Raw genomic sequence first — 61,382 nt, forward strand, 5'->3', positions numbered from 1 at the left:
CACCACAAACAGCTCATACTTTTCAAACACAATCCTTGTACGATGAATTAGTTTTTCTCTGTAAAATATGTCTTCATTTTTCTTGTTGTACAATGGAATGCACCAACTATTGTGCATTGTGCAATAGTTAGTACCCCCTTTTCTGATTTTTTTTATATCTGTACAGTGGAACAAACCAACTCATTTTCTCTGTGTTCATGCTGCATAACCTCTTAAGAGAATTTTTCCTCATAGTCTCAGTCACTATGTCTGAAATAATGGTTAACTGGACATACGATGACCCCAGTTTAGACCTCAATGACAGGCAAAGAAGGTGGGAATGTGATTGAACAGTGGGCCCCCTTGTTGACTCTCAACACGTCGCGTCGGTCATCTACCTCAGCATCTCAGCAACTACAGAGTAGTTTCCTGTGCTTGGGCTGAGGACTTGTAGGTGTCTCACAACTCCCGTCAGAGGTCATTGTTTAAAATCAATTTTCTGCAGGCGCGATCACTTTTGTTGAGTACTGATAATATTTAAGTCCGAAATGGAATGAGGAGCATCATTCAGCACGAGTAACTGTTCATATAATACAAAAAAAAAAATCACTCATCTATCTTCTAAGTGTTTCTCCTGGTCAGAAACTCGGGTTGGGGGGGGGGGGGGTAGTGGGCAGGGGGCCAGTCCCTCACAGGACACATAATACAAAACACAAACATCAAATTCATAAGATTAACTAGGGACGTACCAAGAAATGCTGGGCCCTGTGACAGAATGTCCCCTTGAGGCCCCAACCCTAATGCATGTGTGTATTCTATGTATCTGGGCCCCCTGAATCTACCAGGGTATCCATGCCCCTCTGATGACCCGGACAACAACTAAATAAATATTCTTCTTCTCTCACTTAACGTTAAATTTAATCTCATAATAAAACTTTTTTCGCTTTCGGTAATCTTTCTTATTTAACCAGCCTACCTTATTGAGTCACTCAGCAGTTGCGCGTTGACATTTCACGCTGCTGTGAGGTGTTCCGAAAGTGTCGAGACCATCGCGGGTCAGGGAGCAGACTTTCCCGCGATGCACTTTTAGACTTTTTCTCTCTGGGGTTAGCGTTAGCTTCCAAAGCCAGCGTGAGTTGGGCTAGAGGCCCACGTCAGAGCGAGTAAAACAAATGAAAGCAAAGCACTACAGGCTTGGTAGGAAAATGGACAAGGACGAGGTCCCACCTCAACAAGTATTTGAAAAAGTCAAAGAGTACTGCAAACACAATTCTGATGACTGCAAGAATGCAGGTTTGGCTTTATTAATTTTTTTTTTTTTACACAATAAAAACAAAAGAGTTAGAGTATTCACAGAGCTGTTCGGATTACATCTGCGACGGACGGACGGCAGGCATCCTTCACAAGCTACCGGATAATTACAAACACCTACATTCATCCGTAGTTTTAATGAAATGCTGACACAGGTTCCATAAAAAGACAGACACGATATGAAGAAAGGAAAATAAACAGGCAAATTTCAGTCTTCTCTCCAGCCCCCCTGGATCTGAATGGTTTCAGGACAGGATGTGGTAGTTCTATTCACATAGGCGTGAAGAGCCACGCTCAACACACTGTGAGATGCTGTGCATTGGCAGACTTGGACGAAATGAACATTATCTCACGCGCCGTCTCCTGGGCGATCTACTGCGATGTTTAACGCTACTCCTCATGATGCTTAATATGTCAATATGCGACAACGAGATACACCCTTTTTTTTTTGAAGATTTAAATTAACCGGATTGACCCTGTCTAAGGATCAAGCACTTTAAGAAGTCGTTTTTATACTCTAAGAGAGTGACATACCTTGTATTTACAAGTTTTCCATATAACAAGTTATAACAAGCAATCAAGTGCCCTTAGTAGCTTATTTCAACATCCATTTAAAAAGGAAAATGGGAATTTTGTTTATTGATATATGCTACAGTTTCTAAGGCAATTCACTAGTATAGGATTCCAGAGCAACCAATAAAAAGCAATAATAACAATAATAAAAAATAAATTAAAATATTATAAAATTAAAAACGTAAAAAGCTATATCATCCGGGTGCCCTTCTCTGTTTTCATAGCTAGCATTTTTAAATAAGGAGCAGGTCATTAAATAAGTATCAGGGTTTTCCGTTTTGGTTTTGCGTGCCGGGCGATAGCCCTTGAGAGCTGGGATGACCCGCTGGATTCGGCGCCGGCCTGCGCTCCAAACTACTGCTATCGCTGGTTCTTTGTCTGGACCTCCGACGCGCCACGATTTTTAACAGACCCTCTAATTCACCAACAAAAAACGAGCTATGTATATCATAAATAAAAGGTGGGGAAAAAAATAAACGTTCAAAAGCTTTTGCTGACAGTTAAGCCCAAGCCACATGTTTAAAAACTGCCTGATGGGACCTTGACTCGTTCGGACACAAAGACCCACGTTGTCACTGTCCTACAGATACGGGACAGGGACAGGGACAGGGAGCCAGACGCCGATCAGCCAATCAGTGCAGGTAGAGCGGCTTCTCTCTCTGCAGGGACCTGAAGGGAGGTAAAAACATGGCAAATCTATAACTATCACGGTATGCAGGGATGGCCAGTATTTCTGATACATGTATATAAAATGTGTATTTTTATGTCAAATTTGTACTAAAAATGATCATGTAATTGCATCAAAATACTTTAACGTTCAGTATTTTTGTATTTTCAAAATACTAGAAATGCTTTCCAGATAAGATGTGCGTGATGAAATCATGTGTGCAGAAGGATTTACTGCACAAGGATGGAGTCTAGTTTTTTCCCGACATTATAATTCATCCATTCAGGCTTATTCATGTTTAAAGTTTTCAAGATCTTGCTGAGTGAAGAGCTGAAATTGTGTTTTCCATTTTTCATTTTAAATTTCGTTTTTTTTTTTCAGCTCAGTTCACTTAAGATAAGATGAACATTATTAATCCCATGAAGGGAAATTTTGCATCTGTGGTGCAAAAAAAGGAAGCGGTTTTGTCAATTAAATTACAACCAGATAAATCTTTCTGACTTTGCTACTATTACATTTTCATTTGATTGGCTTCCCATTATCTGAGTGTCAAGCGAGTAGTTGGGATATTTAAGACACTTCAGACTATTTGATGCTATGTTTGGTTTCACGTTTATATTATGTCTCATTAAGCAGTGAAAGAATGTTCTTATGCTTGGCCATCTGAGCCAGTGTGCTTGTGAAGGAACAGACTGATGCAGAAGCATGCAAAATGTATTTTTGTATTGTTAAGATACAAAAATCTGTAGTTTATTTTGATACACTGCTTGGTGGCTGTATTATTTCGATACATTTAAAAATAAGGTATTTTGTATCAAAAGTCATTTTGAGGTATTTTTACCCATGAGTGTAGGACAACTACTCTGTCAGCCGTATAACACAGTAAACAGGAATTTTAAATCTATTTAGCAATAATTTGTTGTTATATAATTTAGCCTAAATTCAAATAACATAAAATCCAAATATATACCTGATTTGTTATATCCCATGAACTATTACTGTGTTATTTACCATAGTAATGTGCTATTTGCCTCAGACAAAAGTAGATGTTAAATAAATATAAATGCACAGCGCTGTCATACGTAGGTAGTGGCTCAGATCCGGCGCTGCAGTAGGATCCGGCCCAGTCGAGTCCCGGGCCCATAGGATTCCTGCAGCCTCCGTGAGCAACGTCCATCTGCGCCGTGGAATTTACGGCGCTCTGGAATTCCGTCTGCATGGGGAAACCCTGTCGGGCACAGAGGACAGCATCTACCCAGGGTGTCACAAGGCAGACTCTGCTCGGGGAGTCTCCGGGAGACCAGAGACAAGAGCTGCTAGGTGATGTGGGCCGTCTACAGCTTTTACCAGCCTCCATCCCTCTCTTAGCAGGCAAAGTTGCACTTCTGTCGAAGGCCAGTGACGGCTGCTCATAAACTAAACGAAAACCGCACGTTCGGCTCGGATATGATGTGCGATATAAGCTCTACCAGAACAAAAAATGTGGTGGAAAAGAGCTCAGCAGCCCGCTCAAAAAAATTCATGAAGAACGGAGTTTCGATTTCACTTTCGGCTCTTAAAATTAGGTTAAAAAGGAGAAGCAAATGTGACGTGGCTTTTATTTCGGTGCGAGGGCTTTTGCCAACTCGTTTTGGTGTCTGCTGGGAGCCCACGGGGAAGATCTCTGTAGCAGGTGGCGTGTTATAGGGTTTCCCTACCTCATACGTTCACAAACATGATATCTGCATCTCTGTGAGGCTTCCTCTGTCTATAACAGTGGTTTCCCAACTGCGTCCTTAGGTTTCCTCCCAGCTCCCTGCCAGACAGTGCACATTTTTGCTTCCTGGGAGGGAGCAAACATGTGGCTTGCCTTTGGATCCCCGAAGACCGGGTTGGAAATCACTGTTCTTGGGGTGGGGTGTTTTTACCCCACCGTGGGGTACCCACAAGGGGTAAAGTTATAGCTAAACATCACGTCCTCTCTGATGAAAGATGCTGCTAGACCAAGGGAATTATGGCAAACTAAATATGAGGATGGTGGCTCGGTGGGTGTCACTGTTGCCTCACACCTCCAGGATTGGGGATACAAACTCTGGCTGGTACAGACTCTCGGCGACCCCTACGCCTGTAGCTGCTCGCGCGATTGGACCCTCGCGAAGACGCTCACCTGTGGCATGAAGGAGGAGTGCATTCCGATAGGCTGATGCTGGGGTGGGGGTGAGGCAGTGACGCCATGAGGGGCCAAAGTGGGGGCCATCGGAGCAAAGTGGGAGCCCAGCCTGGCCTGCTGCAGGTAGGCCTGTCCCAGATAGGGACTCGGGGGTGAAGGTCTGGGGCTGATCAAATGGGCAGCTGGGCTCAGCTTCACCTCCACTTGCTCTGCATAACTCTGGAGAAGGAAACAGAGAAAAAAACCTGCTCACCTGTACCTGGGCTACCTGTACCACACCCACCTGCCACTTAACCTGAGAGACCCAACTGCTGGTCAGTGTCACTAATGAAGGTTTTGGGGAAAGCCTAGTATGTGATAATCGACACCTAATACTGTAGGATTTACAGGAGACTTAATGGCGTAATCGTTCTCCTCTAATATGTCAACCATGTCTATCTACTGACATGCTGTAAGAGGGGTGAGAGTCTGGTAACCTGAATTCTCCTTGCTAGGCTACAGGCTTGTTTTCCACCATGTCAGAGACCACACCTGTGGCAGCAATTCGTTATAACCTCGGCGAGATTTATATACCCAGTAAAATCCATCACTTGCCACATCTACGGAAACTCCTCCGCATCAGTCAGCTGTGATCGGTAGCTGGTTAAGTCACAACCCACGTGCTGCTTAACGTCCTTTCGTGTTCTGCAGGGTATCTGCATAGTTACCTGAGAGACCAGGCTTGCTCTGTACGCTGCCAGCTGTTTGAGATACTCTTTCTTGGCAGTTTCGGTCTTCTTCTTGTACGTCTGCAGGGAGAGGAAGAGTCAGCGTTTGTGGAGCCGCAGGCCACACGCTTGGCGTCTGAGGTACCGATTAACCGTTCAACTATTCAGAATACACACAGCGAATTCCCTCCCGACATCACTGGGTGTGTCAAGCTGAGACTATCTGAGCAATTTTGACATTTTCACATTTGGAATTCCGTGTATTTGAATAGCCCACGTCTGCCCTTCTAAGCACCTGTTGTCTAGAACCTTCCAATCGCCTGGAAGTAATTTGTGTGTGAATATTCACCGCTGATTGATTGTGAAAGGACAGCGGCTGACAGAAACAAAAAGATGACAAATCGGACCTGTTTTTCTACTCATTAATTTATTTTAACAGACAACTTCCAGGTATAAAGATCCCAGGGTTGTTTAACAGACAACTTCCAGGTATAAAGATCCCAGGGTTGTTTCTCAATAGCAAGAACGCAAAGACCGTACTTGAGCTCTTGGCAAGACCGGTCTTGCTAACATGCCTTCCTATAACGAACTTGGGGGGGCAATGAGTCATGGGATCGGTCTCGCCTGGCGAGGATGCAACCGATGTATCCCTGATATTTGGGGAGGGGCACGAGTATTAGAACTGGTCTACAGCAATGGTGCACAGGAGAACACAAGTTCGGTCAAGCACACATACTGAGAAAACCCAGTGTGTCACGTAGCCAGCAACTAGCCAAGACTACCTACCTGCTTCTGCTCCTCCCCCAGGCCGTCCCACATGGAGGCCACGATCTTGGAGACCTCGCCGAAGGTGGCGCTGGGGTTCTGACCCTTAATAGCTGCCTGAGTGTCCCTGAAGAAGAGAGCGTAGGCCGATACGGGCTTCTGTGGCTCGTTGGGGTCCTTCTTCTTCTTTTTCTTAGGGGTCTTGGGCTTCTTAATCCCAGTCGATGCAGGTCTTTTCTCACCTCCACTTACCTGTTGGGGGTCAAAGGGCAACTTATACAAGCAAACTTAGCAAATACGGTTAAACTACACTGAAATTTGACTTTAGTCTTGGTCCTACCGTATACGCTAGTTTTCAATGGAACTATTTTTCCGCTTGTATTGACTGAATTGAAATTATAAATCAATGAATGTTTCTGGGGCGGCATGGTGGTGCAGTGGTCAGCACTGTTGCCTCACACCTCTGGGACCCGGGTTCAAGTCTCCGCCTGGGTCACATGTGTGTGGAGTTTGCATGTTCTCCCCATGTCGTTGTGGGGTTTTCTCCGGGTACTCCGGTTTCCCCCCACAGTCCAAAAACATGCTGAGGCTAATCAGAGTTGCTAAATTGCCCGTGTGAGTGAATGGTGTGTGAGTGTGCCCTGCGATGGGCTGGCCCCCCATCCTGGGTCGTTCCCTGCCTCGTGCCCATTGCTTCCGGGATAGGCTCCAGACCCCCCGCGACCAAGTAGGATAAGCGGTTTGGAAAATGGATGGATGAATGTTTCTGTGCAGCCCTAAGTGGTATAAGCAGTTAGAAGATGGATGGATGGATGGATGTAACTTTGGGTATTTTCTAAACTCAGTCAAAACATAATACATTTGTAGTTAAGCATTCAGTGATTAACTGAATGACCAGAGGCAATGTATTATTCCTTGTTAATGGAAAAAAAAAGAAAAACGGAAAGAAAATTTAAAATCTTATCATTACATAATTAGAATTATGTAATTATTTCTTGAATAACACAAATTAGGCTTAATGGGACTTGACAGCTACAGTAAGTGATTTGATTTTAATTTGATTTGATTCATTCCATTTGTTTAATCAACAGCACAATCAAGGTTTATTAATTAAGAACTCAGAAGGGAAGAGGCCTGTAAAACAGACCGATAGGATCTGGACTGAAGATACAAAATAAATACCAGCCTGACTGACAATACGTTTACAACACAGTCATGCCTTTTTAACTAAAATTCTTATATAAATTGACATGGTGTCATATAAATGTGAATCTATAGATACGTAGTATAAAATGTCCCTCTCAGCCGATGGTATATGCTAACATTATGACTGTGATGTGTAAATGTTCTAGGTTAATGTATAAGTATAATATACCACTGGAATCTTTACACATGCGGTCATATGACGCTTGAGGAACACCTGAAAAGTAACATGTAAACACATAAACCTTCACATTTAAATTTATGGCTGCATACGAGGAAATCAACTCCCTCGTAAAACTGGCATGTATCAACCGGCAAATTACTCAATGCATCATTCCAGATCTTTAAAGCTCAGGTTATTCCCATGTGACTCCTTCCTTTCCTTTACAGCTATAATGTAAATGTATGTTAAATCCAGTATAAAACAAGTGCATGTAAAATACCTTCATTATTATGTATTAAGGAAACATCCGAAACCTTATTTTTGCACCCATGGCCATTACTTTGGGGTTTGGGACTGTAAGAATAACAATAATAATAATAACAATTCAAATATCACTTTTGCATACGCTGTTACTACCCTACATAGTTTACAAAGCCTGGCTTGATTCTTTTCCAGAACTGGCCTATGAAAATAATAACCCTATTTCCCTACAGAAGGAGTCTATTGGTTCACCGGCCTGTACCTTTGTTGCGTCCTCAGGTTCATCTTCATGCACTGAGCTGGAGGGAGACGGGGTTGCAGACTTGCTTCCAGGAGGAGATGGTAAGCAATGGGTCACACTGCTTCCACTCAGTCCAAGTTGCGATTGGTTGAAGGTGGTCACGTGACCATGCTGCACAGTCACTGATTGGATCCTGGGTCCCATCGCTTCAATCTTTGGATGGCTGCTGTATCGTGATGACTCTGAATTGGCCATTTGCTGCATCTGTGAAGTGCAGCATGACATTTCAGTTAATAAAGCCTGGGAGTGGAAAAAACGTTTCACGCAACAATTCCTCTGAAAAGCACAATATGAAATACAGACAGATGTAGGTAGGCTGATGCACACTGAGTTATTCCAGATAAAATCAGCTGCACTATTGTTGCTGGCAGGCCGAGGCTATTTGCAGCTTGTGAATCATGCTAAAATCATACAACGTGATACTCTGGGCAGTGCTACGTGGAAGGATAACAATGTTCTCCATTGCTCTAATGTGCTGTGCTTTTTTTTTCTTTTTTATTATCTTCTGTGGACTCGGCCCTATTTCTCACGTTAATATATGGCCCTGTCATATAAAAAAAACTGGTACACAGCAACTATGCTAAACAGCGACAGTGCAGATCATAAATGAAAGCGGAAATAAGTAAATAGCCATGATGCTCGCTTGATCGGTAACAGTGCTGATGAAAATGAGCAATTGGACTAAACTGAGGGCAGCAGCACTAATCAAGAACAGCAATGGCGCTGATCAAGAACACCCGAACAACAGTAGTACTAATGTAGAACAGCAATGGGGTAACCTAAACAGCGGTAGTACTAATGTAGAAGAGCAATGAGGTAACCTAAATAGAGGTAGTACTAATGTAGAACAGCAATGGGGTAACCTAAACAGCGGTAGTACTAATGTAGAACAGCAATGGGGTAACCTAAACAGAGGTAGTACTAATGTAGAACAGCAATGGGGTAACCTAAACAGAGGTAGTACTAATGTAGAACAGCAATGGGGTAACCTAAACAGCGGTAGTACTAATGTAGAACAGCAATGGGGTAACCTAAACAGAGGTAGTACTAATGTAGAACAGCAATGAGGTAACCTAAATAGAGGTAGTACTAATGTAGAACAGCAATGGGGTAACCTAAATAGTGGTAGTACTAATGTAGAACAGCAATGAGGTAACCTAAATAGAGGTAGTACTAATGTAGAACAGCAATGGGGTAACCTAAACAGAGGTAGTATTAATGTAGAATAGCAATGGGGTAACCTAAACAGCGGTAGTATTAATGTAGAACAGCAATGGGGTAACCTAAACAGAAGTAGTACTAATGTAGAATAGCAATGGGGTAACCTAAACAGCGGTAGTATTAATGTAGAACAGCAATGGGGTAACCTAAACAGAGGTAGTACTAATGTAGAACAGCAATGGGGTAACCTAAACAGAAGTAGTACTAATGTAGAATAGCAATGGGGTAACCTAAACAGCGGTAGTATTAATGTAGAACAGCAATGGGGTAACCTAAACAGCGGTAGTATTAATGTAGAACAGCAATGGGGTAACCTAAACAGCGGTAGTATTAATGTAGAACAGCAATGGGGTAACCTAAACAGAGGTAGTACTAATGTAGAACAGCAATGGGGTAACCTAAACAGCGATAGTACTTATTTAGAACAGCAATGGGGTAACCTAAACAGCGGTAGTACTAATGTAGAATAGCAATGGGGTAACCTAAACAGCGGTAGTACTAATGTAGAACAGCAATGGGGTAACCTAAACAGCGGTAGTACTAATGTAGAATAGCAATGGGGTAACCTAAACAGCGGTAGTACAAATGTAGAACAGCAATGGGGTAACCTAAACAGTGGTAGTACTAATGTAGAATAGCAATGGGGTAACCTAAACAGCGGTAGTACTAATGTAGAACAGCAATGGGGTAACCTAAACAGTGGTAGTATTAATGGAGAACAACAATGGGACTAACCTGAACAACAGCAGTGCTAACAGCTCTAACACGAATACCGACAATTCTAACTTGATCAGGAACAACGTTAATGAAAACCATGGGGCTAAACTGATGTGCAACGACGCTAAGCATAAACAGCATCGCTGCCAAACCGAACAGCATCGGCTTCTCTGAATGGGGACGGTGCCAATATGGACCTCAGAGTGCTGAAAAGCAGGATTGCTGTTTGATTGCTTAACTCTTTAATTCTGATAAATCAATAGAAAGCAAATAAGCTGATCCGGATTATTTCTTATGGGAGACTGACTGGGACTGGACCATCTGCTTCTGGTTGATTTGAATCATTCTATTTCTATATTCGCAAAACTGATAAATAACTGCTCTTTGAAGTAAATCTCAAAATATGATGGTGATGGACTGGCATCCAGTGCAGGGTGGCCCCTGCACCTTTGCCTGGGCTATTTGTGACCCTGTTCTAGATAACCAGTTTTGGAAGGTGTGGTGACGTCTTCAGTATTGCTACACAATGCACAGAGATACTGATTTACTGAGACACACCTGCAGTCTCTCACTGCTTCTGCTTCCTTTGGTCATTCAGCACAGAGCATCTTGTGCAGAAGAAAAACTGCACTTCAGGAAAAAAAAGTCGAACTAAAGGTGACATGTAGGAACATATGACAATGAAGCATTTGTTAGACGGATGAATATGAAGGATAAAATGTGGGCTGTAAACCACTGAAATATTTCTCAGGTTTTTGAAAAAAACTCTCAAAAGAGATGCAGTTTTTCAGTTCCACTTCCGACATTCGTCAACCTTAAGAAATGATGAAGTCTAAACGTCCCGGACATTTCTGCCCCACATGTTGTCAGAAAAATGCACCAGGCAGTTTACGTTCCGCAAGAGATGGCAGATTTAGCAGGCTGATGTTTAGAGAAAATGTATTCGACTCTCGGTAGCTCATGGGCGCTATACACGCAGTTGTGTTGCTGGGCAACCCTGCTTTATAGCAGCCTGTAATAGATATTACAGCACCATCGAGCACACAGAAGCAAGCCTGTTTGCCCAGAACTAATTACTCATTGAAACCTGTGTTTCCCTTGTTCGTTTACCTGTTAATATTTAATAGTACTAAACCTTTTGAATGTGAGACAAAGTCACACGTCTTTTTATACCACTTTCCCAAAGCTGGAGTGTGCGAGTTTATAAAATCTGCCTCCTTAATCTTTCCCTAAAACAGAGCAGCGCTGCAAATTAATGGCACCTTCTACAGCTATCAAACTAAGCTATTTACAAGTTTCACTTGTCTCACGAAGCTCATCAAATCATTCAAAAGGTCTGGCTTTGGAGGAGACGGCGTGCTGATCCATGTGATGGAAGTGTCCGCACAGGTGTAGCCGCAGAGATCAACAACAGCTGGCTGGCTGGTTCTGGCACAGTGAAGGTCAACGTCAAGACTTTCAAGACTTCAAGACCCAAGATTCTTCCAGGAAACCCTAACCCACACTATCATTTCCTCATATCTGACAATCCACAGCCGGTTTAAAAATACATAGAACCTTGTACTATATATTACATATAAATAGACAACTTGGCTTCTCTCTGCGCATTGTAAGCCTGCTAGCCTCCCGTGCCAAGAATACTGATGAGTTTTAACATAAAAGTAAATGCAAAGATATGGAAATCAAGTCTTCTAAGAAATATTTACGGAACTACATTTACTAATCACAAAGCTTCATCTTCAATAGAGATGGTAGTCGGGACATATTCAATGTATTTAATGCATTGTGGGTTAGATTATAGTCTGACAACAATATCCCATATGCTATGACATGGAAATGCTCTCACAGCACACTTACCTGAATTTCAAGGAAAAGAAATACACACATATATAGGCATAGAGAAAGAGCGAAACAGGATTCCTGCAAGAGTCAGACTCACCATGGACATAGAATCTGACAGGCGGCTTCCATCTTGGCTCAGGACGCTGGAGACGGCGATGCTGGAAAGGTCCATTGGATGCTGAGGGAACGGGGGCAGTCCATTCTGAGAGACCGGGGGGCACAAGGCATGGAAGCCGGCGAGCTCCGCATGAGGCATGGCCAACATGTGCTCCGGCAATGTGGGGGGCGTGATGGGAGGGATGTTAAAGTCCTCGTCACCAAGGCTGGGCGTGGAGTACGACTGCCTCACAGAAAAGGGCGGGAAAGAGAAGCATGTGACAAGCGATCCCAGAATCGCACCACTGTGCCTTTACAGTGCGCTAAACAGCACCCAGACTCTGCCACTGCACTGTTAATATAGCACACACCAGCACCACTGTGCCTTTACAGTGCGCTAAACAGCACCCAGACTCTGCCACTGCATTGTTAATATACCACACACCAGCACCACTGTGCCTTTACAGTGCGCTAAACAGCACCCAGACTCTGCCACTGCACTAATACAGCACACAGCAGCACCACTGTGCCTTTACAGTGCGCTAAACAGCACCCAGACTCTGCCACTGCACTAATACAGCACACACCAGTACAGACTGGAACCTCTACTTGCACCACTCGAGGTAAGAGCTTTAATATTAAAGTAAAATAATCACTAGCATTAACCCAAGATGTGACAGTGAACATCGTGACCATTTGATTTTGTGAATCGTACAGAAAAAGAATTTACAAGGTACTCTAGTACATTGCAGCAAATCAAAGCAAGTGTTTATGTATTTCAAATGTTTTTTTATGTACTTAAAATCACAAGCTAAGAGCCGTAACCAACATATAGAAAGTCAGTTTAATAAATTCTAATTTAACTTAAGTCCATGGCTAAATTAAAGTGATTAAATTAAAAATTAAATGTTTTCCATTTCAGCTTGGCTCCTGCAGAATTTGATCACATGGAAGGTGATGTTTATGGGCCTGGGGGAGTAATTTAGTGATGATCCTTTACAGTCTGTGCCCCCCCCCCCCCCCACCCCCGCCAATAAACCCAGAGCTCAATTGCCCGTTTATCTTAAATCCCCTGCACTGTATGTGTGTCTGTGCTGAGCCAGGGAGACTTTTCAGAGATGCACCGACATACGGTGTCAGACAGTCACATTCAAGAGTCATTAGTGGTGCATTCACCCTCAGGTTCAGCGTCCGTATCGGACTGGGCAAACTGTGGGTGCAAACGAGAACCAATCACCATACTGATCTGTTCCAACCAGTTGTAATTACAATTTACCAAGGTTGGGCTGTCACTTATCGGCATGGGTTACCATGTTATACAGATAAGGAGGGAACTTGACCTTATGGAATCATTCAGTCTAAATGACCGGAGCACCTAAACTTACGCTGCCACACATGTCGAAATGGCAAGGATATCGCTTTGTATAGGTGCGGGTTCAGCGACTGAAGCCTGCAGGAGATCCAGTAATAGAGGGTTCCTATCAGCCTTCTCCGGACAGAGCGAAGAATGTCAGACTGAGGTGCTGGTCAGAGATTATCTGGATACCCCTGGCCTGTGCTCAACCCAACATGACTACAGTAGTAAGATGATTTTACCAGGAGAGCTGGAGTTGCAGGACAGTGCATGGCACAGGAGTAAGAGGGACACCAATGTCCATTGGGGGTCATACCCCCCCAATAGTGCCATTCTGCAGGTGACCACACTGTTACATCACTGCCTACAGTCACAGCCAGTTTGCTTACCCAGGGCAGACGGGGGGAGTCCAGGTGAGTGGGGACCTCTCTTTTCCAGGGGCCTCCTGCCTGCTTCATGTTCTGTTGGGCTTGGCTGGGTAGTTCAGGTACACGGAACTGTGGAAGAGCAAGGGGTTTCCCGAGAAGCATTAGGAAAACGTACACGCACAGCCTTCTGGGAATTGAGTGCCCTCTTGTCGATCGGACAAGTCCACTTTGCTATAGGGCCGTTTCGAGCACAGGTACAGAAAGACTAAACTGTATCAGATCTCACGCTTCTAAAGCACGTAGAATGGGCCATTGTAAGCAGCTCGTCACATTAAACTGACACATGACACCTTGGGGGCATTATAAAGATCGTGCGATTATTTCCTAAATGTATTTTGATTGTTTCATCTCAGCTGTGATCAGATGTGTGACGATTTAAACTAAGAGTACAGACTGTACCGTTTGCCTGTGTGCAACTGCACGAGGGCGGTTATTCTGGACGAGGAACGGCGTCTGTGGCCCCGCGCCGGTGGCAGCGCGATTAAATACACAGCGGCGTTTGTCATGTCGCTTTCTATTGAAAAGCACGAGTGGAAAAAGGGAAAACATGAGAAGGCCTGACTTTCGGTTTCACATCTTCTGCGCATTCAGAATCACTGACCCCAAACCCGGGTCACTTTGTAACTCTGAGAAGGTCGATAAATTATTTAGCGATCGAGGAGCTGGGCGCATTCAGGTGAGCTTCACTATCGCAACAGCTGCGTGGGAGCGGATAACGCGGACGGCTTCCAGTGTGATGCAGTTAAGACTGTGGAGCTGGCCAACCGCTCCACCCCCCCCCCCCTCGCCCCCCATCATGTTAGTGTGTCGGTTTAAGGTCTTTGCTCTGGCTTCGTGACGCCATAGTGAGCTGATGCATTATTCATGCAACCCGAGAACTGAATCCGACTCATGCCCAGTCTGCTCCATCTCAGTACTCTTTCAGGGGAGTAACTACGCTCAGACTATAACTATAAAAGACGTGGTCCTCTTCTGCAGGATCTGATAGATTCGGGCTCCAAGTTGAGGACTGAAGTTGAGTAGGGAGAGACAGTCTGTCTATATTCAGCATCAAATTGCGCGCTGTACTCGGCCCAGTCGGGGTCAAAATGCCCCCAATCCAGCAATCACCTGCTATTCTGCAGACCCTCTGCGGAAAATCGTTTCAAATGCTTTGTTAAAGTATTAAAACTGCGCCTCATGAAGAGCGGTCCATGACAACCGCACTTCTCCTCGATCCGCCTCTTCCGACTGACTACATTAAGTGTGACAAGCTGCTGGAGTGAGAGGGACCCACCTGATTGGCTGGCAGGAAGTCCTGACCTAGGTCCGGCACAGTCATGTACATCTTTTCACTGTTAAGCTGCAAACAGAAGAAGAGACAAATGTTCACCGCCTTCCTGAAATGGGCGAGAGGACCTGGTGCGCAGTGAAATGACCGCGTCAGGCTATTCTATTAGAAACTGCTGAATTTACCGAGTTACGTTATCTGTCTATTCAATTACCGTTTGGAAAATGCTGTTTGGTATTCACGCATCAGCTTTCCCAGCTGCGTTTGAAGAATGTCGATTGGATAAAAATGAAAAGGGCAAAACAGGAAGTAGGGAGGAGGAAGTCATGTGGCAGGTTCAATAAATTGTTGAAGGAGAAATCTGCCTCCTTCCAACACGTAATTAATTCAGGGAAACTCCAACCACCTTCAGACGAACCCACTACGCAAAAGAGCAAAGCCCGTGTACGAACTGTTGATTGTTTTGTTGCTTTTGCTGGGGTTCATTGGCCGGGGTCTTAAACTCGCCCCTCAGTGGCTGAACCCTGCCATTCGGTCACATGTTCTATTCCCTGGCCCCCCCCCCCACCCCCGACAGTGGGGGATGTGGAGTATTGGCAAAGGGGTGAATGAGTCTACTTCATGTGCCCGGTGTAGCAAAGGAAAACTCAACCCGCCCCCGTGAGGCCACTGTGTAAATACTGCTGTGTGCTAACAAGCTTCATGGTGAATCACCATGGTGCGGGAAACGGGGGGGGGGGTGTAGCTGGGCCATCAGAAGTATTCCTTTCTCTCGCTTTGCAACATCCATACACCCACCGATCTGCCTGCTATCTTCTAGGAGAGTAGTGCCCTTTCAATGCTCGAAGCTGCATGTGACGGATCCAGACTATCGGCCCATTAAACCTGCATTCATGTTATGATTTATGAGTCTGATTTACGCAGACAGAACAAAGCAAAGCAAACCCAGCTTCTGGGAGCCGAGCTCAAACTGCCGAAACAGAGAAGCCCTGGAAGCAGCAATGCCAGGGAAGCTCCCAGGGATGGTGGACAAACAGCGACCTTCCCAGCCAATCCCCATCACATAACGACACAATAAGCACAATCGCCCTGATTATAAGCTTAACTAACCCTCACATTTTGGCACAAAGGAGGTCAACGAAATTAGCCGAAGAACATTCAGAGTGTTTAGAGTTCTGCTGAAATGGTTCTGCGACTGACAATCATATTTACACTACAAGTTGTGATCACACATAGTGCAGTTACAGTGAAGCGGCACCAATTCTCCATCACAATTAAAGAGCAACTAGAAATATTCAGATATTGTAGAATATTGTAGGATAATGTAGAAATGGCATATCTGTAATATTTTCTCTACATTATAAGCATTTAACACTTGTCCAATGCAACTAATACATATAGTCTCATTTTCATGCATATGTTTTTACAGTGACGGACTTTTCTGGGATTGAACCCGAGACACTGTGGACCAACTCCTGACTAGCGGTGTGATTAAGAGCGGTCTCATCTCCGAGATCACAACCCGAAGACATCACCAGACAGCAGCGTGAAGCCTTCCACCTCAACGCATAAACAATATTATTACCTAACAATATAACCTCACTCCGCCTGGAAGGCATTCCTCAATTATTCATTTTCAATGCATCTACTAGGGCCTTGAGGTCACTTTCAAAGCTCTCTCCAACATTTCACTGTAAAAACAGGAGACTAACTGTGTTAATCTCGACGACTTTGCAGTAGGGCCTGATATCACAACCCTCACAAAAAAAAAAAAAGCTACACAAGTTGACACTGGTTATAATGAAATACAAATCTTACAGATATGCAAGCTACTTCCTAGTCATTAATCATATTAAGGTGTTTTCACATAAAGCAAAGCTCAGCTCAGATGCTAAACCAAAGAAAGATTCCAACCCAGAGCTGAAGCATCATTACAAATAGTCCCTAAAGTGGGCCATGGGGACCGATAAGTACACTCCATCTCCCATCATGCCTCAGCACAGCTGCCATGTCTACAATGCATGCAATGCATCATGGGGAAAGAGGTTTACGGCACTCATTCGCAAAGTGCTTCGCAAACAATATCAACTGAGAGGGAAAAATCACAATTTCCTTGCTGAACTGATTACGTTTCATTAGGTGGTGGGTGACTCTAATCCCCCTCCCCATTTGCTATATGGTTTAAACCTTCACATTGTTATTACCCTACAATTCATTTTACCACAACAGTAAACTCATTCGCAGTGTGTCATCATACATCATTTAATACCCCCGTCCACATCCTTCAAAAGCAGCATCCACTTGGTTCGGCTGTATTCTTTTTCCCCGCTGGAAAGCTTAATATTAAAGTGGAGCATGACTGTGCCACCCCACTCTGGCCTTAATTACAAATCAGATCCTAAATCCTTTAAGCACTTCAATCCAGACTGGATGCCGTGTTATAGCAACACAAAGGATCATGTGACATAGTGCATGAAGGGGGAAGAGAAGGAGAGAGAGCCTGCGAGGCCTTGTGGTGGTTTCCAGTACACTGAAGGTTAGCAACTGGTTAACTTGTGTCCAGTGCATTATGGGATACACCTCGAGCTCACCCTGACCCTAACTTTCAGGTTGCATGTATGGATGCATGTAGGTTAGCATCTTCAATTACACTACACCTCAAAGCACTGCTTCCTGGAATTGTTTACAGTGCCCCAGGCAAATGACCTCTAGCAAATCATGGATGCACTGCCTGGTTAGGCTTCACATGGGCTCGGGTCAGAGAGGACTCAAGGAATCGCTAAGTATCAGAGCAATGCAGGATGTACTTCCGAAGTGACAGCTGGGAGACTAGTTATTTCTCAATATGCGTACTTGACTGTTCTTGTGTACCTGTCTTCCATTGCCAAAGACCAGTTTGAATACTCAAGAAGTACAGGGGAGGCTAAAAATCCCAGATCTCATTCATATATCAAGGATACATCAGTTGCATCCTCACTGAACGAGACCGATCCCATGATTCATTGCACCCCCAAGTTCGTTCTTGGGAGGCAAGTTAGCAAGACTGGTCTTGCCAAGACCGCAAGTATGACTTTTGTGTTCTTGGTATTGAGAAACACCCAATAACAGCTGGGAATGGGAGTTTTAATCATAAGTGCTTTTATTCTCGTATGTTTCTTTGGGTTGCCCTGCATTCAGGGCTGATTTTTTTTTTCCACTTAATTCAGTCATGAATCCCAATCACTGCTCTCTTTTTGGGCTACCTGTCGACGTACTTCGGCACACGATCTTCCAGCCGTGTGCCCATTTTATATACCACTACATGACAGGCCCGAACATGTGACAAACAGGTAAGACACGTGCTGTGGAAGCGAACTTGGGACACGTGTGTGATACATCCACGCTGTGTGATTCACGACACATTTCAGCCTGTAGCTGGTGGCACAACCTATCGGTGCAGCCAGCGAGCAGCAACAGGATGCTGTACCGCTGTCATAATTACAGTCAAGTTCGTATTTGCTTGGAATAAAAGGAAATGCAAAGCTTATCTGCTGGTTTCTAGGTATATGTAAATCGGAGCTATTTTTTACTTCCACACGGGTTTCGTCAAATGTGTCACAGAACTGACAGAGGGGCAGAGAGGTGTGAAGCTGAAGCGAAAAAGCACACTTTTGGCGAAGGCCCAACACCGACTGAGGTTAGCACAAGCCACTTCTTTGATGAAGAAGACGGGAGAGCGCACAAAGGCTGCGGGCTGTCTAAACACATCACCAACGCTTTTATCGCAAGTGAACGAGAAGCCCTGGCAACGCGAAACTCAAAAACAACAATCGTATGAGGCAGGGGGGTACGCGCAAGGAGCAGGAACACAGCCAACTCATCCACCCGAGCAGACTCACTGTAGCCCGTGTACGCTAATGCTAAGTTCAGCTAATTTGGCTATGCCGACACATTTCTATTACAACTTTGTCGGTTTTGGTTTCGTTTAACGCTCAAAGGTCATGGGTTCAGGAACAAACGCAGCGCTACCGAAATAATTATGCAAACTGGAAAGCCAGAACCCAAGAAGAGCTCACTTCTGAGACACCCACCGGCAAATGAGATGCAGGAGATGAAAGGGGAGAAAGACAAGAGGACCTGGAAAGAGGAAAAGGAGAGGAAGGAGAGCAGAGGAGCTAAGATGACAGCCATTTCCTGTAGCTGAAGCTCTCTGCCGGGGCCCCTTCAGACCCGGAACAGTAGCCCACCAAAAAGGAACAGCGTCAGATGGTTTGCATTTAACGGCCACTGAGCTCCTTTTAAAATAATGCACATTACCTCCTGCTATCATGCATATAACCCTCCTGCATCGCATTGTTCCTTGTTGCTCGCAGCAGAACTTCGAACAAAACTCACTATTTCGTCCTTATTCCCAATTTGTACTATTTGTGTGGTTTCTCAACACTACCAAATGACGAAATTCAGTTTGATGTTTTATTCTACGAATGTTAACCTCACTTTTTTTTTTACCAACCGGTCCCATCAACTCGAACAGAACCAAACCCTCTGGTACCACTTCCCTGGTTCTGGAAGACAGGACGGAGCCTGAGAGGCCATATATTGAGACAGAAGGCAGGTCAGGTCTCCTTTAGCGGGAGACAGGGCTGGAACCTGCTGATCAAGCTAATCGGGTCAAGGAGGAACTTTGTGCAGATATTTGAATGGCAAGGATTCATGAACGATCAATCAGAAATTGAAATGAGCAGCAATGCATTGGGTGCGTGTTTGGCCTGTCACTGGCAGCCCTGCACACTGGATCTTACTGGCTGTGACATCCATGCACCACACAACCTCCATACCCTCTGACTGCAGTGGTCTCATCACTGAGGGTCAGGCATGCCTGCTCCCGTTACAGTTTGTATTTCAGAGGGCTGGGGTCTGTGCCTGTATCCGGATGGTCATGGGTCCAGATCCTGTGGCTAGCGAAGTGGTCATATCACCACTGGGCCCTTCAGGAAGGCCCTTAACCTCAAGTGCTCCAGGGATTGGCTGACAATCGGCACAATCAGCAGCGGTGTTCACCACCTATCTATCTATCTATTTATCTATCTATCTATCTATCTATCTATCTATCTATCTATCTATCTATCTATCTATCTATCTATCTATCACCATGCAAACGCACATATGTATAGAACCTGTTGGGGGTGGCGAGGAGGGCTGCTACCCATGAACAGTCATGACACTAAATGTTAGGTAATGCTTTCCATGAACTGCACCTTCATAATGCATTCATAATACATTCATAGAACATTCAGTGCACCTTCATAATACATCCATAATGCATTAGCAGAACACTCAGTACACCCTCATAATGCATTCATAATGTGTTCATAGAACATTCAGTGCACCTTCATAGTACATCCATAATGCATTAGCAGAACACTCAATACACCCTCATAATGCATTCATAATGTGTTCATAGAACATTCAGTGCACCTTCGTAATACATCCATAATGCATTAGCAGAACACTCAGTACACCCTCATAATGCATTCATAATGTGTTCATAGAACATTCAGTGCACCTTCGTAATACATCCATAATGAATTAGCAGAACACTCAATACACCCTCATAATGCATTCATAATGTGTTCATAGAACATTCAGTGCACCTTCGTAATACATTCATTGGGTTGGTGTGTGGCTCGGTGGGCTAGGCTCGTGTGCCTATACTCATAAGGTTGTTGGTTCAAACCCAGCCTCAGCATATCTGTGGATCCTTGACCAAGACTCTTGGTGCCCCAACATGTGGCTGCCCTTCACAGACAGCTTACTCTACAAAGAGCAAGTTGAGGGAGGCGTAAAGACAATTTCCCCATGGGGATGAATGAAGTATGAATTATTATTATAATTTATTAGCACGGGGGTGTCAAACTCCAGTCCTGGGGGGCTGGAGCCCTGTGTAGCTTAGTTCTTTCCATGTTCTACCACAAATGATTCACCTCAAGAGCTGTGTGGTAATTAGCACAAGGAGTTGATTCAGGTGTGTTAAATGAGTGCAAACCAAAAACTGTGCAGGGCTGTGGCCCCCCAGGACTGGAATTTGACACCTCTGCATTAGCAGAACACCCTTATAATGCGTTCACATTACATTCAGTGCAACTTCATAATACACTCATTAGCATTGTGTAAATATACCTTAACATCCTAACACACCTAACAAAACATGACATTCTTATACAATTATAATGGTTACCATATAATGTTTGTCATTAATGTACATATTAATGTAAAGCAATACCAAATATTAAATAAAATGTGCCCCACATTTAGAAGATGATGAAGTATCTTTTTCTGCTAACCGTTAGCAAAATACAGCCTTCTGACTCCACACGCTGTCTGTTTATTTAGGTCTGAACCATATGAGGGGCGGCTGGGGGACCCGAACTGACTTTTTGACTGGAAATAACAAACCCTCCCCTGCCTGCAATGGTGCTGGTAGCCCCATGCTCCTGAAAGCATCCATTTATTTGGAAACAGTTGTTAACTACAGAGTCAAGCACTAGGGCAATATCTCACCCCTGCATTCAATACAGTGCTTGGGTTAAAAAAAAATGCAAATATTTCTATTCTGGTGTTTACTGTAGTAATGGAAGGTTTTTGGAAGCTGGAGATTAGGGCGAACTAAACAAGCTGGCATAAGTGCTTAGATTAACGAACTCCAAGCCGGTCTGTAACGACACAAGACAAAGATAACAACAGAACACTCCTAACACGCCAGCCTTCCTACAGCTACACTACACCCAATGTATGAGAAATGTAATATCATTTTTAAATATCTTTCCTTGACTTGGAAACATTAACATTTTACAATTAGACAGACTGGTCTGCTAGGTTTATCAAATAAAAAAAAAAATCCTAAGATTAGATTTTCCCGTGAAACCCAGTAAATGTCATTACCATTATAATATATTGGGTTTTTGACAGTAATTTCGTTTTATTCAAATCGTATTACCGCAGTCAGCAAAACTCAGAAAAAGTAACATTCACAGCAAAAATATAAAGTTCATACAGAATAGGTGTGATATTCGAAAGTGGTTGCTAAGCAACTGCAGCTGCCGTTGTTGTATTGATGCTTTGAAGACCAATGTACATATAACGAATATAGCGGCTGTAAATTAATTTCGTCTGAGTAAAATAGCCAAGAAACTAATGCGACATATCTCATGCATTTGTTAAGACCGACAGTTTCAGCAATATTTCAGAAAATATTCAAGAAAAACCTTTTGCAGTTACCACTTTTAAACAACATTTGTCACATTCGGTACTTAAAAGCTAGACTAATCTCACTAAGCTGGAAATCAAAATAAAATGAAACCTTATTGGCCATCGTCAAACATTGATAGGCCTTAGTTCCCTTTTTCTTCCATATTTAACCTGGCAGATTTTTATCATTAAAAGTGACATTTGTGTCCATTCTTAGCATCTGTATGGAGGAAATCATCTCCAATGGCAACAATAGATTTCAAAGGACAACATTGGGTGAAAGAGTGCAGGTGCGTAAACATCATTATGTTGCTACTGTGCTAACAGTAATGCTACCCTTTACAAAGGGTCGAATACCCTATGGTCAGGACAATAACCAAGCTGATCGGCAGCAGCATAAGTAAAAACATCCCCAGTGATCCAAGCTAAGATGGCTCTCCTCCAATCTTCAAGGGATGCATCCCCCCCTGTTGTAGGAAAATCTGCTGTAACAGCAGCCTTTACTGAGACAGATAACATCGACTTCCGAAGTCAATGCACCTGAACATCCCAAAGACCAGTGGCTCTCAAAAACATCTCACACATGCATCTTACATCTCTTATTTATGCTGCTGCACTCATAATTTTTGCATAATCAAAATAAATATCTAACGTGCCAACCATGCAATTGTATGATTTATGTCATAATACAAATTGCTTCTAGAATGACAGGTTCATGGTCAATATAACCTTCCCGCCCTTAGATACAGCTATTTACATTAAGCGGCCTCTTCTTTCCTCTCCTTTAACCACGATGCCACCTGCTCTCACGGCTATGAATCCATCCATCTTCTGAATGCCGATCCTCTGTACTTCCTCACAAGCCATCAGAAACACACACATACACAACTATACACTTTATTTTAAGATGTCTATTCACTTTAACACTCGTTCCTGATTTCAGGTGAAACTAAGAATACCTGAGTAAACTTGCACAAACACGGACAAAATTCTTATAATTATAATTGAAGACCAAAACTCGTTTAGGCTATATTCAAGTGTTTTTGAGATGAGACCGTCATTGGCCTGAAGTCTGGCTTCCACATCAAATGTTACAACATTGGGAACCAGAACCCCCTCCTCATGTAATCATGAGTCCTCATGTAATCCAAGAAAGAACTTTTGTTAAATTTCCAAAACGCATTCAGTCCAGAGATATTTTCTCAAAAAACGTATCCCATGGACTAGTGAGTTTCAGAAATTTGCTCCTCAATTAATGTAGCTAGTCGTAGCAGTAAGTGCTAATTAGGATCCATAATAGCCGCTGTAGTTCCAAAATTTCTCCTCAAATCCTCAAACGTCTATCAGATGTCAAAGAGCCTTAGTGAGGTCCTCAGTATGGACAATTTATGACGAGAAAGACGAGAGAATGAAACAGCGGGTTTGTGAAGTTACACTGCCTTCCAGCTGAGCAGTGAACTGAAACCACACGGGTATCTGCGGGAGAACCGTGTCATCGCTACCTCCAGGTTTCGCGGCTTTTGGCTCGTGACCCAAGGAGCCCCTGGGCCTCAAACACATGCTCACACCGGATCAGCCTGATGGCGGAATCTATCACCGCTCCGTGCCTTCGAGGGAGCAGCCTGACAGGATGTAGACAAGTCGGCTTCTCTTTCTGATTCGGCTTCCCACACGACGTTCCCAGGCAGGTCAGGAAGCGTTGGCGTCGCGGGGCAGAAACAGGGGCAAGAATGAAATACGTGCACAGACTGTAAACGGTGAGGCGCTCGGGGCGGGAGAAGGATGAGCAGCAAAGGGCTTCGCTGGCTGAAAGGTTTCGGTTTGACTCATGTTATTTTAATCTTTATGAACCCTCAAGGCACTTGTCCAACATGAAACCCATTCTCCCACTGGCGCTATGAAGCCTCTGACATTTAGAGAGTCTCTTTAGCTTCTCTAAAACAAGCACTGACATCCAAGAGCTAATATCCATTCTGTCTGACACACGAATTGACACCCAAGCATTGGCGTCCACTTTCTATGACTCAGGAATAAAGACCTAGACTGGTGTTTCCCATCCGGTTCCTCAGGGACCCAGACAGTCATGTTTTTGCTCCTTCCCAGTTCCCACTAGGTCTATCTAACAGAACCACTGATACATGGTTTTTCCTACATAAACCTGCGGGAAATCAGTACGGTTCTCTGACCCGTGGAAAGCTAGCGCCACTGACGCTAGCACAAACGTTCTTCCTCTCGAAGCAGAGTGATTCCAAAAACCTCTCAACTCCAAAAGATAGCCTGTAATTAATCAGGAAATTAGGCACAGGACAGAATGTAGAATACGGTCCCTGCTTTAACCTTCATACACTCACTCAACCTTCATATGAGGCACCACAAAATTTACTGCATTCTCAAGTATTACATACCCCTCTGCTAGTATCAAGATTTATGACCTCATCATGTTTTAAGCTCCTTATCCTTCACTTAAGGCGTCTGATTTTGAGAAGGTACCATGCTGAACACGTCCACGCACTTTCACACACTTTCTCCGTGGTCCAGGAACTAAGACGCATGATCTTTGCGTGAATGTTGATGCATTGGTACAAAGCAAAGCAAACCGTGCAATTACAGTAGGGGCGGCTATTTTTAACTCGGAGCGAACTCCACTCAGACTGGTTCCAAGACCACATCTACGGACAAGAAGGAAGACAGAGACGACAGTTGAAAGCAAAGACAAAAAACAGAGAAGGCAGCATTCAGATGAGGTTTCCTTGGGCGTATACCCTGTTTTCTCATTATACGCTATATCTCGTGCCCAAACAAGCTATGGGATACTCCAGCATATGTTTGGCTCAAGTTCTTTGTAATGTAAAAGCCAGCATGTCTAATACGAGGACATTTCGTCCAAGATCAGGTTGCTTGTCTTACATCCTTCGACTCCAAGCTCTGCTCAGCCTGCTTAGGCCCTGACCAAAGGTGACCTCGGCGGATACCTCTAGGTGTGGGGCCCTGTATCCGGGGGGGGGGGGGGGGGGGGGCAAAGGGGATCTCCCCTCAACACTGCACAAGTGGCACCGCGGCCTGCAGGTCATGCTGGGAGCAAACGGGGGCAGGCAGCGGCCCGAGCAGGCTGGCGGAGGAGGACTCAAAGAGGGGAAGAGCCAGGGATTCGCAGTGACACAGGGCACTTCCACGAGACCAGCTAGGACTGAGTCAGCAGCAATGTTAGTTTCGGCAAGAATTTTTTATTTAGCTTTAGTCTTAGTCACTTACTGAAAGTTGTACTTGGATTAAAGTCACATTTTAATCTTTTGTTATTGTTTTGTTTTAGGTCAGATTTAGTCAGTGGAACTCAGGTTTAGTATTAGTCTAATTTTAGTTGATTTTTTTTTGTCAGAATTTTCTCTGACAGGTTAATGATACTGAAATGGATTTTGTTGACGGTTATTTCTCCTGGCTGCATAAATTCCCTTTAGAAGCAAGTGTACATTATACATAAGCTTAGTAACTATGACGCTTAGTTATCTAGGCTGAGAATGTGTTACTGATGCGCCACACTTCTTTTATATATAAAAATGAATGTTTAAAGTTTCTTAGAAAAAGTGAAATACAATCATATTTTCTTCACAGGTTATTTTCTGAAAGCACCAACAATACATGCTTATACTTTTCCCTTTTTCATTTTTGTTATTAGGGCATTAAAACACCCATGGAATTTAACTGTATGGCCATTTTATACTGTAACAATTTTTGTTATTAGGGTATTGAATACTTTATAGGCTATCAAACACCCATTTAACCGTGTGCAAAACCTGCCTTCACAATTTACAATAACCCTTTTTCAAAGACAGAAAGCACATAATACAGTAAAATTGCTGAAATGACAAAAAGGGACATTATCGTGGCATTTAGGACTAAGCATTAATCTTATATGTCTTTCCTTCTGTTTAGTAGTACAGTTTACTTATCTCGGTTTAGTTTCAGGAAGAAACGTCTCTCCAAGATGATCATTGCACTCGTGTGTGTGTGTATGTGTGTATGTGTGCGTGCGTGTATCCCTGAACACAAAGAAGAGTTCCTAAACAAACTGAACTTTTTACACCTTCTTAAACGCTTTACCCCGTGTCTTGCACTCTCCTTGGCTCTCCTCCGCCGCACTCATTGCCAGTCACAGCACCTTTCACGCTGGTAGGATTTGGCGCTGCAGACGGGTCCAGATATTTAGCCTGCTAGGTATCTGACGGGCGTCTGCGGCGTATCAGCGACCGTTGTAAACAGTTCAAGCGGTGATTTTCCAGCGCTGATCGCACACCGATTTGCCTCAGATCTGTGGGTTTTTGTCGGCAATTTCCAAAAACTGACACTGAGCGGAAAATCGGGGCTAAAATCGTGTAGTGTGAAGCAAACAAAAATCCAATGAGAAAATTACATGGATACAGTGAGAACCGGTAGTTGCACCTGCAGATTTATGTATGTAAATGATTGGTTAAAAAAGATAACGAAGCAATACTTTCAGATGGCTACTGTGATCTAGGTTGTCTGCCCAAACAGACCCAGCAGTTTCATCTCGTATGAGCGTAACGAACAGAGATTTCCCCATAATTTTCATTGTCATAACAATATAGTCGTGAAATAAAAGGTCAACAAATACTTATCGTTAAAATTTTTGTTAACGAAGTTAACACTGGTCAGCAGCAGCCTGTTTGAACCTCACCGTCATTTCTTCCCCCACGATCACTATACTCAACTCTCAGGCACTATGGATTTTTCTGTCAAAGGGTTCACTTTCACATGTGTAAAAGCAATCCCTGGTGCGCGCACACACACACACACACACACACACACACACACACACACACACACACACACACACACACACACAATCAGTCTGTTCACCAGAGGTGGAAAGTTCAGGTTCAGAAAGTACAAAGCCAGGCCAGGATTTTGTTTCAACCAGCCGGTTGAGCATAAAGACCATGAAGAGTTACGTTCACAGAGGACTCAACTGGTTAGTTGAGACAAAACCTTGGTCTGGATTTGTACTTTCTGAACCTGAACTTTCCACCAGTGCCGTACACACACGCATACACACATCTGCACACGATAAACAATCAAAGCCTGCATTTCCATTCCTCACAAGCCGTCAGTCAGAAGCGAAGCCCTTCACGTCCTATAAAAGCAGCCAGGAAATGGAGCCTCTTGAACACAAGCAAGCTAACAGCTTTCACTACCGGCCCAAATGAATTGCACTACAATGAGGCTTAGTCACCCCAGACAACTTTAGCTATGGGGTTTAAAAGTATAAATACCAGAAGAATTATGAGCATCATATGTGTAGAAAACTCAACAAGCACTAATTAGTACTGCTTTTTAAATGACATTATATTCTGTATTCAGCTACAATTCAGTTCGACTAGGCAACAGCCATATAATTATTCGGGTTTTGGTTGTGTAATTGTCTTGTTTGTTGAGTTGTGGGAGTGCCTATAATGTATTCATTTCACCTGTTTGAAGGATTATTTTTAGTTAAATACAGGCGAAAGGGACTCTGGAGGGAAGCTCGTCCTGCCTTGGGTGGTCTTTTGTGTATTATGTTTTTTTTTTAATAGACTAAAGGTTTGGATTATTCTTTATGCTTTGATTCGGCAGATTTCTTGTGGGCAGCTTATTCATACGACTCACCAGACCTTCAACATTTTGCCTTGCATTGTGGAAACATCTGTCTGGTGGGAAAATAGACAAATACAGCAGAGATAACGGACTACTGATTTGACTGGTTACACTTGGGGAGTGAAATTCTGCATACACACACACACACACACAGCACCCGGACCTGAGTCTGACATCACTGCCTTGGGGGGGTTTAGGGAACATAGGATTCTGGCACTTATATAAATGTTAAATCACTGTTCTACTTTTCTGTGAGGTTAAACAGAAAACCATAAATTTAATGGTAATGACCCAGTCCTCAACCATAGCACTTTCGCCTTCAGTACCCGGGAAGGGAAAATCTGAGTGGAGAATAAATGCAAAACACAAATGTCCGGAAGCAGCATGCAGTGCAATCCAGTGCGGTGGTCGGTGCTGGGCCAGACCTGAACTTTAGTTGGTCTACTTCACATTAAAGTGCCTAATCGAAGTTACTGGGGTTAATTTCTGATTTACACTCCTTTGCTGAATCTAATATTTATATATTATATTATACACAACGGAGTTCCTAGTTTCTGCTGCTTACAAATTCTCTTCTCATCGAATCTTTCCTTTTCATTTCCGCAATCATTACATCACATCCTCATAAAGGCCACCGTCCCTTTGTTTAATATTATTAATGTATCGCAGCATGGCAAACGAACACTCATGTGCCGACGCGTACATTAACCTACATGCCACAGCGCAGAATGAAAATCTAACAAGATGTCGCACGTTCAGCTTCACGCAATGAAGGAACAATGATCTATCAATATCGTCCTGACCAGCAGTCTTTCCCCAAACTGACTTTTAACTGCGTCCCCGTATCACAGTCAGAAATTTCTTACTTTGGTTGGAAACTCCCCACGAGAGCAGAATTACTGTAAACAGCAGCTTCATGCAAAACAAGCGTAGATATCGGAGGACCGAAACTCCATCAGTCAGACGTCTGTTAGGTCCACAAGAAATGAGCTATTGTGACTGGATCACCAGAACGACCGGGAGACCTCGAGATGTTCACCCCTGTGGAATAGAACTGTTATTCTGCGCCCCTTTTAAAGGTTAGCTGGGCGATCGAGCAGCAGTGTGCAGACAGGGGCAGGCTTCCTGCTCTCTCCCACGATCGGAGCAGTGAGCTCCGGCCGGAGACCCTGCACTGTGCCCTTCATGCAAGCCACCATGAGACTTGCCACCGGACAGCATGGAACTTGCTCCCCCATTACTCCTGCCCATAGATCACTTCTGTGTCACTGGGCCGTTGACGGGGGTGACAGGTCAGCAGGCCGGGGGCCAAAATAAGCCTTCCCACGTGCCCTGATAGTCAGAATGTGTCAGAGTTCCCGAGCAGGGCTCATGTCTATATGGAAACAGTTAATGAAGGCGGTTTCTAACCAATCTGACTGAAAGGTCACGGGAACGCAAATTATAATCAGAATCCTTACAAATAAGTACAAAGAGTTTATTTTGCTGCAGCTGGTGGCATGAAGAATACAATTCAAACATATGATTAAGACAGAGATACAAAAAAACAGTGAATAGCATAAAAAAATGCTTAATAGGCTTGTTCTGTCTTATAGGTTATTCTGAGCTCGTGGAAAGTTCTGCGGTGCTTTCTTAATTCTGGAAAAAAAAGCTGCAATTTATTGGTTTCATAACTAAAGTCCACTGACAAGCAATATTTAACATCTCTGCACATATATTTCACACAGACATTTTCTTTTTATTAAGTTTCATAATTTTTTGACTGACTCATTCTATTCTGTTCTCACCATTTTGCTATTAATTGCGATTGTAGTCATTTGTCCCAAAGGGATGATAAACATGAACGTTTGGTGTTTTACTTTATTACAAAGGTGTTACTAATTTAAAAGCACCCAGTGAGGCTGCTTGTCAATGAACTTTTTAACTCAGAACAGCTCTTCTGGTACTACAACTCAGGTTTCAATTTATTGCTGTTTGAAATGGATGTTTTACTTAAAATGTCAGATTGTTTCTATGACGAATTTTTTTTTTTGCAAACAAATGAGCAATGTCAGAATTTTTATTATAAACCCAATAAATTTGCAATCTATTTACTGAATTATGCAAACACCCCAAGACTCTCTGTGAGAATTGCACATCCCATTCAATCATTAAATAACAGATTCATCCATCTATTCATCCATCAGTCTTCTTAGTGATTATCCAGGTCATAAATGACAACCGTAGACCTTTCTTCCAAATCACTCAGCATGGTAATAATCAAGAATTATTGTTTTAAGTAATAGAAATGGATGGATGGATGGATGGATGGGTGGAATTAAAAGGGAACATCCAGTGACCTTGGTGCAATATGATCAAGTGCAAGCAGCATGAAGTGACACTGGGCTTGTGTCGGAGAAGGACGCCCTCAGCCTTTGCGGGACCCTGCGATCATGGGGGACTGGCGGTAAGACCCACATCTGCATGGCGGCCCGCAGCATGGACCCGAGGAAGCAGCAGCCTCTTATATAAACAGATACCAGGTGTGGCTCACTGGCGGCTGTAGCTAACCCTGCCTGGCTCTGCCGCATGGGCTCTTTATCCCGCCACATACCATGCACTTCTGTCTTGTTTGTTCAGTGGGTGCCTGTCACTATTGCCACAATAGTGCATATTTAAACTGCAGCTCTCTCTCTCCCTCCCTCTCTCTCTAACCCCCTTATTTTTTTCTATCTTGAACTTCCTTTCAAATCCCCCATTCTCCCCCCCCTCTCCCTCCCTCCCTTTTCACTCTCTTCTTAGTGCTTTCATCCAGAGGGTTTCACCCCCCCCCCCCCCCCCCGAATGTCACGTTGACAGCCTACGAACACAGCTAACTCAGCATAGTCTTTACATATCACCCCCCCCCCCCCTAGCACCACCCAGACAGGAAAAAAACACCATCTTGTTATAAATGGCTAGCCTTCGCTCATTAAAAACAAAAGGCCAAAGTTTAGATAACAGTGGAACCGCAAACTGAATTGGGTTTAGATTTTATAAGAGCCCCTGTATGGACGATGTATCATTTTAATGAGATGTGGTCTTAATTTAATTGATTTTACAGTCGAATGTTATATTCCAGGCGTTTTTTTTTTACCGTGCAGTGCATCAGTTTTCAGTGGTGACTGAAAAAGCATAATAGTTTCCCCACCCCCACTACACTGCTCTCCCATCGCCCTGCCCCCACCTCTTTGAGCACATGCACAAACAAGCGCACACACACGCTCCGCTGATAGGACAGCGACATTCATCTTGCAAGGCAAATATTTCACTGTTATCCACGTGCAACCAGAAATAACCCCCACACGTTCCCAAAGGCCTGAATTATCGGTGACTACCTAAACTACCTGTGACTTGCACTGGGGGGGTGGGGGGGTCACTGCGTTTTTCTTTTAAGCGCCTTTAAACTCGGGCATTTTGATGCGGACGAAAAAAACTGGGAACGCGTCAAACGAGTGCAGTTTTCAGGCGGCGGTCCCGATCAAGTTGACAACTTACACTGAAAGATCGCGCACACTGGGCAGTGTTTTAGATTTTCTGCCAGCGATATCATTTAAGCAAAGGACCGCTTTAATTTTCTGAGAATAATATGACTGACACAAGCATGACATTCTCTGTAACTAACAAGCTCTGTGTGACCGCGTCAGAAAATATGCACATATTACTCACATATATGAGTAACCTGGCTGAAAATAAATCAAATTAATTTCAGATTCAGATTAAATACTTTTAAGCCTCAAGCACTAGTAAACATACTACCGGGGACTGTCCAACTTAAGTATTACTTTGATCAGTTCACTTCCAGAAAAACTTCCAGCATAAAGAGCCGAATGCCATCTGAATATCGCCGTATTTGAACAAGCTTTGGACTAAAGTAATATCTACGCCATCAATACTCAAGTAAAACTGGGTGCAGCTAGATCAGTTACTCAGGTTCAGTCTAAAGTGATCACGTAACTGGACTCTGAAACTTGCTGTACATAACTAAACTTGCGTGAACACTTGCATCACTTAACGTTTACTGACTGTTTCCATGTGGAAACTATTATGGGGAAATATATCGACATCTCACCTGAAAGTACAGTTTAGCGTACACGTGCTGACAGTGCAATAAATACATACGACCGGCGCAGTGCAAATGACTCATCAACTTGTAAATGGAGGCAGACAAGGCAAAACAACGAAAATGTGACTCACCTTATTGCAATGAAATGAGTCCGATCCGAGCGAGAGTCCCACGCAGGACGAATCTGTTGCTGATGGTGGCTGAGGTGCAAGTGGGTAAAATCTCACGTCCATTTCACATGAAACATCAATCACCTCCGTGTTTTTTTCGCACTCCCGATTTCGGGGAACCGACTAACGAGATGGGAAAATAGAGAACTAGATGAGTGAGTAAAAAAAAAAAAACTAGTGTAGCGCTGCTGACATGCAGTTCAGGAAGAGCTCTCAATATAACATCCTTTTGCGGTTTCCTAAAAAACTTCCAGATTAAGAACTGCTCTATAGGCTTTCTCGATAGTTTTTAAATAACAAAAAATGCCCACGGCGTCATTCTTTAAGGAAAAAAAGTTTGCCCGTGTGGAAGTGATCTCCTTTCGGCGAGCGCAAAAGCAAAGGCGGTCTTCTCTGCGAAGCAACGCAAAGCACTTCTGCAGCGATGGTCCATACGCTGGTAGCTCGCATAATCCACACAAAGAGCAGATAGAAGCGCACATGCTGCCGAGTGCGACATAGGGGGCGCTGTAGTACACCGGCCGCCAAGCCGTATCACACATACGAGCTCATTTATTCTTTCCTTAATTATCAATGCATTTACAGAGTTGACTAATTGATGGGGTAACTTAATGTGCTATATTTATACTGGAATTCCAGTGGGTTATTTCTACATGCAGTGTTATTTGCCTATAGTGAAATTGAAAGACGTGTTGGTGGATCGCTGGTGTACTCTCTTGTCCACGCTTGATTTACCGTTTTGTACTGCTTCACCTCCCAGTTTTTCAGACACATGTTCTGCCTCATACTGTGCCTGACAGAAGCTTGGTGTATTTTGTAAATATTTTCTGCATGTTTTCAGTAATTTGACATTTAAACCCCACCCCCAAAAAAATGTGCCTTTCGGGTTTGCCAAAAGGTGCTCTTAATTCTTGTCCGCCTGACTAAAGAGCTAGCCAATAAATTAAAGTTTTTTTTTATTATTATTTCTGTAAACATATCTTGTGTAGATGTGTATGTGTTTAAAAAAGAATATGCAGTGAAGCGCTCAATAATTAACCATGAAAACAATTCTGACTTCCAACCGCCATAGTGAGCCCCCTAGAGGACGCACGTGTCACTGCTTATATGTATGGGTCAAGAGCCGGTGTTAGTTCCACGTCATCTGAGGTCTGAGGCTTGCTTGCCTATATTCACTGGCAGATGGCAAGCTCATCTACAGCCTCCAACATACAGAAATGGTTCCAGTGGTGCTTAACTGGTACATTAAAAATTACAGCTACAGTCACCCACAATTGCGCACTGCATATAGAGCATTTTCCAAAATCCAGGACCAGATGTATGGGGACCATTTCATTTATCATTTGTTAAAAGTTCCCAGATTCCTTTGTAAACACGGACGGTACTTTTAGTGCGTAACTCTGGATGACAGTCCAGCTCCAGACGAATATTCTAGCTGGTGTTCCTCTGCTGGTAGCTGTTCTGTCCAGGATCATCACGAACATTATGAATAAGCCCTTCTGTACGCGTGACACTGCTGCGTGCACTCCACTGACACAGAGCCTGAATCCAGTCTGTCTTCGCTGTGAGACACCTCCTGACATTTCCAGTGGTACACAACACTTCAGCCATCTGCTGACATGACCTCAGCGCGTAGGCAGCCTAGGATGACACTTCAAGCGACACCTGCCACTCGTTCTGTGTTTATTCACCTTTTCATTGCCATAAATCAGCAGAATCGCCGCACTGCCATGAACACAGCAAGACGGACGACCAAAAATATACACGAAAGTGAATGCGTGTATAGATGGTATTGGGGGTCCGCAGAAATGTGTTATAAAAGTAGGAAATTCAGTTACGTTTTGGAGCTTAATCCTTTCACCCTCCCCTTCCAGATCAAAAAATATTCTTATGCGGTTACACGTTAGTGGTTAGGGGTCCCTAATTCTGGTCTGTGTTCATTTGGGGGTCCCTGATTTAAAAGTGGAAGATCGTAAGAGAGTAACTACTAGTTTCTATAATATTATACATCAATATTTATTCCAGGAAAGTCAGAATATGTTATCGAATGACGAACGGTCTCTAATTTACGTCTCTCTTCATTAGTCTGGGGAGCATTCTTCATGGCAAATCCTCATCTGTATTGTTAACAGGCTGGCTGTAGGTTTAAGTGCTTCGAATCGAGTAAACATAAATATCTCGTCATACTACCTGACAAACACCAGATGTAGGCACATTAAAACACTATAAAAGCACAGGGGGAGACAAGAAAGGTAGCGCACATTCCAGAACCTAAAATCTGGATGTTCAGGTTCAAGAGTCGGTCAGCTATTTTTCACAAGTAGCAACTAAAGAAAAAGTAAAGCGAAATATTCCGGCTAGTTAAGTAATCGGCCGCCTTGAGGCAGGGCATGTCCAACTGGAGGAGGAACTGGAAAAAAATAGATTAATACTAGAGTAGAGGTTTAAATGTGGAAGAAGATACAACTATTGTTCCGTCAGTCCAGATTAGTAAATCCTGATAAAATTCTCATGCCATTCACCTTTAGTTGTAAGATTTATATTTTTCCAATAAATAGAAGTGCTTTGTAAGCAATTTAGTATCTATTAAATAGTTAATTGATTAATTGAGTAACAAATGTGTTGAGCTAAGCAGAAGCTCTGTCCTCAGCTGATGCAGGCTTAAGGAGGTACTCCTTTGGTAATTGCCCGGAGTAATTAAGGGATCTTGTTCTGGAAATAAAAGCCCTCATTAGGAACATTTCATAACACAAAATGTTATCTGGTCCTCATTAGCACATGAAACAGAATCTGAACAGGCAGCGATAAAAACCAAAAGTTTGTTTGGGCTGTTTTATGTGGCGGGCATCGACGGACTTCTCGCTTTGGAGCAGGTTGGAGTTTCGGCGTCGGCCCCAGTCAGGCAGGCCGTCGCCGGTTTGGTGGATGGAGGACGAAGGCGGCACAGCGAGAGAGTGCTGACGAGGATTTGCTCCGTCTGCAGAGACCTGCGCTCCTTTGTACCTACGGCTGCGAGGCGGTGATCAGCTTTAGCTTGTACATCCCTGCCTTTTGGGTTCCTTGCGTGACTCGAACAGCAGAGCTTTTGTGGTTCACTATCGATTTCTCACAATCACCTGCTGCCACCTTCACCACCACAATTAGCTCTGTTTTTTAGCTCGTTTTCACATTGTTGAAATAAAACACAGCAGTCTGGTAGCATAATAAGAACAGTGGATAAATAGCTAACAAGGTATAAGGCAGCAAAAACATGATTACGGTAGTTGTTGTATTTGTAGTGTAGTAGTATTAGTAATAGTACTTACTGTTACTATGTTTGTTTGCAGTAAATTCTTCTTTAAGAACCCCGCCCCCCCCCCCCCCCCAGACACACAGATACAGGGATATATGTTTTATTCTTCATACATGTTGGTCATACATGTTTTTGGTGGAAATGCTGAACAAAGATAAGGACAATAGAGAAGTTAAATTTCTCGATTAATCCGGCTCACGAAGTTAATTAGGGCTGATTAAGGCTCCACATCTTCACCTCGTTAATTCTGCTGTTATGCTTCACTCCATCTTATGGAATGGATATCTTCAGTTAATTACATTCTCAAGCACACAATAGAAGCTTCCTTTCTGAGATTGCGCACCTACAGCCTTATGACCATAACTCATAACTGTTATGTCCTTCATGCTATGCCCATATTTGGGCGTTCCCTGGATTTATAACGCTGCTGGGCTATATAGTGGCATAGAAATTCATCCTTATTTCTGCAGAATGGACTCGGTGGTCTGCACCATGGAATGGAAATGATGCAAATGGCCAACAGGGGTAAATATGCAGGCAGACAGAAACAGCTAATAGGCCTTTTGCATTTCTGAATAGCCTTTCAATGGTATATTGTGTTTAATTAGCAGTGTGTGTGTGTGTGTGTGAGGGGGGGGTTTAGGTTTAAGCTGTGTTTGGGGATGTCAATAGTGGTAAATTATCGCCTCTGGTGGAAGGTGTGAAGTTCTGAAAAGATTTTGAGATGAGGATCATTCATCATACGAGGAAAATAAGTTGATGCAGAACGAACTACAGGACTGTATGTCGTTCAGCTTATTGTGTACAAAGGTGAAATTGTGGACCTAATCAATATACAATCAGATAATCTTTATAATTCCTTGCATTCGCAATCTTTCTGATTGGATGTTTCCCCCTCTTGTATTGAAATGACATTAAATAATTATAGAAATGTTTGTTACACTGTTATTTGTGCCAGTACTATTATATTCTCACAATGTGTTTACCTTACGATGTTCCAGCTATTTTCATTAACAAAGAGCACAAAGATATAATGATTCATCCATTTACTGTCCAAAGCCTCCTATCCAGTACAGGCCCTCCGTGAGCCTGGAACCAAGAAGCATTGTACAATGTGGGGGCCGCCCAGGATGGGATGCCAATCCACTGTAGAGGTCACACTTACACACACACACTATGGACAATTTAGAGATGGAGGTTAACATTTTCTAACTACAAGAAGAGAAACCCAGAGAAATGCAGTAATAATAATAATAATAATAATAATAACGATTATAGATTTAGTAGAAGGGATGATGCATTAATCAGCATGTTTACATTGATTACACCTATGAAGGAAAGGAGTAATTCATTAGTCAGTGATTTTAGCTGTACACGCCGTGCCGTGTAATTCAATAGTAGCAAAGAGTTGCCAAATATGACACTAATGCAAGCAGAGATACACCATTGGAAGTGTCTGAAATGATTAACATTTGGAGCAAGGCTGACATTTGCTTGAAGAACAATGCATGTCCTACATTCCGTGTGCTATGATTTCACTGCACAAAGAGAATGTTATTTTCATTAACCTTTTACATATCAATTGGCATTTGAAGCCGTAGACTGCAGTAACACACCAGTAAAATTGACATTTAATGAAGGCTTTCAAGTTTCCAATTCCATGATCTAAATTATGAAAATCATACAAGTCACGGGATAAGCTAAATTGACAAGTAACAGCTTCTGCTATTAGGGAACATATCAACTGTACCCATGAAAAGGGCTATGCTAGTTTTTACTGCTAGCCTGGGGGCAAACATACATGCTAGTTATTTCTCCATATAGATCTCAGTTCATTTAGTTTAGTGAATGGTTAATTGAATAGCTCTGTGAATGTTACTTCCTTTGACAGTTGCTGCTATGAGTCCTTTGGGCAAGGTGAGATGACTTTGTCCTGACACTTTCATAGTATAGTACAAAGTGTGTTTTATCACCTAGGAATAAATGGAGATGCAGAGGCCTGAGGTTGATTTAGCTTTATTTTTGTGGCGCCTTGCTTACATGTTTGAACAGCAGGACAGAGGGATGACAGAACGGTGGAATGGTGTCACGATAGAACAGCAGAACAGGGTGGAGCAGTGAAGTCATCGAACTGCAGGACAGAAGAGTGACAGAAAGATGTGTCAGTGATGTCATTGAACAGTAGGACAGAGGGGTGACAGAATGATGGAACAATAGATCAGGGGGGTGACAGAACGGTGTTACAGTGATGTCATCGAAGAGTAGAACAGAGGGGTGACAGAATGATGGAACAATAGAACGGGGGGGGGTGACAGAACAGTGTAACAGTGATGTCATCGAACAGTAGGATCAGAGGGGTGACAGAATGATGGAACAACAGAACAGGGGGGTGACAGAACAGTGTAACAGTGATGTCATCGAACAGTAGAACAGAGGGGTGACAGAATGATGGAACAACAGAACAGGGGGGTGACAGAATGGTGTAACAGTGATGTCATCGAACAGTAGAACAGAGGGGTGACAGAATGATGGAACAACAGAACAGGGGGGGTGACAGAACGGTGTAACAGTGATGTCATCGTACAGTAGAACAGAGGGGTGACAGAATGATGGAACAACAGAACAGGGGGGTGACAGAACGGTGTAACAGTGATGTCATCGAAGAGTAGAACAGAGGGGTGACAGAATGATGGAACAACAGAACAGGGGGGGTGACAGAACGGTGTAACAGTGATGTCATCGTACAGTAGAACAGAGGGGTGACAGAATGATGGAACAGAATCAAAGAGGGGTGACAGAACAGTGTAACAAATATGTGACAGGACAGCAGAATAGATCGGTGACAGAACAGTGGAAGAGTAACATGATAAAACAACAGAAAAGAGGGGTGAGAGAATGGTGTAACAGTGACATCATCAAACAATGGAAGAGAGGAGTAGTAGAGCAGTGTAAGCGAGGACTAATACCACTAAGCAGAAATGGCTGTTTTGATGCCCATAATACTTCCCAATTCTGCACACATGTTCTCCAATGACAGGTTGCTCATGTTCTGACTGTCAACAGCATCAAAGTGATAAAGGATTTCGCTTCACCTTAGCTAAGCTTTTTTCAAAAAACATCTCTCAGGGCTTCTGTTATTTCTATCTCCATCTCTCGGTTTATTCCTCTCCCGTTGCTTCCTTTCTGTTTCAGTTTTTAAAAGACTCCTTCAGTTTCCCTGGCAGACCTCCATGACTTCATTTTCCCTGGAATTCATGACATTTTTATCAATGTGCTTGTTCTGCCAAACAGGAGGGAGAAAAACAGGACAAGGGGGGCTTTGTTGTGCTGACATTTCTCGGTCACCACGATACTCCGAGATGCCAAAGAAAAACACATAAAGATCAGCCATCAATGCACTGATTGTTTGTCATCGTTCAAAACCCCCTAGATGGGTGTTGGGGGGAGGGGCACAGAGAGTCAGGTGACCGTGGTCTATGTAGATTCACTGTATCAGTCCCTCATTCGTGACCCTCAGGTATTAAGGTATGTTTTTGTTATTTCTTTCTCATAGAATGGCAATCATATCCTGACACATGACCTCACTCCCCCTTCAGGTTATATAAACACGCCGATCTGAAAATATGTCATTCAAAAGCCCGCTGTAACCTAATTGCTATTGTTAAGGGATAATCAGCCTGGGTATCTTGGCTCACTTCTACAAAATGGCTTCCTTGGCCATTTGGCGTCCTAATTTGCCTGCAGTCAGCTTTCCTTGCTTCACCTTTCACAGTTTCAGCTCTCATGTATGCTGTGCCATGAGTCACTGCAGAACGAGAGGGCAGGAGAGTGAATCAGAGTACTGTATGGCCACACCGGTTTCAGCAGATGGGCCTTTTAAGACGGACGATATCGTTGACGTCCTGCATGAAAACTGCTTCACGGCTGAAGCATATGGAGGCCCAAGTCTCATGGGAAGAAGGATTTAAAGGTATGATGAACAAATGTGTAGAGCAGAAAAAGGAAGTCAAGATTCTTATAACGCTTTCAGTTGACGTCAAGGCTTTCAGTTTTCGACATGTAGGTATTTCGTATCAGGGGTCATAATCCTCCCCACCACGCTGGGACATGACTTTGATGCCTCTGGGCATCCGTGTTTCTTTGAGGTGGGGGTATGGTGCACAGCCACATTCAGCGTTAAGGGACCAAAGCCAGCCCTAGAGTAGGATTACTGAGGTTGGGTTGCTCATGCTACTAGTTGTGACACTACGGCTTTTGAATTTGAGGTAACTGACTTATGTGTCATCTGTGTGGTCGGCATCACCCCACGTTTATGGAAACCTTGCCCATTATTTCATATCCCTTCCATCCGGTCCTGGGGGGGGAGGGGGGGGGGGGGGTCCTGGTTCTTCAGAGCATCTCCATTTCCCAGTCTAATATAACACTGCTTACCGCTGTCAGTCAGACTATCACAGGTTGCAGACAGCGTGGTGCGCGTGCCGTAAAGATTTATTAACGTTACTATCGTCGTAAACACACGACGTGTCCAATATCCATGTAATCGCGAGGGATCTCAGCCTAATATGTCGACATAAAAGGTTTGTGTCCGTGAATCAACACAGGTGATGCCGGTGGGCTCATTCACTGCATGCGATAAGAAAATGCCAGTTCCAGAATGCACAGCTGGAGGGATCTCAGCGAGAAGCAGGCCCTTCGATTGAACGCGGGCAAATGGCAGTCAGCTGTGACAGGATGGCACTTCTGAAGCTCATTTGCATAAATCCCATGTCTCCCTTTCACATTCCGATCTCCATTACTAGGCTTTCAGTGTCTCTGTGGATATTTATCCTGCCGATACATACTCAGGTTTTTGGGCACCAGGTGGCTTATTGTTCCCAAAATTGGACTCCTGAGTGAATGAAAGACTGCAGGTTCAAATCCCGGAGAAAGGAACAGCTGTTGTACCCTGGAGGAGGCCACTTCAGCAGCGTTCTCCCTTGGAGATGTGTGTCCGCCATTGAGGGTCCAGAGCCCAGAGGCATGGCTATTGGCTGTCGTCTCATCTGAGGGTTCGAAACACGATCCAGTCACCCCACCTCTGGACCACACAGATTCTCTGTTCCTTTTATATGCTGTCCAGGAAATAGGTGACAGGGCGTGTGCACCTTCGGCAGTCAGAACAACTCCTCCTGCAAACGCTTCAGTTGTTAAACAGGATGCTGTGATAATGGTGTTTACCTTTTGTCGTGTAAAACAAGAGTGTAAAACACGGCACTGCGAGTATTAATTGCACATCAGATCTGTTTTTTTAACCCTAAACTTTATGTAGCTGATTTTCAATCTGCTGTCCCATGGATAAAAGCCTATTTGATGCTCATAATACAAACAAACAGGCAAACAATAATAATAATAATAATAATAATAATAATAAGGGTCCCCTGCAACTCTGGCAAACAAAAGAAGTTGGAAGACGAATGGAAGCTAATAAAAATAATTTAATTGGATACCTTAAAATAATGTGTTACCCTAGCAAGCAAGGAACAGTGGTGGTTTAATGGTTAGGGAAATGTGCTTGTACTTGAAAATTTGTTGGTTTGACTCTCCCATCATCAAGGTACCCTGAGCAAGGCACTGTATCACCCCCCCCCCCCCAAGCACTGCTTCCTTGGCACTGAAACACATTTCATTGTGGTGTGTTAATAATCATCATGTAATTGAAAAAAAAATCCAGCTTTGTGAGTCAGGCCCCTGGTCAGCTTAAGCTAGAAATGTTTATTGACACTATAATGTTCAGTACTACCTACTGAAGTGTACTGACACTTGCCTCCATTTTATAACTTGCCAACTTAAAAAAATAATTGCTTACATTGGCTAACATCATACATTTTATCGATATTTGCTAGAGTTAGTTATTAATATTTTCAATTATTTACTTAAATGTTTGCAACATCAGCCAAAGAATATAGCTAATTTTCCTTACTGGCAGGGTCAACATCTTTCCCAGTATTAGATTGTAAATGCAATTTTACTTCCACCCAGTATAGCACATCCTTACTCTGTCATAGCTAAGATGGGTTCTCTGTTACTGACTCTGACATTTAATTTGAACAAAAAGTCATTTCTCCTTTTCTCTGAATGGGCCATTGTGCTGATATTCCACAGTACTTTGCTTTGACCTAATAAATAAAAAAACAGGGTTGAGATACAGTGGGGATTTTTTTGCAGATTAATTCATACATGCAGGCATATAGTATTTCAGCAGACCATTCATTCCCACGTTTGCATATTTTATTCTCAGGAATACCCCTTAAATGTTTCTGCCAACTGATAAAAACACATGAAGCTACACCACAAACACATGCATTGAATCTTATAACCATGCAAAATGGAAACTGCCAGGGAAAACATTCATTTCTGGCATTCTTATCACGGTCGCCATGGCAACCCTCTTCCAATAGCTTTATGGCCATGTGTCTTCTATCATTTCTCTTGATTTTGCATCATGGAAACTATGGCAATTACAGTCTGCACAAAGGAAAATGTGTGCTGTCATGGCAACAGAGTCGAATATTCTCAGCCATTTCACCCGGCTGAATTGCAATTGGCTTTGTGAGAATCAGGCAATGGAGAATGCTTCAGTAAAGACGACAATGGCTTTTAGAAGTCAGGGAGAGATGTGATGTTCTTAATGCAAGCGGCGGACGTGTTTTCAGAATCGCCGCACCAAGAAACTGGTCTCTTGATCATGGCCCAAAACAATGGTAGAGAATCACCTATAGCTAAGAGGTCACTTGACAATTATGTCCGTCCTTAGGAGCATTTTCTAATCAGAGTTAAATGTAAAAGCCCCATCCTTCCAGTGACCTGCATGTCCAGCTGCAGGCTGCCCATTTGCGTGGCAAGTGCTGTTCAGGATACTGGCCTTTTCTCCGGAGCCACTGGTCACCACTGCCTTATCTGAAGTGGCCCAATGTGTACATTTAATTCTCCCCAACAGTGACATGGAATCCTCCGGAATGTCAGGTCTGCAAACGACATTTAGGTAGGCATATCTAGGGTTGGGGGGGAAGGGCTCAGTGCCGGTGGGGGTGTTTTTGCACATATCTATCTGTCAGGACATGAAGCTGCGCCGTATTATTCTTATTTATGCATTAGCCGGGATATTCGAGGGTTCCATCTTAGAGGTGCAGTGTGCAGGTTCAGCATGGAGGTTTTCGTAGAACCTGATACGCAAACAACTGAGGTTCCCCTACATGATGGTCCCTGCGCCGCAGCCTTTTACACTGATTATGCCGCTTTCATGACAAGCACGATGGACATTGTATTTTAATTCGCTCTGGCCGCGAAGTGGAATCATAATAAAAGAGACCACTTAGAAGGAATTATGTGCGCAGCAGACTCCTTACACCCGAGCCGCACATTTATCTAGGTCAGCCGTTCGGCTGTTTGCAAAAGGAGGGAGCTTGTTGACACGCTTGTCCCATTCAGAGACGAGCACGAAAGGGCTGACGCTAAACCATCCACGGTCAAGGGGCATTTCGTAACATGCCATATTTTAACATCAGTAAAAACAATGGTTCAGTCACTCCTTCAGTCAACAGTTTCCCATAAAAATTATCATTGTTATTATTATTAATTCTGTGATACCCCTGTGACTATCACCTACATCGGGCGAAGGCCAAGACATCGGAGCAGGTTCATAAATGTGAATAAATTTCCCTGTCTATGTGGCACGTGTTTGTTACTGTTGATTTTTGCAGTGTAATGTGTATGTTTGGGTATAAATATAATTTTTGTGGGTTTTCAGGTATTATTATTATTACTACTATTATTATATGAAAAACAAAGAAATAACCAAGAAATTGCAGGAGATTTGCGAATATGGACTGAGAAAATCCCTGTTGCATTGACATGCTAATGAAACTTGGGATTAAAGTTTTCCCCATAGAAATGAATGGAGAGTCCCCACAAAGACATAATTACAAACCTCTGTGTATATGTGTGTGTGTGTATATATATATATGGCAAATCGGGGAGCACTCATATCCTGCTCTCCACTAAAGTCCTCCCAGCTGGTCTAATTTACCCCACAAGTGAAATCAGTGAAATCAGTCTCATTTTGACCACCGTCATTAACCATGACATCACCAGGTTAGTGACTAATCACCATGACAACACGGAATCAGCTGATTTTATCTCTTATGAAGTGACACGTGACACTGTTTCAAAGTGTTTAAATCATTTTCAGCCTTTTCTTAAACTAATGCCTATTACTGGCTTTTAAATGTTATCAAATGCTCGCATTATGTCTAGAAGGCTTATTCTGGAAATGTTTTATGTACAATATTCAGAACCATGAAACAGTTTGGCGGTCCCGAGATGCTTTTCATGGCCATAAAGTGCTCTACATTTCCTTTTGGTCGTAAAGTCCCACTAATGTTTTTTTTATGTACGAATAGAGGCCATTCATGGTAAAACACCAATACTTCCCCATTAATAATAATAATAATTATTATTATTGTTAATAGTAGTAGATGTAGCTGTATAGTGTGCTGCTGACAGACATCTGTTTCCGCCTACAGACACTGATCAGAAAAACAAATAATTACTCTTTGTCCACTGTTCAAATCTCCTGCTCTGCAGTCATCATGCCGCTCTTGGATCATACACAAACACAGCCACAGTGCACAGTCCATATGCAGGAATCACGGAGCAAAATCCGACAGTCAAAGTGACCACATTGTAGTAAATCTCTATTGATAATTTATTACTGACGTTAACATATAGCAATACTAATATTCAGGATTGCTGATTTTTTTCCCACTTAAATAGAAATAAAAATGGTTGTAACGATCTGAAATATCTGTTGTGGGATGTACCTTTAATTCCGTGTACAGTTTAACTGCAGGCTTGGGTTTTTATTGATACGGTATTTTTTTCATTTGCAGACATTGAGTTTTAAAAGATTAGCCCAATATCAAGGTAAACATTAAGCCTGTGTTATCTCTGTTAATAATAAAACTCGCAGCAGGACAAAAACAGAGGGACTGTATTAAACCACCAGTTCATCACGGCAATTTGATGCTTTTGTCTTAAAATTCCGAGACATCTTTGAGCTTCAGGCACAGTGTATCAGCGTACGGACACCTTCATACACAGTGACATTCAAAAAGTGTCCGAATATTCCATGTAAACGCGTGCTACAAATCACCCAGGTGTCAAAAGGTGGTAGCAGCAACAGCCACTGCAGCGATGGTTTCACTTTAAGGCATCAGTTCACTGTTCATAAGCACGACTCTCGCCAGCGCAGCCTCCGCCAGATAAATTGCGATTCCTTTTGCCATTCATGGTGCCCCCCCCCCCTCATTTCTGACTATATTCTGAGTATTAGCACGAGTGTTCAAACTTTCTATGTGGGGGGAAATGAATAAAAATGAGTACACTGAAAGAAATAATGTTTTATTAATGCCATACTCCCGATGTGATAGAGAATCCTCTTTTTGCTTAGAGGTGAAGAATGACAGGAATAGGATTTTCATAAATAAATAATTGATTACATATGGAGCGATGGATCCAGCAAACCTTCTCCTGTTGGGGTTACATCTTGCGAGCAGTTTAAACATGTGCTACAGGTCAGTTACATTAGAGGATATTACAGTGTTCAATTCTATAAAGTGTTTAGCTAGTTAAAGAAAAAAATACATTTAATTACTATATTTTATATACCTGGTGACCCAGTACTAAAAAAGTGGCAGGAAGATGGATGGATATTTTATATATATCTTTCGTTACTGCGGACAACATGATGAAGGACACTGAGTTTACGGAATATGTTGCTTTGTATTATAGGTGTTTCAATGTCTGTCTGATAACATCCAGGGAGTTTCTCTCTTAATGTAGGTGTTTATACCTCTCAGATGATGTACAGGGGGGTTTCTCTCTAAATGTAGGTGTTTATACCTCTCAGATAATGTACAGGGGGGTTTCTCTCTAAATGTAGGTGTTTATACCTCTCAGGTGATGTACAGGGGGGTTTCTCTCTAAATGTAGGTGTTTATACCTCTCAGATGATGTACAGGGGGGTTTCTCTCTAAATGTAGGTGTTTATACCTCTCAGATGATGTACAGGGGGTTTCTCTCTAAATGTAGGTGTTTATACCTCTCAGATGATGTACAGGGGGTTTCTCTCTAAATGTAGGTGTTTATACCTCTCTGATGATGTGCAGTGGGTTTCTCGCTGAATGCAGATGTTTATACCTCTCAGATGATGTACAGGGGAGTTTCTCTCTAAATGTAGGTGTTTATACCTCTCAGATGATGTACAGGGGGGTTTCTCTCTAAATGTAGGTGTTTATTCCTCTCTGATGATGTACAGTGGGTGTCTCGCTGAATGCAGATGTTTATGCCTATCTGATGTCATGCAGGGGATTTCTCTTTTAACACAAAATTGATGGGTTTAATTTCAAATTAAATTATTCTCTATATTTGTGTGCGTGTTTGTCACACAGTCATTTCTGTTGATAAGATTTAACAAGTCAATCTGTACTTCTCAAAAGATGCTATTATTCGTATCCATAGTATTAACAGTGTCATTGACTGTGGAACTATTGGCTTATAGTCTTGAGTTCTTCTTGCTGATGAGAAAAAATTCAGCTCGGACAGAGATAAGGTCACACTCTCCGCTGGGCATCAAGCCAGGATTCAGGATTCTTCAGGGGAAAGAGCGCCACACGTTGGTGAGATGAGTCCCTGACAATGAGCTCCTAAAATCTCAGCGGTCCGAGGTCAAAAAACAGATCTCAGATGAATGAGGGTATGTTGTATAAGACTGTTCAGCTGCACTGTATTTGACGATGGAATGTGACAGTATCACAGACCATTACTGAGGATAATTAGGGATCTGTATATCTCAGAGAAAGCATTAAATATTAATAGTTGCTAAAATATTCCCTTTTTAGGTAACTCGCACACCCGCATTTGCTTTTTTTACAACGAGCTGACTGTAAAATCCATAATCTCTCCCATATATGTTCCGCTTGTAAACGTTTTAATAATAAAAGATTATATGGCTGATACATATCTGAATCCATGTGCTTCAAACCACGGTGCTGGATTCCGAAAAGCAGCCAGGATTGTGTCCAGACTGTAACTGGAGTCTGTTTGGGCTTGATTCAGAATAAGCCCAGAAACTGGCATGTTTCCCGTGCTCTAGATGAATGGATGACTTCATTGTGGTCCCTCCTTATTGTAATTCTAGGACAATTGCCAAAGACACAGTTACCCAGCCATTCAAAGACAGCTATTCAGACTCTGTTTACACTGAAATTACCAGGCAAATTATTCTCCTGAAACACTGCGGTCTCACTGTACAGTTTTTCCAAAGGTAATTAATAGGAAATTACTGCTATCCATCATTTTAATACAATAGATATTCATATTCCCCAGGGAAATTTAATAAAGACAAATACAGAGATTGCCTGCAGTTGATCTGAAGGTCACTGGAAATTATCTTGAGGAAACATTTCCAGAAGCAGAAGAATCGGTCATAATTTATCAGCCCCCATTCCAGGTCTAAGGCCCACAGGATTAATCATGGTAGCAAAATGTCTGGATTTTTATGGCAAGCAGAAATTTACAATTGGAACTTGAGGGTTAGGGTTAAATCACGTGTTTACATACAGAGCCAAGCCCGTTGTTAGGTGTCCCAGAGGAAATAAGGGATTAGTTTGTTGTTTAGTTTAATGTTGACCTCTTGGAAGACGTCTTGATGTCTGGCAACAGTAAATGGGGCCAACAAGTTCTGCTAATGCCCTCTTCATAACAAAAAAATTAGCTACTGAGGCTTTAAAATGCACTTTTTTTTCGGAGGGTATTGCACCTTGGACCCCAAGTTCAGCGTGTAAAGCGAAGGGCGTCTGGGTACAGCTAACGCTAACAGCTGTTGGCTTGGCGTTCGGCCTGCTGCTGTTAGGCTGAGGTGCTGTTTGCGCTCATTGTAGTCATGGTTACCCTTTAATTGACTGTTATCACAGATGGCAATGTCATTTCCTGTACAAACATTCTATGGAAAGTCACAATGTGCTCCTGGCGTAGCATGAATAGAGGAGTCTGCGGCTTCTGTGTGGCTCCTTGCTTGTAGTTTTATTTTATCTCTCTCTCTCTGCCTCCTTCGCAAAATATGGCTTCTAAATTGAAATACAAATTATCCAAGAGTATTACATTTCCGTTTTGACTATTTAAAACATCTTTGTCACTAATCAAACTATAATACTTCTACATACACGATTTTATTTAATTTTCCTGTACTCATACTTAAGATATAAATACTGAAGTCAGAAATATATTAAATGCTTTTTTTAAAAAAAAAAAAAAAACACACACACACACACATGGAAATAAATCTGCAACTGGGATACTCTGTGTAACCACGGAAACCCTCATTGTGACATCTGCGCAGCCCGGTGACAGGCGTGGCCAGTGAGGCCGCAGGTCACCTGCAATTGGTCACGTAGGACAGCCCCATGAATATGAGTGTTAGATATTGTTACGTTGTGTTGAATTAACCCATTGGCTGACTTAGTTCACGCGTCACTATGATGTCATAGGTCATAGGTCAGAAGAACCAGAAGCCCTGGCATTACGGAGATATGGAAAACCAGACTGGCCAAATGCAGTCACACAAAAAGCCGGAGCAGCCATGAATACGACTGCGAGAGCAGCACCAGCGAATGTTACCTTAATCGTTTACCAAACAGGCAGGCCTGTGATTGCAAAGAGCATTTCATAGCAGCCTAATGGGACTGTAGCTAGCTTGGACACACGGGCTGGCACACATCTCCAGGAATGATGAAGCTTTTACATTCTCCAGCCGGCTGTCCTGTCGTCTCAAAGGCAGCAGCTGTGTCTATGAGTTGATGGTTTTTTTCCTCAGATCTAGCAGAATCTCAGGCTGCATCAAGCTGGTTTCGAGAGGAGGACTCATCTCGAATGGAGGAACGAAGGCAATTTCCCTTTAGTGAGAGTGCAAGGTGGGGGGGAAATGGGACTGGAGCTCAGGGGCATCAGTCGGAGGAAGCCTTACAGGCGGCTCGGTCAATCCCGAGAACGAGGACACTGTCAGCCCATCAGTGTGAAAGATCATTTCTATTTATCAGCAAATCAAACTCACTCAATTACAAAAAAAAAAACCTCAGCTTAATAAACCTGTATAAACAAAGAAAGAAAGAAACGCCTTCAGATGTCAGAATGCAGGATTCATACAATTACTTTTGCAATCATACTATGCACACATCATGCACCATGAAAGGAGAAGATCATTTCAGTCTCAAGATTAGATTGAATTTAGGCACAGAAGGGTAGCTATGAATGGGGCTTCTTTTCAGAAATAAGTAACCAGACGCTCCAGAAATATATCGACTCCTCATCTGTCTTCACCCCACCAGTGACCTGTGACATCTGAAAAAATAGTATGAGATTTTATTTGCCCTTGGGGTGGAGTCAGAGTTCCCCCCTTTGGGATTCAAACAAAAACACTACTGTTTAGGATCATTTTAGAGACTATGTTTTACTGCAGGCCACCAGCAGGGTGACACTGAAGAGGAACAATGTGATTTCAGAGGCTGATGGTTGTGATGATGGCTGACTGATTGACAACTTCACTCGTGTCTTAGTGAGAAATGACTTTCAGGGGCTCAGCCATCTGGTCCACCAATCACTCCACATTACTACCTATTTGGGGCAGTGTACTGTCCTAACATTTACTTAAACATCTCAGAGCCACTGAGGAACTAACGTATTACTCATACTGCAAGCAATGTTTTTGCAACAGAAAGAACACATGTGAAAACACTCTCCAAATAAATTTTACAGAACTGAATTAATGGGGAAATATGTGTCAAACATATACTAGCCAGTCATATTAACTCTGCGAGTTGTAGGAGTGTATACTTATAGCTTACTCCTGTTGTGTTGCTTAATTGTAAACAGGTCTACATTACTGGTTACTGGTGTCTTCTTCAAAGACAATAACATTCTGATAACATTCCCATTACAATCAGATCACCTCATTGCTATCACTCTCTGTTCTGGATTTGAAGGCTTTAGAAACACACGCAGCCTTGCTCCAATAGAACTGCACTCCTGTTGATTACGATTGGCTCTCATCAGGCAAAAGAATCAGAAAAGATTACTGGTAAGACCAACAACTCCTTCGACCACAACGACAATTCAGAGAATGAAAATCTTGATATGATTTGTGCGGCTGGAACAAGAAAATGGTTTCAGAATTCATGTTTCAGTGGTTGATGACTCAGACAACCAAAAATAGTCCCAATGAGAATATCCAGTTGTTATTTAATACAGACATTATCTATTGTTACAGATAACTGTCCCAGTTCATGGCGGTTACATGCACATGAAACGCTATGCATACAGTGTGTCTTTATTTTACAGCTTTATACAAAGATGTAACTCTTGAAGCACCTGTTCAATAAACATATTTAGATGATTTTCTTTACTGTATAACACCAGCAATCGTAGTGCCAGGCCAGGAAGATAAAGTTGCACAGGAAATTTAAGGATACTCACACCATGAAGAGGAATCTGGCTGCTTGCTTGTCTTTTTCGGAATGGAAAGCGCAGCATTTTCAAGGGGCCAAAGGGGAGGAGAAGGAAAAGCATATTCTGACACTGCCTGAGAAATGCGGCACTTCACATAACAAATGTCTTTCGGTTTTCTGTTTCTGGCAAGTTCCTTCGGGACACTTCCCGTCCAGTGCAGCACACACGTCAGGCCCCGCATCCTGGCCGATTCACTTCAGAGTGAAAGGTGACCATTTGCTGTCTGCGATGGGACTTACCCAGAGGTATGATATTATGCTTTCAGTCATGGACCTAAAGTTCTCTGATAGCAGCCGGACTTTTCCTCCGGGGCGTTTCTGTCGGACAACACTGGCTTTTACTGTATCTGTACTTTCGACTCGGAGGCAGAAAGACCAGGATTCACAAAAGACTGCAAATCTCTCTGAACAAAATCGTTCAAACTTTTGATGACCAGTCACTCCATTCCCATTACCTAAATGGCCAGGAATGCTTAGTCCTCTAAAAATCAGGTATAAACTCTAGTCCCCACTGAATTTTCTATCCCTCAATGATCAGGTATGAATTGGTTCTAATCTGGTCATGCCCTACCTGTCGTACTCTCTGAAAACCAGGTAAAAAATTCCTTTCCCCATAATGAGTTGCCCTTCCTGTCTGCTTTTCACAATCAGGGAAAAACTCCCAACTGCCATCAAATACTGTTACTCATTTAGAGTGCCCACAGAATGGAGGCACTTTATTCAATTTTACACAACAGAAATGTCAGCAAATTTCGATATTGAGGGCGGCAGGGGTAAAGCTTTAGCATTTGCAGGTCTTACCTTTTAAAAGCTAGGGACACATCTAAACAAGAAGACATGTCTATCTGTTTCGGATTAGCAGGAGTTTTCCCTAAAAAAAGACCGTCTTACGAGGAGGCCAGATACAGGCAGTGCAGGCAGGCTGCACAACTCAGCCTAATTAAGAACTGCCCGTCTCTTCGGTGCCATTCAGCGAGTCGGTGAGGCAGCCGCGCTTTGTGCTTGGGTTAGGAGGAGTGGCACCTTGCCATTCATATTCATAAATCCCTTCTGGGATAGAAGTTTTTTTTAAGAAGGATTATGATAGAGGATAGCAGAGGTGGGGGGGGGCAGCGAAACCTTAACCCCCTATTTTTTAGCGATCTAAAAACCATGCTCACAATCTATCTTTTTTTTTTTTAGATATCCCGTGTCGGCACTGCTGGTCGAACAACAGTTAGTCCACCACCAATCGTGATGCAGGAGCTCCTCGCGGAAAAAAAAAATTAAGATTCCGTTGAGGAGAAATCTTTAATGGAGGGGGGGGGGAGGACTTCGTCAGAAAAATCCGTGGTGCAACAAGGTTTGTTGCGGTTGCGTCAGTGCTGGGCCTCTACCGGGCCGTGGTGAGCATTTCCACGATCGGAGCTGGGTTACGGTGAATTTGATGCTTACCTTTGTCTGGGAAATTCCTCTTGTTGTTTCCATGAACGAACATGTGAAAAGAAGTATGTGGAAAATCTCTAACCTCACAGCAGTCTGCCTAGAAGCACGTTTTGCTCTATAATCACGAAAATATATTGTAATTCCAGTCCAATTTCCATATAAAAATATCAATTTTTCCATGCAAATTACATTGTTTATTTGTCTTTATGTTTTTTTATTTTTTATTAAAAAAAAAAAAAAAAAAAACAGAATTAACTCAGCGGAACTGTACTCATTTCTCAAGGACAATGTCCGCTAACAATATTTCTGATTAATTTATAGCAAAGCAGATATGTAACCATTGCAGTGATCCAGTGGGCAGCAATAATAGACCTGTCAGATGAGATGATCTGCCGGCGTTGACGCCTTTTTTTGCCGTTCATCAAAGGCCGGGCGTGATTAAACAATGGCTGCTTCACGGAGACTAATACGGTTCGCCTCCAGTTCACGTGTGCTCACAGTGCCACCTTCTGTCCATCAGGGAGACTTACATCGCTTGGCTTCAGCGTTAGACGGGTCACTTTCCATCCTTGATTTGACTTTGATACGAAAAGCAGAGGCGCACACGTGTTCTGCATGAAACAGCTATTTCCATCCATCCATTTTCCAAACTGCTTATCCTACTGGATCACGGGGGGTCCGGAGCCTATCCCGGAAGCAATGGGCACGAGGCAGGGAACAACCCAGGATGGGGGGTCAGCCCATTGCAGGGCACACTCACACACCAGTCACTCACACATGCACACCTATGGGCAATTTAGCAACTCCAATTAGCCTCAGCATGAGGCTCAGCATGTTTTTGGACTGTGGGGGGAAACCGGAGTACCCGGAGGAAACCCCACGACGACATGGGGAGAACATGCAAACTCCACACACATGTGACCCAGGCGGAGACTCGAAACCGGGTCCCAGAGGTGTGAGGCAACAGTGCTGACCACTGCACCACCATGCCGCCCCGAAACAGCTATTTGACAGACGTTTTTACCACAAGTCAGCCTGTAATTTTTCACCCTATATCTTGCCTTCCCAGCCTTTCTAAACAGAAGCCTTTTATCCTATTGTTCCACTCGAGAAAAAATCCATTCCTGATGCATACTTTGACACCCTGTTTTGCTTGTCACAAGGCTGAGAAGGTGGCAGTGAGGTGCAACTAGAACACAAACACCTCTTTATAGACACATTTTAAAGAAAAGGTTCATAGCTTACTGATCTGTATGACAGTTACTGATCACTGGAGAGACCAAAATATTACAGATAAATTAAAAGGCCGAGCAGTTAAGAGGATTGTCCATCCCCTACTCCCCCAGTCTGAAAAAAAACTGACCTAGCAGGTTCAGAGGAATAACTAGGTGCTCATTACTGTCAGGGTTTGTGGGCAAATTACTAAAAAAAGAGGGCAGGGAACAAAGGATGAATCCTCATGAAACATATCAAACACCAATTAAGGTGCAAACACATAGCAATGTTAATTTTTATTCAGTGTTATTTAGATGTCACCAGTTACAGGGTGGATGTTCTAACTTTCAATGTGTTCTTACTAAGCGATGATTTTATCAAACACCAAATGTTCCACCAGAAGCCAGTGCTGAGCTCACTGTTACAAGCCACTTGTCAGAGCTGAAATTCAGTCACAGATTTCACAGGTGGAGAACTGTATGGTTCACCATTATTTTCCTTTTTTTTTCACAATAATGTGCTGCTCCCTGCTGGTCAGTAAGCGGAAGTAAATTAACGGTCAAGGTTCCAAACCTCTTTTATGAGTATGCTCAAGGGAGTTTTACCTGCACAAAAATGTTCAGAGGGCAGAACAAAAAATGATTGGTTCTCAGCGACAACCAATCAGATTGCAGATGAAGTGGGTCCAAACAAGCAGGGGAGGCGGGACAAGAACATCTAATTGGTTGCTTGGACCCACCTCCTTTTCAATCTGATTGGTTATCTTTGTGAACCAATCACTTTTTGTTTAGGCCTCGGCACATTTTTGTGCAAGTGAAACTCCCACAAGCTATGAGATTGCAGACGCGGGGTAGACGAAGATGTGAATTGTGAACCACACCGGGGACAAAATCATCAAGAAAGTGAAACTGAAGGCAAAAACATATTTGTGTCCATGGTAGTTACAAATCCCTCCTGCTACGTCCTCACAGTTCATTCATACACGCTGCCTAAGAGTTAGCTACAGCACAGATATGGCCCTGGAAACATATTCTGTAAGTTGGCTTGCACTCCAGCTGAGCCCGTAAATAATTAACCTTAAGAAAGCTGTTGATTGGATTAATCACACAATTTACATTACGCTAATGTGTTTAGCCCTAGGAAATGCTGGCCTACCTCTTAGCACCAGTATTCAGGTTTCTGAAGGAAAGCAGGACTGTAAATAACCAAGCCCATGGGTGGGGAGGCTCTGTGGAATGCTCGGGTGTGGCCGGCGGTGGTGCAGATGGAGCAGGAGAGAGGAGGCTAAAGAAAACATCATCATTTTGGGCAGGAATGGAGCTACTGTGGACTATGGAGATGCAGTTACCGAGGGCACAAGGTCTAACTTGAACTTGCTTAGTTGAAGTTCTTTGGATGGTCAGTCAAAAAGTCAGAAACTGACCCGAACGTGGCAGAACAAAGTCCAGCATGGCCAACTGTATATCTCTTCCCTTTCTCTCTCTCTTCACTTTTTCTTGGGTTAAGTCACCCAAGGACCCCTCAGTGCTGGCAGGGTGCCCACTCACGTGCCCGTTGGACAGGAAATACCGTCCTACCATCTCTCCACAAGCACCCGGCCTGAATATAAGGCATTTTGGCTGCTCATTTTAAAAAGAAGCACACTAAACAATGCTTTCTCCTGTTGCTTGGAGACACTGTGGAGAGCAGGAGCCATGTGGATGGAAGGCCAAGCAACGTTCTGCCACGTTGCCAGCTTCCTAATGAAATGGGCACCGAGCAAGTTTACGGGTCCACTTTCCTTGGCAAATTAGGGAGACACCCACTGGGTAAACGCTCCTCTGTTTTCTGGTACCTTCTACATCAGTAGTGGGAGTAGTTTGTCAGTGTTTATATTATTTGTCGATCAGATGACTATTTTATGTCCAATTTTCTTAATTCTGCTTTATAACATGTTGAACTGGGTAGCCTTCATAAGAGCACTATTTTCAGTTTTGGCTCAGCTCCATGGAAACCAGTTGGAACAACTGGCCATTTTATGATGTAATAGAATACTCTGGGAATGACACATCAGTACTACTCTCCACACACGAAGGAAAATCCAGTGTCTTCTTTTGCGGTGGATCACTTCACGTGTATTTCCATCCTAACAGCAAAACCCGACACTGGAAGCAGCTGGGGCCAAGTTCTTACAGATGAATTGCTGTCTCGCCCCTGATTTTCTGTGGAGGTCTCACTGCCAAAGGCTCTAGCGGAAAGCAGCCCTGACAACCCGGTCACTAAGTGGCTGCGTTGGGCGAAAGTTGTCTCCTAGGAGACTGTCGCTGCCCTCGACAGGCTCCTCCCCCTTCCTGTGGGTCCGCAGACGCCGGAATTCATCCATCTATGAGGGAGAGGTCACCAAAGTCTCAGAGTTAATGCCGATAAACCTGTCTGGAGGCTCCGATCTGAAAGCAGGAGAACTGACAGGAGCTCTATCTGCATATGGCTTTGAGTGAACTTTTTCCTTCATATGGGTTTGAGTGAACCTCAACGTTCATATGGGTATACGTGAACCTCCATCTCCATTTGGATTTCTATGTACCTCGGTCTTCATACAGGTTTGAGTGAACCTCTACCTTCATATAGCTTTGAGTGAACCTCTACCTTCATATGGGTTGGAGTGAACCTCTACCTTCATATGGGTTGGAGTGAAACTCTACCTTCATATGGGTTTGAGTGAACCTCTACCTGTTGCTGGGAGACAGTGAGTGGGTAGCGATATAGTATCCAGGTGACATTCTCACTGCAAGGAGGCATGGTAAGAGAGCCCTCATAGACCCAGTAATCTCGAAGGAGAGGATCTGAGAAGGGACAAGCAGACAAGAGAAGGTTCAAGGGACAGTGACAGATCATGGATTAGAGAGACAGAAATAGGTCCTAAGTTAAAGGGACATACAGTAAAGAGGCCATTGATCCAGAAACCCAAACACAGAGAGACAGACAGTTCATGTGGGGAAAGAATTTTACAGGCTATTTAAGAAAAAGAAGGTCACCAAAACTGATCCGATGCTAAGCCTGGTTCACCAATGCTAACTTACCAGGGAGCAGCGTGTTAGGGTTGAAGAAGTGAATTGTCTTCGTCTTGCCCTGTTCAGATTAAACAAGGAAGCGTATGATTTAAACTGTAGACAAGGTCTTCGTCAGTGACAAGAAACTTCAGGAGATGATAAATTATTCAATGTATTGGCATCCTCCAGAAATCCACAGTGACAGGTGGCCTGAAACTGGAACCACAAGCAGATCAGAAAGCTTCAGTGGTGGAAACTGGGTCAGCTCTCAGGATGCCTACAGCTCGTCTGATTTCAGTTTTCTGAATCAGACACTCCATTTAACGAGCCTCATCTGGATATAAAATAACCATTTAAGTGTGAAGAAGCCATCCAGCGAGATGAATATTTATGAGCCTTAAAGGCACAACAGTGTGAGACAATCGAGCTTTTCGTGAATTCCTAAAAGTGCTCTTTGTTCCATCAGGTTTTCACAAAAAGGAACGTGATTCTTTTGTGAATTGGTCCCAGAATAATGAGTTTCTGAACCGCACCTCTGTGTCGCCCTCTCCTGGAGGATCAAGCAAGTGCGTCAGCCATTGTCACCCACCTTGTACTGCAGGTCCGGCAGGATGTCCGTGAGTGCTCTCAGACCCAAATGCTCTTGACCAATCTGGAAAGATGTCAAAATATGTCAAAGCAAACTAGAAGTACTGCTTTGTTTATTGCCATCACGGCAGATAGATTGGTCACATAGGTTTGTGAGATTGTATTAATTATATAACTGTCAGAGAAGCCTGTTTGGTCAGTCTGCGTGGTGGGCAGAGTTGGGTAATTCAACTCCAGGTCCAGAGCGTAATTGCAAACCAAAATTTTGTTTCGACCAACCAGCTGAGCATAATGAGTCACAGTCACAAAGTACTCAACTGGTTGGATGAAACAAAATCCCGGTCTGGAATTTTACTCTCTGGACCTGAATTACCCAACTCTGATGGTGGGTCACAGGATTCTGATTGTCAAGGGGAAAGAGTACCTTCACAAATAGAGCAATGATGACGATTCCCTGCCTCCTGCCCAAGGCCTCATCAATGTTGCTGTATACAGTCGAGTTCCAGTGAATCAGATGGAGCTGAAATACAGCAGAGATTAGGAAAGACACTGGACATTGGTTCTGGGAAAAATAATATTTTTAATTTTTAACAAGTGGGTCATGGAAATACCAACCATGTCCATTAGGGGGCGTAACTCACCTCCATAGGAAAGGCCTTGAAGTTAACAGTGTGCTCGGAGCCACGCTGGTTCTCCCTGCCCCAGTGAAAGCACACCTCATGCAGCTGAAACTCCTGCTGCCTGGGCAGGGGTCCCCCCGTCACCACTGGAGTAGTGGGAGTCAGAGTGTATCCTTACATTTCAGGTTTTACATATCACTTTATTTATAGCACAGCTGTCATACTGCTGAGCCATTTCGCTAGTACCTGACTTTGATTTCGGCAGGACATGCACGGTGCGTCCATCATTGATGACCTCACTGTCCCGACACACTGCGTAGCTGGGCTCCAGTTTGACCTCGAGCAGCACTGGGTCGTAGAGGGCCTCACGCGAGTTGAGGTTGATGGGGGACTGGTACTCGCCATTGGCCTGGGGAAACAGTAGACCCCACTCCACACCTGAAACCAGACCAAAAATGGTAGGGGGTCTGTGGTCAGTCTGCATTCTGGCAACAATGACACGTAGTTCAACATGTGGTCAGCAGTTGTAGAGAAAATCATTAGTATAAAGCCAAGGCCAGTGCAGGCAAGTTTTAGTTCATTTCGGACAGTTCCAAACCAAACACATATGCTATTGTGCATAAGTCTTAGGCAGTCAAAGAAAATATTTAAGGCTATTTATGTTGGCAGTAAGTGCGTATTTGCTCAAAAAAAAGCACAATTTAACATTAAAACAAATACATTAAGAAACACAAGAATAACTAAAAAGAATTTGTTCTGCTCTTTTCCGATGGCTAGATGAGCACCGCTTCAGTTCCCAAAGCTTTCCTCAGGGGCACCTCATCAGCTCTCTTAATTAATTAATATACTTAGTTAAATAACTCAATGAGGTATTGAATAGTGAAACAAGGTGGGATAGTGGTTGTGTCAAAAAATACATGGATGTATTGCTGCACTTACTGTGGTGACTTCAGGGGAAGGTTTGAAATGGCAAAGCAGGCACACTTTGACAGACATTATGTCATAGTTTTATGTCATTATGTCACCAGCATGAAGATCATTTAAACATCATTTTCTTTGAGTGCCTAAGACTTTTGCCCTGTACTGTACTGTATGTCAAACTCCAACCAATAAAACCGAAAGGAAAACTTCTGCAAATGAGTAGGATGAAGTAAAACTTATGAACTCCCCTGTTACAAACTGTTCGTCACTCTTATGTTCTTACCATGTTTACTGTGAATGTTTACTGTGAGATTGGGGAATCAGGACTGCTCATACTGTCATCTTCTGTTTTAAAACTGACAGTAGGTAGATGTGGAATGATAAATGATGCGGGGGTGGGGGGTGAGGAACAGACCATCTGTCCTCTAATACTCAGAAAGAACCTGCTGACCTATATTATAACATACTGCCCCGCCCCACCCATTCACCATAATGTTATCCCAGTCTCTGCCACGAAGATACATACACACCCATTGCAACATAACTGTTGGAATGCAGTCATGCAGGTCCTGCAATGAGTATAGCACAATACTGGACCATTCATCAAAAAGGAAAGCCTCCATCTGGAACCAGGGCGCGTAGAAAGTTGACATCTCTATCGCATTCTGCACTTTACATGCAAGATCAATGACGTTCACCAAGTAAAATATGAGTTCTGAACACCCATCCTTTCTACTTTCAAATGTTCGTCCACCAAGTCCATCGCAGGAAGCACGGGCTTTGAGGTAGGAAAATCCTTGGATGGTATGCCGATCCATCACAAGTACCCCCACTACTTCAATTCACTTAAACGGTTTGTCTTGGATCTGGTTGGAGGATACCAGCACAGCAAAGAAGGAACATGCAAACTGCACACACACACACAAACAGCAGGGTCATCATTCAAACCCCAAACCCTGGAGGAGTGAAGAAATATTGCATCCCCCATAGTCCCAAGAGAGTCCAGAATGGTTTAATTAAAATATCCAGCCCTCTTTGAGGGTTTCACTGTTAGCCGTTGAATTTACTATGGAAAAACTCATATACTAAGCAACCAAATAAACTAAAACCAGATGCTAATTGAGAGGTCTGTCAAGGTAAAATCACTCTACTGAAAACCAAGCCTCAATACGGTTTGCTAAAAATCTGTTAGAGTGAAAGTTAATACATATTCCCACAGCACTGTTTTATGTAATTAATGGTGAGATAACTGAACTGTCAGACTGTAAATCCAATAGACATAACTTCTTCCTTACTTAATAATGCTCCATCCTGGAAAGGTCAATTTTATGAGCTCAGTGAAACTCTACTGGAAGGTAGAAATCATATAACCCATGTTTTTTTTTCTGGGAAGATCGAATTTATTTAATTATCTAATCAAATTCCTATGGATCTTCTGTCATCTAGAAACTGGTTACCAAAATATGAAACACTTAATGCCAAATAAGCCCATGAAATTTAATTAACTTCTTGATGCGTGACCAAAAATTAGTTTGCTGAGGCCGAAATGAGGTTTTCATTTCTCTATAATGTCTAGTCTTAGATTCAGCCCAGAAGGTGAGACTCTTATTCCGTTTAAAAAATAGTTCTCAAGCGTCGTGATTACCAATAGCCGCTGTTAATCTTTGACTTACCTTGATCATAACCCCATTCTAAATTGCCTTTCTCAGGATTGTAACCACACTCTCCTGTAGTGTTGTAGTCTGCCATAGCAAATTTTCAGAACTCAGAAATTCCAGTTTTTCTCTTCTGTTGATCAGCAAACCAGAATTTCATCTGCAATGTTCTCTGATGACCTGAAGGTAATTTTCCAGCCTGTGAGTCTGGATTCACACTTGATAACCATGACACAATATGTTATTCAGATTCTTCTTGCTTTCCTTGCTAGTTCCTGTTTTTCTCTCCTTCTGCCTGTTTTTTTCTTCTCACTGTGCAGTAGAGGAACTGCGACAAGGCTAACTTGGCACGGATCTGTGTTGGGGGTGTAGAACACCCGCAGCCATAGTGGCCCAGTCTTCCACAGCATGCAGCAGCAGAGGAGGCCAAATGTCATCTTCTGCATGCACTACAACACCATCTCACTATAAGGGTCTCACCAGCCTAGAAGAGGCCATAGACAGCGACAGCACTGACATTTTGAAGGTGATGAAGTTTGCTGTGAAGTTGCTCTTGTAACATAAGCCAGAAGAGCAGCCAGCAAGACTGAAGCTGGAAATATTTATGAAAGATAACCACCAGTGCAGGCCCTCAAACTAAAACCATTTCTGTGAGGCATCATTGTACTCTAAAAAATGCTGGAGTTATGCTCAGGTGGATTAATTGGGGGAGCAAAGCTGCGGGGAAGAGGATTCATCTCAGGTTCGGTGCTATTTGAGCTACGGATATTTCTGCTGAGAAATCTCATTTGTATGCTTTTTCTGAACAATGAGCACAGTACACAGCCCTGAAATGCTTAACAGCAGCTCTTTCTGGAGTGGAGTGTTTGCTCCCCCTGTTGGTCGCGGAGGTCAATTACACGCATTTAAATTGAGATTTTCAATAAAAGCCTTATAACTGGTTTACAGAATCGCAATAAGCCGTGTGAGATAAATCATCTCAAAGGCAGTGTCTCTACAGGAGCCCACTCTTTCACCACAGATTTTCATCTTGAACTTGGACCCTTCAATGCATTCAAATATGACATCATCAACACACATGTTCTCAGATGACATGTCGCGGATCTGCGAAATAACATGTTATGGAATAACCAAGATTCAGTATTCTTCTCTGTTTTTTCTTCTTAATAAATTCGGCGTCTATAACGTCATATTTCAAAATACAACGACATGCTACCCGATTGCGACTGACAAGCGACGCACTTCACATCGTGCGACTTCCAGTTTGTTTTTATTCTTACATCTTAATTGAATATTTTTGCCAAGTACCTTTGCTCCGAATAATTCATCAGGCCTTTCGTTGAATGTGACAAATGACACAGTTGGTGGGCCACCTAGTGGCATATTTAATAATTGCATCCACACATCCGTTCTTGTATAAAATGTCGATAAAATCCTGCTTTTTTATTGATGTAGGGAAAAGCCGCCAAACGTTTCTTGCGTTAAAATTAAAATTGTGGAGAGACAGCGTAGATGTTCTGATTACTGCAGTTTTAAATAATTAAAACGATGTTGCTCATGCGGGACGAATACACAGTCCTTTAATTACATATTTTTTAATCATCAAAATTATATTCAATTAAACCATGCGGAGTGTATTGATTTATGGAAAAATATTAAAGGTTGTGAAAGATATATATTGTGTATTGCGTTCAATAAGCAGTTGCTAGGCTGCAAATTCAGGCAATATTTGTGCCACTTTAAGTGAAGTACCGCTCGTAAATCCTGCTGACGTTTCGATTTTAATGAAGATCAGCCTGTTACATATAATGAGAAAATGAATGCCATGGCTTCGTGTGAAGTACCATTCCATGGGTGACGGTACACTTACAAGGTTGTAGTTTCGATTCAAACGCGTGAGCAT

The 61,382-nt window shown here is 43.1% G+C and overlaps 2 protein-coding genes across 5 annotated transcripts; both read right to left on the minus strand.

Moving 5' to 3' along the window:
* Nucleotides 1-1,249: 1,249 nt before the first annotated feature.
* On the minus strand, nt 1,250-32,609 carry LOC125740689 (thymocyte selection-associated high mobility group box protein TOX-like). Of its 3 annotated transcripts, XM_049012178.1 has the most exons (10): nt 32,099-32,608; nt 15,014-15,079; nt 13,699-13,806; nt 11,957-12,199; nt 8,041-8,283; nt 6,173-6,403; nt 5,387-5,467; nt 4,677-4,898; nt 3,613-3,758; nt 1,250-2,532 (listed from the first exon to the last, which is right to left on the minus strand). In XM_049012178.1, exons 1-10 carry the CDS (start codon nt 32,198-32,200, stop codon nt 2,496-2,498), a joined length of 1,479 nt encoding a protein of 492 aa, XP_048868135.1. In that variant the 5' UTR covers nt 32,201-32,608; the 3' UTR covers nt 1,250-2,495. The 3 variants fall into 3 exon arrangements, with proteins under 3 accessions (XP_048868135.1, XP_048868134.1, XP_048868136.1); XM_049012177.1 differs by lacking the exon at nt 1,250-2,532 and having other exon boundaries at nt 2,539-3,758; nt 32,099-32,609; XM_049012179.1 differs by lacking the exons at nt 1,250-2,532; nt 32,099-32,608 and adding an exon at nt 15,222-15,607 and having other exon boundaries at nt 2,539-3,758.
* A 19,833-nt stretch (nt 32,610-52,442) lies between these two features.
* Nucleotides 52,443-60,342, minus strand: LOC125740312 (carbonic anhydrase-related protein-like). Of its 2 annotated transcripts, none has more exons than XM_049011262.1 (8): nt 59,498-60,342; nt 57,150-57,341; nt 56,925-57,076; nt 56,708-56,803; nt 56,285-56,347; nt 55,726-55,774; nt 55,376-55,488; nt 52,443-55,028 (listed from the first exon to the last, which is right to left on the minus strand). In XM_049011262.1, the coding sequence occupies exons 1-8, from the start codon at nt 59,571-59,573 to the stop codon at nt 54,894-54,896; spliced, it is 876 nt and encodes a 291-aa protein (XP_048867219.1). In that variant the 5' UTR covers nt 59,574-60,342; the 3' UTR covers nt 52,443-54,893. The 2 variants fall into 2 exon arrangements, with proteins under 2 accessions (XP_048867219.1, XP_048867220.1); XM_049011263.1 differs by having other exon boundaries at nt 56,925-57,049; nt 59,498-60,339.
* Nucleotides 60,343-61,382: the final 1,040 nt, after the last annotated feature.

This window comes from Brienomyrus brachyistius, chromosome 4 (genome assembly GCF_023856365.1).
Source record: "Brienomyrus brachyistius isolate T26 chromosome 4, BBRACH_0.4, whole genome shotgun sequence".
NCBI lineage: Eukaryota > Metazoa > Chordata > Actinopteri > Osteoglossiformes > Mormyridae > Brienomyrus > Brienomyrus brachyistius.

Coding starts and splice junctions, on each gene's coding strand:
- LOC125740689 (XM_049012177.1), bottom strand. CDS start 32,200: ATGGACGTGAGATTTTACCCACTTGCACCTCAGCCACCATCAGCAACA. Junction 13,807..15,013: donor ACTTCCTGCCAGCCAATCAG/GTGGGTCCCTCT, acceptor GCTCTTCCACAG/TTCCGTGTACCTGAACTACC. Junction 4,899..5,386: donor GAGCAAGCCTGGTCTCTCAG/GTAACTATGCAG, acceptor TTCCTTCTCCAG/AGTTATGCAGAGCAAGTGGA.
- LOC125740312 (XM_049011262.1), bottom strand. CDS start 59,573: ATGGCAGACTACAACACTACAGGAGAGTGTGGTTACAATCCTGAGAAA. Junction 57,077..57,149: donor CCTGCCGAAATCAAAGTCAG/GTACTAGCGAAA, acceptor CTGAAATGTAAG/GATACACTCTGACTCCCACT. Junction 55,489..55,725: donor CCCTAACACGCTGCTCCCTG/GTAAGTTAGCAT, acceptor GTCCCTTCTCAG/ATCCTCTCCTTCGAGATTAC.